The sequence below is a fragment of the Dasypus novemcinctus genome, chromosome 1 (assembly GCF_030445035.2).
Source record: "Dasypus novemcinctus isolate mDasNov1 chromosome 1, mDasNov1.1.hap2, whole genome shotgun sequence".
NCBI lineage: Eukaryota > Metazoa > Chordata > Mammalia > Cingulata > Dasypodidae > Dasypus > Dasypus novemcinctus.
Genome location: NC_080673.1, coordinates 31,232,432 through 31,304,520, shown reverse-complemented (window position 1 = coordinate 31,304,520; position 72,089 = coordinate 31,232,432).

The following is a 72,089-nucleotide window of genomic DNA, read 5'->3' as shown; positions in this document are numbered from 1 at the left end:
GAGTATCCATTTATAGAGCTGCTGTGCCAATTCCAAAAGATCTCTATTGCTGGAGTCAGCATGCATAAAATGAAACATAGTTGACAAAAGAATAGCACATCTACAGCATAGATTACATACTCAGAAAAAACCAGCATGTTGAAGAGATAAGGCAAGTGAAAGAGAAATTATCATTAGAGTGCCCAGTGCCGCATAATGAATTCCTACAAGCTGGTGCTGAGAATATTAAAGGTATCACAAATTTTCAACTTGCATTTGGAATAAAATTGTGATTTACTCTTCCAGGAAGGAGAAGAGTAAGCTTAACCTCCCACTGGTGTTCTTTAGACCCTGTTGAGAATTTTTCATCACTTGCATCTTCAAATATTCCTTGAAGGAAATATTTTTTTTTAAGTTGTTGGAACAAGATGAATGAAAAGGCACTGTGTAATCTGATAGACAAGTTGAAAAATCCCTGTCTTTTCTTAGCTACTGACTTTGCCTCTGGTTTGAAGAGTTCCTGCTTCCTTCCGCCCCCATTTTCCTAGAGTAGACCTTCATTAGGTAGCAGAGATCCAAACATTGCAAGAAAAAAAAAAATCAGAGAAAATCTGAAATTTTTTGAGCTCTAAATCTTTTCACTCTTTGAACTATATGACTTATAAGATATTGATTTTGTGTTTATTCACAAGATACAGTCCCAGGTTGGTTATTTAGTTGTCTGCATATTGCATTGACAAAGTTGGTCCTATGCCTATTAGAATGTCTACTTATCTCATCACAGTTGCACTCTACCCTTTCCCATATTTCACAGATGCTTATAATTCGATTTTTCTATTCCTTTTTTTTTCTCTCTCTTTTTTTTTATTTATTGACTTTGTAATAATATTACATCAAAAATATATATGTGAGGTCCCATTCAACCCCGCTCCCCCACCCCCCTCTCCCCCCCCAACAACACTCGTTCCCATCATCATGACACATCCATTGGATTTGGTAAGTACATCTTTGGGCACCTCTGCACCTCATAGTCAATGGTCCACATCATGGCCCATACTCTCCTCCATTCCATCCAGTGGGCCCTGTGAGGATTTACAATGTCCGGTGATTGCCTCTGAAGCACCATCCAGGGCAGCTCCATGTCCCAAAGACACCTCCACCTCTCATCTCTTCCTGCCTTTCCCCATACCCATCGTCCACCATGTCCACTTTTCTCAATCCAATACCACCTCTTCTATGTGGACATTGGATTGGTTGTGTCCATTGCACCTCTATGTCAAGAGGAGGCTCAAATTCCACATGGATGCTGGATGCAATCCTCCCATTTTCAGTTGTAATCACTCTAGGCTCCATGGTGTGGTGATTGTCCTTCTTCAACTTCATCTTAGCTGAGTGTGGTAAGTCCAATAAATCAGATTGTAGGTGCTGGAGTCTGTTGAGGCTCAGGACCTGGCTATCACATTGTCAGTCCAGAGATTCAAATCCCCTAAATATATCTTAAATCCCAACGTTAACTGCACCTCCAGCACATTAGCATGAAAGTCTTATGAAGGGAGATCCCATCTGAGTCCAGATTCATCACACATAAACACCATTTCCAAAGAGGGGCCATCTGCCCTGGTAGTTAACCCCATCGGCCATGGCCATAACTCTCATGGGTCTCTTTAGCCTTCAAAGGAACCAATATCTGGGGGTTGTATCTGCTTTATCTGTCTCTCTGACTCTGCTCAGTTGTGCATGAGGGCAATCCTTCTGCCAGCCTCCAGACTCTTTTTTAGAAACTCATAGCCATATAAACTCATTTCTCCTTTCCATTTCCCCCTTACTTTAGGTCAAACAGCATTTTAAAGTCATGTTATTTTATGTAGACATGGATATTCTGCTGATCCGCATTGAACCTTCCGTATAAGGTCCTTTTCCAGTTGCATCATCAGTTGGTATTTGATAGTGGTCCCTCGTTGCCAGGGAGGCTCGTCCCCGGGTGTCATGTCCCACGCTGGAGGGAAGGCATTGCATTTACATGCTGAGTTTGGCTTCGAGACTGGCCACATTTGAGTAACATGAAGGCTGACAGGAGGAAATTCCCAGGCACAATGTTGCTCTAGGCCTTGTTCTTATTTTAGGCTTATCAGCTCACAAGCATAGTCATTAGTGTCAGGGGCTCACTGTTGAACCCTCACTCCCTCCAGGTCCCCGCCGCTGTACCTGGGAGACTGTCGCTGCTCCCCTAGGGACCGCGGCAGAGCACCACTGGCCAGGAACCCAGTACCCCCCCTGCTGTGGTTTTTAATTGTTGCCACTATGAGTATATCCAATCATTACCATGCCCCCTGGACATATGTTCTGTACAGTTCCCTGTCAGCCATATATCACCTGTCATTGGTATCCCATACCAGTATCCCTCCATTGCCATTGTTGAAACACTCTGTGTTCCAGAACTCCCCGAAATTTGAAGCCCAATATAATGTCATGGTCCCTTACTAGGGAATGGTATATAGCGATGGGTTTAAAGGATGGATAAAGAACTTGGATAAAGTTAGATAAAGAACTTAGATAAAGAATGTTGACTTGAAAAAATTCCACATCCTATCCTTTCCCCCCCCCCCCCAATTATTCAGCATTTCTTCACAGGAGTCCTAGACCACAGCAATGCATATATATAATATACAGCACTCCCATACATCCACCACAAAACCTTTTTCCTTCCACAGCGATACTCTTACACCCTTTTCACATCATATTTACTTAAGGTGATGTACAGAGTCTGAGATATTAGCTTTCTAACAAGGTAATATCTGTGCTTACATTATGGTGCATACTTTAGGATACACAGTTCTTTACATTTTTAGTTATCCTATGTTTTACATTATGGTTTACATTATCAGTCTGTCATCTCCTATATGTTATGGTGTAATATTACATGTTTTATATCCATCCTTGTGTACTCTCAAAAAAACTCCTCTCTTGCCCCCCTTTTACTTTGGTTCCACACATTTAACGTCCATTTTCCCTTCCACCTTGGTGCCCACAGTGACAGCCAACCTTCGTTTCCTGAGGAGCCACTTCCAGAAATAGATGGAATAGTGTTCAGGGCCTAATTTGCTCAACTGCCCCAATGCCCTGGGAGCCACCCTTTCTCTCGAGGGATACAGTTCCCTCTATTTGGTGGCATTAGTCCTCCCCAGGATGTGGGTCCACCCCCACTCTCACTACTTGGGATTTTACCCCATGGTGTCACCCACTCTGGCAGAATGAGCATTTAGGCATTCCCCAGGAGCCCGTCCTGCATCAGACCCTCCCCTCCGAGCATTCTAAACAGGTAACCCTCTTTATTATATTTTGATATGATTTTCTCGGCATTTTACTCTCCACCACCTCCTGACCCTCTCCTGTGTTCGTATGCTCCCCCTCCCTCCCCCCACTTTTGGGCAACATTACCCAACCATCCCTCCCCAGCCACCCTCAAACCCGTAAAGCCCCAACCAAAGGCAACCCCTTGCCCCCATTTTATCTCTTCTTTGTGTTCATACTTATCACCATCTCGTCTTAAATTCCCCCCCTGCAGACATCGGCTCATATCCTTCCTCCACCCTCCGATTTCCTGTAAGCCTATCGTTCAGTCTCTTGCTATCTAGGGCAGCTTGTTTATTTCATATCATTGAGGTCATGTAGTACTTGTCCTTCAATGTCTGGGTTGCTTCACTCAACATAAGGTTCTCAAGATTCATCCATGTTATCACATGTGTTTCTAGTGTGTTTGTTCTTACAGCCGAGTAGTATTCCATTGTGTGTATATACCACATTTTATTGATCCACTCATCTGTTGATGGGCATTTGGGTTGATTCCAACTTTTGGCAATAGTGAACAATGCTGCTATGAACATTGGTGTACATATATTGGTTTGTGTTCTTGTTTTCAGTTCTGCTGGGTATATTCCCAGCAGTGGTATTGCTGGGTCATATGGCAAATCTATGGCTAGTTTTTTGAGAAACCGCCATACTGTCCTCCAGAATGGTTGGATCCTTCCGCATTCCCACCAGCAGTGGATGAGTGTTCCCCTTCCTTCACATCCTCTCCAGCACTTGTATTCTTCTGTTTTTTTCATAGCTGCCAATCTTATGGGTGTAAGATGGTATCTCATTGTAGTTTTGATTTGCATTTCCCTGATAGCTAGAGATTTGGAACATTTTTTCATGTGCTTTCTTGCCATTTGTATTTCTTCTTCGGAGAAGTGTCTGTTTAAGTCTTTTTCCCATTTTTTAAATGGGCTGTTTATCTTTTTATTTTCAAGATATAGGAGTTCTTTATATATGCAAGTTATAAGTTTCTTATCAGATATATGATTGCCAAATATTTTCTCCCACTGTGTGGGCTCCCTTTTTACTTTCTTGACAAACTCCTTTGAGGTGCAGAAGGCTTTAATTTTGAGGAAGTCCCATTTATCTATTAGTTCTTTTGCTGCTCGTGCTTTTGGTGAGATATTCATAAATCCATTTCCTATTACAAGGTCCTGTAGATGTTTCCCTACACTGCTTTCTAAGGTTTTAATGGTCTTGGCTCTTATATTTAGGTCTTTGATCCATCTTGAGTTGATCTTTGTATAAGGTGTGAGATGGTAATCTTCTTTCATTCTTCTACATATGGCTATCCAGTTCTAGAGACACCATTTGTTGAATAGGCCACTCTCTCCCAATTGAGAGGGTTTGGTGGCTTTATCGAATATTATGTGGCTGTATATGTGAGGTTCTATATCAGAGCTTTCAATTCCATTCCATTGGTCTATGTGTCTCTCCTTATGCCAATACCATGCTGTTTTCACCACCGTAGCTTTATAGTATGTTTTGAAGTCAGGTAGTGTGATTCCTCCAATTTCGTTTTTCTTTTTCAGTATGTCTTTGGCTATTCGGGGTCTCTTTCCTTTCCAAATAAATTTCATAGTTAGTTTTTCTAGTTCCTTAAAGAAGGCTGCGTTGATTTTTATTGGGATTGCATTGAATGTGTAGATCAGTTTTGGTAGGATAGACATCTTAATAATGTTCAGTCTTCCTATCCATGAACAAGGAATAGTCTTCCATTTATTTAGGTCTTCTTTGATTTCCTTGAACAATCTTGTATAATTCTCATTGTATAAGTTCTTTACCTCTTTAGTTAAATTTATTCCTAAGTATTTGATTTTTTTATTTACTATTGTGAATGGTATTTGTTTCTTGATTTCCTCCTGATCTTGCTCATTATTGGTGTACAGAAATGCTACTGATTTTTGCGCATTGATCTTATATCCTGCGACTTTACTAAACTCATTTATGAGTTCTAGAATCTTCGTTGTAGATCTCTCAGGGTTTTCTATGTGCTCCCACGCAACGGCCACTTGAGGGCGCCTCTACACCACGGCCAGTTCAATGACCCAGATCCCAAGCCCCACCGGGTGGGGTGGGCTTCAGCTGGAAACGCGGAAAACAGACTCTAAGATCCGAAATCCCAAACTTCGCAAAATATTCCCCAATCAGCTTCCAGACGTGTCCTCCTCCCTCACTGCACCCTACAACAGTCTCCCAATTGTGTCCCCTTATTGCTCAAAATCCAATTCCGTTGCAGATCGGCAGCCGGACCTGTGGGGATGGGGCTCCAGGCGGAAGCGCTTCCCCCCCTGTCCGGCGACTAAAACGTCCCCCGATTCACAAGAAAACACCGTCTGTCTCCCCAAATCAATCCGCCAAGGAGTCTTGTCCCAACAATCCCCCACCAGCCAGCACAGTATCCGTGAATTTCTCAGCACCGCAAAGCCTCCAGAAAAAGGAAAAAAAAAACAAAAACCCTGGCCGCCGCGGCTCCGGAGCTGCAAGAGCGCCCGCTACCGCGGCTCCGCCCACCCAAGGAGGGAACTTCCCGCGCCCAGCTGGGAGCTCCGTTTATATATTATAGACGTATCCTCTCTGTTACCTTCCCACTGAATTGACGTCCAGACACTTTCCAACCAGCAAAAATCCCCGAAACAGCGCGGTCCTAAAGAGCCTTCAACGCTGCCCAGCCGCCCCCTGCAGAGACACTACCAGGCAAGCTCACGCAGCCACCATCTTGCCAGCCCTACCTTCTATTCCTTAACACACTTATTTTTCTATATTATCTTTTAATTGTTTTAGAAAATGTGTGCCTAACTAAAAGCAACAGGGACTGATCTGAGAAGAACAGAAAGCATTCTTGATACAACTAGAGGAATCCCTTACTTACTCCTCCTTTTGCTCTGTGGAAATGTACATTGCATAAACTTCAATTCACATAAAATTTCTGGCCTTACATGATATACACAATGGTAAAAATTATATTCTAAAATCACTGTGCATGGAGAGTAAGAACAGGAACATGATCTGCTGTTTCTTCCCTAAATCTGTTGTTAAAATGGAAGTAAAACAAAAATGCAACATAATGGTCCATTTTACAAGATAAAAAGCTGACCCCTAAAAGAATATTAGCCAAAATCAGTTATCACATAGTAGCTGAGAGAATTATTCATATAATTCCTAAGATATTGATAGAATGTAATCTACAAGTAAAATTAAATTCTCTCTTAGCAATCTATTCTATTTTGGGTGTTGTTAGCTTTCACATTTTCCTTGATTTTACTATTCTAAATTTCTACAAGTATGAGAAATAATCTGTGGGGAAAAATGCAAGGATTTTTGTGAGTGGTGGAATGATAGTGCACATTTTTCCCTACTTTGATTTCAATTTGTCTTTTCAGTAAATTCATGTTTAAAAGAGTCATACTAATATAGAATGAAAAGAGAGAAGATTGTGATAAGTTCATATTCGAGATAATTTATTTTCCCTTTGGAACCTATGTATCTTTACTCTCTCTTATAACGTAGCACAGTATTGGAAAATATGAAAATTACTTACCTTTAATTAAAACCATTCTTCTATTCTTCTGGATATTGTTGAAGATAGCCTTATCTGCTACTGCCAGAATGTGAAATATATAGCTGAAGCATACTCTTCCCTCTGAGGTGACAAAGCACCTGTAAATTCTCACAGACATCAACCATGAGTTTCCAAAGCAAGATTACACTCAAGTTCCTCAATCATCTTAAATTGGGAGCAAGCGAATCTTTGTGACTCTGACTGAGAGTTGCTGATCCATCTAGACAAGAGTAGAGGGAATGAATATCTGAAAATTATTCTTTCTATAAATGTTTATTAAGTACCTTCAATGTGCCAAACACTGTTCTGGACATTAGGAACACAGTACTGAACCAAGAAGTCTCATTCTGCTGGGAAAGACAGTCTATAATTAAATAAGTAAATAAACACCTACAAGGAAATTATGCTACATGTTCAAATCATATATATAGTGTAAGTGGATGATACAGTACAATCAAAATACCTAAGAGAAAAACACTCATACTCCAAAACAGATAGAAGTATTCATGGGAAGATCCAGGAAATGGTATTATAAACAAGGCCTCTAATATAAGAATATGCAATATGTGCTCAAGAAACCAAAAGAAGGGCGATGTGACTGGGCCATAAAATTAATGAAAAGGAAGTTATTGAAGAATAAAGAACATGGGAAGCTGTTTTAGCCAGAAAAAGGAGTTTAGACTGTATTTCAAGTGCCAAGCAAGCCACTTTGTAGAGCTTTAATCCAACTGTCTAGATTGTAGGGCTAACTATAAACTAGAGAGAATACATAGGAGGCTATTTAAATAATCCAAGAAATGGATTCAACTAGAATGATCATAGTAGATGCAGTGCAAAGTGGAGAGGTGAAGCTTTTTTGAAGGCATAGATGACCAGGAGCTACTGATGTTCTGGATATTGTGGGGTGAGGGAAGGTAGGACTCAAAGACAATTCTTCAATTGTTTATATCAGCAACTGAGTGGAAGTAGTGATTTTTACTAAACTGAGGGAGAGTGAGAACCCACCACACCCCTCCCACATCAACAACCTCGTCTATCATCACGGCATATCCACCACACCTGGTGAATACATTCTGGAGCACTGCTGCACCACATGGACAGTGGTCCACACTGTTGTAGTCCACACTCGCCCCCAGTCCACCCAGTGGGCCATGGCAGGACACACAACGTCCAACATCTGTCCCTGCAGCACCACCCAGGACAACTCCAAGCCCTGAAGATGCCCCCACACCATATCTCTTTCTCTGTCTCCCTACCATCAGCAGCCACTGTGGCCACCCTCTCTACATCACTATTACAATTTCTTCCCTTACTAATCACAAAAGTTCCCCAGCAGAACACCAGTAATCCCACTCTAATCCATATTCTATTCCTCCATCCTGTGGACCCTGGGATGGTTTTATCCACAGCAAAAGGGAAGGCAGAGAATATGGGTGCAAATACCCATATTTGATCCTGATTAAAAGAAACAAGTCCTTCAGATTGCCTCTCTTTTCCCAAGGAAGCATGGGCCTTGGCAATCAGTGGAGAACGAGGAGTACAAATTTGAGAGGGACATAGAAAATGAGCAACAGATTCTGAGTAGTGGGAAATTAAAGAAAATTGAGAAATATTGTAGGATTTCTGAGCAGTGTGATCATTTGACATTTTGAACTTAATATGAGACAAGTTGGATCTGATGCCTGAAGGCAGAAAATTGGGTTTAAGTAGATATCTATCTCACTTTACAAGTTAAACAAAACAGGTCTAGAAAGGGAAAGGCATTTAAAAATGTTTGCAAGGGTGTTGTTATCAGTATGGAGCATTAAATTTATGTTGAGTAGGAAATGAAATGAAATGAAATGAATTGGAAGGAAAGTAGTTCATAGGAGAAAAATGAAGTTTTCAATGAGGCCAAAATGTTGGTATCAAAGACACTGAATTAGAACCATAGGAAGTCATTATCAGATGTGGGTTTTTGGTTATTATTTTTGACCTATCTTTGAGTCCTAAAATAAAAGGGGATTTAAAGCCATTTCAAAAATAAGGGAAAAGAAAACAAACATTGAAGAGGGCTATAGAGATAGCAGTGTTGTCAGGATACAGTCAGTTTTTTTGTTAAAAAAAAAAAAGCTAGATAAGCAGGAGTAGTTTGAAAATGAGAGAGATAAGCCGATGGTAATCTTGTCCCTATATATCTTGGAATGTTTTTTGGAGATTATGTAAGTGTAAGGGATTATGTCAGATTAATAGATATATAGAATGGTAAGTGAACATGGGGCTTGGGTTTCTAGGAATGTCTTGAGTAATGAGGTATGTGAACTCAATGAAATTAATCAGGATAGTCTCTTGAGGGAAGGCAAGAAACTGGTTCAGCTTGAATGTTGTTGTGTCTAAGCAATTTTCCTTTGATTCCTGGTAGCCAAGGGAGTGAATATGACTGACATTTTGCTCAAGGATAGCCTTCTTAGGTTCTTCTAAGGACCCTTTTATCCAACAATATTCTTCTGGGGCACACAGTGTCTACTTCAGTAGGAACTAGGGAACATCCTCCTTTCTAAAGGGGCAATGTAGTGTTGTAGCTGAATTATGAGGGTTAGATGCTGCTGCTTTTCTGTATAGTAATGCTAGGAATAGAAATATATAAATATACATGCATATGTATGTATATATACACATATAGACATGATTTAACATGGTTTAGTATTTGTCTACTAGTATCTTAAGCCATTATGGGTAGTTCATCAATTAGAATAATGGTCTCCAACTTTTCTTGAACTTGCAAAATAATTAACATGTAATGCAGTTGTATATGTAAAGATATGCATATAAATAAGTATATATATTGATTTATAAATAATATATATGCATATTGGCAATAATATACACATTTAAAAATATAAGTTAGAAAGTAATGAATTTATTTTAACTATATATAAGTAGATTATATAATATTTTATAGAATGAAAGATTGTCATGAAGGATCATATGCAATTTTTTTAATTCATTTAGTATGGCCAACTCATTTTAAGGACTACTAAGAATATGCAAAGAATAAGTAATCTAATATCAACACTATGTTAAATTATTACAGTAGAGTCAGATCTTCTAGTATAAAAATAATGCAAGATATGTTTCATTTTATTGTGAAAACTCATTGGTAATTTGTCTAATTCACAATATGAACAGGTAAAAATAGAATAAATTAAAAATGTGTATTTTTCAAAAGTTTGTTTATTTTCAGACCCTGTGAGACTATTTCTGACTTTATTGTTTAGCATAAGATATTTGTGTTTGTTTGCACCTGACTATTTTCATTTTATCAATAGTAATTTATTTAAAAAGGGAGAGAAAATGAGTTGAATAGGGCATTTTCATCATTAGCATAATTGTTTACCATAATAAAAAACACACAAGCAGGGGAAACCGACTTTGGCCCAGTGGTTAGGGCGTCGGTCTACCACATGGGAGGTCCGCGGTTCAAGCCCCGGGCCTCCTTGACCCGTGTGGAGCTGGCCCATGTGCAGTGCTGATGCGCGCAAGGAGTGCCGTGCCACACAGGGGTGTCCCCCGTGTAGGGGAGCCCCACGCGCAAGGAGTGCACCCATAGGGAGAGCCGCCCAGCGCGAAGGAGGGAGCAGCCTGCCGAGGAATGGTGCCGCTGACGACAACAGAAGCGGACAAAGAAACAAGACGCTGCAAAAAGACACAGAAAACAGACAACCGGGGGAGGGGAGGGGAATTAAATAAATAAAAATTAAAAAAAAAAAAAAAACACACAAGCAATGAGAAAGGATTCTTCCCTGAAGAGAAGACAGTCTTAAATATTTTGAAATGCATACTGTTTACTGGTGTTGAAATAAACAGAAAAATATAAAAGCTGAAATTGGTATGCATATAAATGTAAATATCTTCAAAGTGGTTGCTATGAAACACCACTACTTTCAGTTATTTTGTTTTTCTAACCTGTCTTCAAACAATTTCTAGATGCCCAGCATTGATCTGGATGGATTAAACTTGATAACAGATAGTAGTAGTGCCACAGGTCTTATGCACCATAGAACATTTTAAATGAAAAGGCTGCTGAGGCAGCATATTAAAAACTACTCAGTGTCACTGAACACTTTGAAATGTTAATGGATCCATAGACTTTTCCACAATTGCTTACTTCCTCCTAATCAATGCTTTTAATATTAGATGATTAGGTTGTTTCCACTACTGCATTCTTTATAGCCATATATTGTTATATTATGCACTAAACGTGCTAACATTTGGAAACATCCATGACTCTATTTGAAGTTTATGATGAGAAATTACTACAGATCAGTTTTATTCTTGCTCATTTCTGCCCTTCTTAAATATACAGTGCCTTGCCTTTTCTTCAATAAACAACAAGTTTGTTGTGTCTTGATTGGTTCAATTCCACACGTTCAAACTTCTTATTAAGAGCTTGCACATATGCTCCTTTCTCTTTCTATATATTTTTTCAATAATGTACAGTGTCTTCTATAAAGGGTCTAACCTATAACACTCTTGCATTGCATTTCATTGCTGTTTTTGAGTTAGTTTTCTAAATGCCGTAATTCTTCCCCAGTGTTTGATTTCTTCTCATTTATCACTCCACATGAAAAACTATTACAGTGCTCTATAAGCACTAATACATAAATCATATTTATCAGTTGATTAAATGAAAACATTTTTTGTTGAAAACTTATTAAGTACCTAGCATAGATTTAGGCATGAGGGAGATAATAAGGATAAATTTACAAGAATAAATTTATAATGAGGACCTCACAAACTTTAGTCAAACAATGTACTTTCTTGATAATTCTAACTTACTGTCCTGTCAGTAATTTGAATGAATTATGTTTAAATTAAACATTCCTTCTTTCTCTATAAAACTATTCTGTTTCCTGATAATTCAAAAGTTTGGAATCTAATATGAATCTAATATAAATTCTTTGCCCTTTTTCAATCAGTTACTAAGTTCTATTCTACCTTTAGCAAATCATTTAGGCTCAATCCTGTCAATACCACAAAACCAGGCCCCGAAGTCTCCCACTGCTAGATATCCCCGTAAAGGAATTCCCTACTGTCATGGTTAAGTCCAAGTCCATTCCTCAATGTGGCCATGTTCTGGTGTCCAGTCATTTGATCAAGCAAGCACTGACCTGATTGTCATGGGTTGAAATCATCTGTGTAAGTTGATAGCATGTATAGCTGATTACATTTACAAGCAAGTGAGGCGATTGCCTTCAGCACTGAGAGACCTCTTATCAAATCAGTTGAAAGTTTAAAAGGAGAAGTGGTGATTTTAAAAAAAAACCTTAATCAGAGTTCCCAGTTTGCAGCCTGCCCTATGGACTTTGGACATGCACATCCCCACTGACTTGTGAGGTCATTCTTATAAAATCTCATAATATTTACAGATATCTCCTGTTGGTTCTGTTTCCCTTGAGAACCCTGACTAGCCCACCTACCCTCACCCTTTCTCTGGTACAATCCATTCTATAAAATAGGCCTGAAATAGTCCCTCTTCCGTGTCTAGAACAACTCATGACAAAAAAGTGGGTGTTTAGTCAACAGCCTCCTCATGAATAAATAGAGTTCCATTTCCAATGAGTTCACAGGATAAATTTGCACCTCCTTCACTGATGGCAAACGTATTACTGCATGGATTAGCACAAGGACTGCCTGCCTTCCTCCATAGCCAACTGTCCATGACCTAGACTACCTGCACTGACTTTTAATATATATGTATTTGCTATTCCCATCAATATTTCTTATTATTTAAGCAAAATATTTTAAAGCTTTAATATGCCAGTTTATTTAAATCTATTTTTAAATAATTATTTTTGTATTTTTAGTGTTTAGTTTCATATAGAAGGATGAAACTGTTGAATTGTTCTTTGATCTTATCTGCCACAGAGACTTTAATTCATAGTTCTGTGATTCTTCTTAGATTTAAGTCTTCATGATCCTAACATAATTATTTTTATTACGATAAAATAGAATGTTAGATCTAGCAATGTATGATCTGACTTTTAAACTTTTAAATATTATTAATAGTTTTAAGTGGATTTATATTTTACTTTATTTCACTTACACAAAAGGTCTAATGATTTTTGGTCACAATTTGCACATGTGAGTACATGTAAGTTATTTGCATGATGGTTTTCCATGGTATAAGTTTTTACTCATATATAAATATTTCTCTGGCTTTGGAGGAAAGTATGTGTCAGGAAGTGTGACTAAAGAAAATGCCTTGAGCAATTTAAACCACTGCTTGGTGTCATTTTGAAGTGACTTTGTACAAGTCTAGCCTGTAGTCCTGGAACACTGACCAGAGCTCCATAGGAACAAAAGGTATAAATCTTTTGCCTTTCAGGTTCTAATAAGGAAATTTCCTTGGAGACCAAGTGCCTTTTAGTATAAAATACTCTCTGCTACTATAAATATCTGTTTTGATATCAAACTAACACAACAATTTACTAAGAAATGACTTATTTTCTAGTTGATGTTTTCAAATACTTAATTGGGAGAAATGGCTAGATATGAATTTAATAAAGGTCTGCATACATCTTTTTATTTTTATCCAATTAATATTAGAGTTTTCTATGTAATTCCCTGTTGTATGTCTCAGATGTCCCTGGTTCATTCAGTGTCATTAGAGGACGATATGCATTTATTTATTTTTAATATTTATAGGAATTTATATATATATATTACATTTGTTTTATTTTTCTCTCAACCCTATAATAATCCTATTATTATTTTATATCATTTATATATGAACATAAATAGATAATAAATGTTTAGTTAAAATTGTGAACTTATGAAGTAAATATGGATAACATCAAACAGGGGTCCCACACATTGACCCAAAACAACACCTTGCTTTGTTGTGAGACATTTGTTACAAATGATGACAGAATATTGTCAAAATCTTACTACTAACTAGAGCTTTTATCTTACGTTTGGTGTTTTTTCCCCTAACCCACCCTATTATTATTTTTAAAATATATTTTTATGTCAAAGTTGTAAACTTACAAGTGCACAAGTGCAGAATTCCCATGCAACACCCTTCTAATGACACAAAACAAATATCATGGAACATTTGTTATAGATTATGAGAGAATATCATCAGACTATTACCAGGTCTATAGCATACATATGGTTTACATATACTTTTTCCATATTCCTCCATCAATACAGTACATCTTTGGCATAGATACATGACTATTACATTATTACTGTTAACCATAGTTCATAGGCAACTGCAGTTGTATTTTTCCCATGCTTCTCCATATTCCCACTGTACTATTACTGACATACATCTGCTCTAGCTCACAAAGGACACTCTTAAATCTATATCACCAACCACAATTCTCATCCACCTCTGGGTTTACTGTGTTATTCAACCCTGTTTTGGTAAATAAAGGTCAACAATAATGGAAGCTTAATATCTAATGAATCCTGCCAATTATACCAAAACATTCTGCTAAGGAAGAGGCAGAAACTCTAAATGCTATGCAAAGGCAGCTTTATTCAATCAAATGAGTTTCAGATTATATCAAATGATTATAACAATTGAGCAATTACAGGAAAGAAGAGTAATTAATTAAAGACATAGGAAAGAATGAAAGTACCACTCACCAAATAGGGGGAAAACGCAATATCTGAACTCTCACATGGTTGGGGGGCCCCTTTGCAGACAATCAGAGTCATGATTGGAAAAACGGTCCCAGGCTGACCATCCCTTCCTGAGTGAGACTCCAACCAGCAGCTTGGAGACCATCCCTTTTAAGGGATTCTGAACCTCAGAACTCTAATGAGTCTTGCAACTCATGAGGATTGACCTCATGGAAAGTAACTGAATCCATCCAGTGGGAGTAGGCCAACCCTCTGTAGAAGAGATGTGGTGGCTCGAGGGGTCTTTGTTCTATTCTATTTATGGTACACTGAACAGGTATTCATAAAGGTTTTCAGCTTTTAGTTTTACAGGGCATGCAAACAAGATGCATACATATCATGTTCGTTATTTATTTCTTCTTAAACATTTGTTTTTTGGGTAATGAATTGTGGGGTTGCCTTCATAGCAGTGTTATAACATTCCAAAGGGAAAAGGACAAGTTAATCATTCACAATTCTGGGCTAAAATGACAGAGTATTGATTAGAAAGCTTATGAATTCACAAGTCTTAATAATAATTTTCTTATAGTACATCAAGTCCTTAGATTATTCTCCAGCTTTTTTTCAGTTGGCATTTACATCCCTAGGCTACCCTTTTCGGCCACATTCTGATTGGTAAACTAGCTGTTAATCATTATAATGCATTTTTGTCTACTCTATACATTTCTACACTTTTATAACAATGTTAATTAAAACTTCTACATATATTAGACATCAGGAGTCCATCTCAGTTGTCTTCTCATATCCTTTAAGAATCCACCACCTACCAAAAGATCTTAAAGATATTTTCCTACATTTTCTTCTAGAGGCTTTATGGCTCTTGCTTTTATATTTAGGTTTTTGATCCATTTTGAGTTAATTTATGTATAAGGTGTGAGGTAGGGATCTTCTTTCCTCTTTGTGTCTATGGATATCCAGTTCTCTCAGCACCAGTTTTTAAATGGACTATTCTGCCAGTGCTGGTTGGATTTGACAGATTTGTCAAAAATCACTTGACCATAGATGTGAGGGTCTGTTTCTGAACCATCAGTCCAGTTCTATTGGTCCTTGTGTCTGTCTTTATGTGAGTACCATGCTGTTTTTTCCACTATAGCTAGATAATATGATTTAAAGTCCAGAAGTGAGAGTCCTCCAACTTTGCTTTTATTTTTGAAGATTTTTTGAGCTATTTGGGACCCCTTGCCCTTCCTAATCAATTTGATAATCATGTTTTCCATTTACTTTAAAAAAGGCTGGTGGAATTTTTATCAGGATTGCATTGAATCTGTACATCTTTATATTATTTAGTCTTGCAAACTGTGAGTATGGAATAGTCTTCCAATTATTTAGGTCTTTTTTTATTTCTTTTAACAATAAGTTGTAGTTTTGTGAATACAAATAGTTTACATTGTTGGCTAAGTTTATTTCTAAATATTTGATTCTTTTAGTTGCTATTGTAGATGGAATTTTTTTCCTGACTTCCTCCTTGGATTGCACATTACTAGTGTCTTTTAAAGTCTATTTCATCTGATATAAGTATAGATACTCTGACTTCTTTTTTCTTTTTCTTTGGTTACAACATGCATGAAATATCTTTTTCCAGTCTCTCACTTTCAGTCTATTAGTATCCTTGGGTCTAAGGTGACTCTATTGCAGGCAGCATATAGGTGACTTATATCTTCTTATCCATTCTGCCAGGCTGTGTATTTTGACTGGGAAGTTTAATCCATTAACATTCAATGTTATTACCATAAAGGCAGTTCTTAGTTCACCCATTTGAACTCCAGGTTTTATCTGTCATATTTTATTTTCACCACTCTTTTGATACTTTTAATTACTTTTACTGATACAATAATCTTCATTTCTAGACTCTCTTCCAGCCTCTTTCTCCTGTCTCCTTTTCTGGCTGTAGCATACCCTTTAGTATTTCCTGCAAAACCAGTCTTTTGGTTAGAAACTCTCTCAGTTTCTGTTTATCTGTTTTTCTGAATATTCTAAACTCACTCTCATTTTCAAAATCAATTTTATTGATACACATTAATAAAAAACACAATTCATCCAAGGTGTTTAATCAGTGGTATTCACTGTATTCACATTGTTGTACATTCATCACTTCAATCCTTATTAGAGCATTTTCATTATTTCAATAATAATAATAAACCAAAAAACAGACAAACAAGCAAGAAAATTCCTCTTCAAAATCAATTTTATTGATACACATTAATAAAAAACACAATTCATCCAAGGTGTTTAATCAGTGGTATTCACTGTATTCACATTGTTGTACATTCATCACTTCAATCCTTATTAGAGCATTTTCATTATTTCAATAATAATAATAAACCAAAAAACAGACAAACAAGCAAGAAAATTCCTCTCCTCTCATTCTCTCTATACTTCCCCCATTGTACATAGCTCCTGTTTCTGGCTATTCTATCCAGAGTGTATAAACAATGGCTTTTAGTATAACTATAATGTTGTACATTCATCTTTAAAATTTTAGAACAATTTCATTTCTCCAAAAGGAAAGAATCCAATCCCCTTGGCATTCTTTCCTCAGACCTGCAAGACAACTAATCTTTCATTTTTATAAACTGATTCATATTTACATTTTATATAAATGGAATCGTATTTAGTACTATGTATCTGGTCTCCACTTAGTATAATGTGTTATTTTGGTCTGATAGTAAATATTGTGTACTAGTAACATACATTTGTTCATCTTCAAGGAAAAACGGTCTTATATATGAAATTTTACACATAATCATACTTCACATAATATATTTATATTTCATATAATATATTTAGTTCATAATAGGGAAACCATAGAGTATTTTTCCTGGCTTCCTTCACTCAACAAAATGTCCTCCAGGTTCATCATGTTGTTATATGTTTCACAATTCCATTTCTTCTTACTGCTGCATAAAATTCCATCATTTGTATACACTACAATTTGCTTATCCAATTTTTTTACTACATTCAAAAAATATGAGGTCCCCATATACCCCCCACCGCCCTGACCCCACTACTCCCCCCATAGCAACATTCTCCTTCATCATCATGACACATTCATTGCATTTGGTGAGCACATCTCTAAGCATCGCTGCACCTCATGGTCAATGGTCCACATCATAGCCCACACTCTCCCACATTCCATCCAGCAGGCCATGGGAGGACCTACAATGTCTGGTAATTGTCCCTGCAGCACCACCCAGGACAATTCCAAGTCCTGAAAATGCCTCCACATTTCATCTCTTCCTCTCATTCCCCACACCCAGCAGCCACCATGGTCACTTTCTCCACACCAATGCCACATTTTCTTCAATTACTAACCACAATAGTTCATGAATAGAATATAAGTAAGTCCACTCTAATCCATATTCTATTCCTATATCCTGTGGAACGTGGATTGGTTGTGTCCATTCCACTACTATGTCAAGAGGGGGCTTAGATTCCACATGGATGCTGGATGCAATCCACCTGCTTTCAGTTGTAGGCACTCTTGGCTCCATGGTGTGGTGGTTGACATTCTTGAACTCCATGTTAGCTGAGTGAGGTAAGTCCAATAAACCAGAGTATAGGAGCTGAAGTCTGCTGAGGCTCAGGGCCTGGCTATCATATGGTCAGTCCAGAGATTCAGATTCCCTGGGTATATCTTAAACCCAAGCACCAACTACAATTCTGGTAAAGTAACAGGAAAGGCTTGTGAAAAGAGATCACATCTGAGTCCAGCTCCATCACACAGAAACACCAACTCCAAAGAAGGGCCAACTGACATGGCACTGAACTCATCTGCTATGACCATAAAACCTGTGGGTCTATGTAGCCCTCAGAAGAACCAATACCTGGGGTTGTAGCTACTTTATCTGTCTCTGGGACTCTGCTCAGGTGTGCTTAAGGACAACCCCTCTGATAACCTCCTGGCTCTTTTTTAGAGACTCATAGCCATATAAACTCATTTGTTCTTTCCATTTCCCCCTTGATTTAGGTCAAAAAGCATTTTTAACTCCTGTTATTATATGTAGACAGAGATATTCTGCTGGTCCGAGTTGAACCTTTTATTCAAGGTGATTTTCTAGTTACATCATCAGCTGGTACTTGGTAGTGATCCCTCGGCACCAGGGAGGCTCATCCCTGGGAGTCATGTTCCACAATGGGGGGAAGGCAATGAATTTACATGCTGAGTTTGGCTTTGAGACTGGCCACATTTGAGCAACACAGAGGCTCTCAGGAGGTAACTCGTAGGCACACTGCTGCTCTAGGCCTTGTTCTTATTTCAGGTGTACAGACTCACAAGCATAGTCATTTGTATCAGGGTCTCATTGCTGAACCTTCATTCTTTTTTGGTCTTTGCCATTGCACTTGGGGGATTGTTGCTGTTCCTTTAGGGACTTTGACAGAGCTCCCCTGGCTAGGATCTCAGCACTCCCTCAGTTGTTGTTTTTAATTGTTTCCATTATGAAAATATCCAAACATTTTTATGTACCCTGGATATATGCCCTGTAGAACTCCCTGCCAACCGTGTGTCTCCTGTCATTAACATCCCACACTAGTATTCCTCCACTGCCATTGTTGAACCTCTCCATGATCCAAAACTTCCTGAAAAGTGAAGCCCAATATATTGCCAGTCCCTTAATAGTAAAATGGAATACAGTGATGAGCTTAAAGGTTAGATGTAGAATACATATTAATTTGGAAAAATTCTACATCCTATCTTACTCTTTTCTTTTTTCTAAATATTAAGCTTATCTTCACAAGAGTCTTAGATCACAGTAATTCATATATACAATATACAGTACTCCCACATATCCAACATAAGATCTTTTCCCTTCCACAGCAATAATCTTTTAACATATTCATACCATATTTACTGAAACTGACGTACATATATTGAGACAATAGCTTTCAAACAAGGTAACGTTTGTGTTTACATTGTGGTTTATATTTTAGACCATACAATTTTCTAAATTTTCAGTTATCTTATGTTTTACATTATGATTTACATTTTAGCCTATCAGCCCCTATATATTTTTGGTGTAATTTTACATGTCTTATATCCATCCTTGCGTACTCTTGTGAAACAATTCTATTGCCCACATAGTTACATTGGTTGCATCTACTCAATACCTATTTCCCCCTCCCCTTAGGGCCCAAAGTGACAGTCAATCTTTATTTCTTGAAGAGCCATGTTCAGAGACACTTGCAACAGTGTTGAGGGCTTGACATGCTCAACTGCCCTAATGCCCTAGGAGCCACCATTTCTTTTGAGAGATACAGTTCCCTCTATTTGATGGCCCCAGTCCTCCCCAGGATGTGGGTATACCTTCACTCTCATTATATGGGTCTCTACCCAATGGTATAACCCACTATGGCAAAATGAGCATTCACATATTCCCTAGGAGTCTGTCCTGTGTCAGATTATCCCCTTTAAGTATTTTAAACAGGTCACTTTCCTTATTATATTTTTGAAAACTTTTTCTCAGCATTTTACTCTCAACGAACACCTGACAATCTCCTATGTTTGTATGTTGCCCCACTCTCCCCCCAATTTCTTGGGCAATATTACCCATCCTCCCATCCCTAGCCCCCCTCAAGCCACAAAGCCCCACCCAAAGGTAACCCTATGCTCCCTTTATCCCTTGCATGTACATATACTTACCTCCAACTTATCATAGATTTCACCCATGTAGATGTCAGCTTACATCCTTCTTCTACCCGCCCCCCCCCCCCCAATTTCCTGTAAGCCTATCATCCAGTGTCTAGCACTCTGAGGTAGCTTGGTTTACTTATTTCATATCATTGAGGTCATGTAGTATTTGTCCTTCAGTGCCTGGGTTGCTTCACTCAACATAAGGTTCTCAAGATTCATCCATGTTATCACGTGTGTTTGTAATGTATTTGTTCTTAAAGCCAAGTAGTATTCCATTGTATGTATATACCACATTTTATTTATCCATTCATCTGTTGACAGGCATTTGGATTGATTCCAACTTTTGGTGACAGTGAACAATGCTACTATGAACATTGGTGTGCATATACTGGTTTGTGTCCTTGTTTTCAGTTCTGCTGGGTATATACGCAGCAGTGGAATTGCTGGGTCATGTGGCAAATCTATGGTTAGTTTTTTGAGAAACCGCCAAACTGTCCTCCAGAATGGTTGGATCTTTCTGCATTCCCACCAGCAGTGGATGAGTGTTCCCATTTCTCCACATTCTCTCCAGCATTTGTATTCTTCTCTTTTTTTCATAGCTGCCAATCTTATGGGAGTAAGATGGTATCTCATTGAGGTTTTGATTTGCATTTCCCTGATAGCTAGACATTTGTAGCATTTTTTCATGTGCTTTTTAGCCATTTGTATTTCTTCTATGGAAAAGTGTCTATTTAAATCTTTTTCCCATTTTTTAAATCGGTTGTTTATCTTTTTATTTCAAGATATAGGAGTTCTTTATATATGCAAGTTCTAAGTCTCCTATCTGATATATGGTTACCAAATATTTTCTGCCATTGTGTAGGCTCCCTTTACACTTTCTTGAGAAACCCCTTTGAGGTGCAGAAGGCTTTAATATTAAGGAGGTCCCATTTATCTATTTGTTCTTTTGCTGCTTGTGCTTTTGGTGTGAAGTTCATGAAGCCATTTCCTATTGCAAGGTCTTGTATATGCTTCCCTATCCTGCTTTCCAAAGACTTTATGGTCTTGGCTCTTATATTTAGGTCTTTGATCCATCTTGAGTTGATTTTTGTATAAGGTGTGAGATGGTAATCTTCTTTCATTCTTTTACATATGGATATTCAGTTCTCCAGGCACCATTTGTTGAATAGGCCATTCTCTCCCAGTTGAGAGGCTTTGGTGGCTTTATTGAATATTATATGGCTATATATATGAGGATCTATATCAGAACTCTCAATTCCGTTCCATTGATCTGTGTGTATCTCCTCATGCTAATACCATGCTGTTTTCACTACTGTACTTTGTCATACGTTTTGAAGTCAGGTATTGTGATTCCTAAAATTTCATTTTTCTTTTTCAGTATGTCTTTGGCTATTCGGAGCCTCTTTCCATTCCAAATAAATTTCATAGTTAGTTTTTCTAGTTCCTTAAAGAAGGCTGTGTTGATTTTTATTGGGATAGCATTGAATGTGTAGATCAGTTTTGGTAGGATAGACATCTTAATAATATTTAGTCTTCCTAACCATGAACAGGGAATATTCTTCCATTTATTTAGGTCTTCTTTGATTTCCTTGAACAGTCTTGTATTGTTCTCAGTGTATAAGTATTTTATATCTTTAGTTAAATTTATCCCTAGGTATTTGATTTTTTTATTGACTATTGTAAATGGTATTTGTTTCTTGATTTCCTCCTGAGCTTGCTCATTATTGGTGTACAGAAATGCTACTGATTTTTGCATACTGATCTTATAACCTGTGACTTTACTAAACACATTTATGAGTTCTAGAAGCTTTGTTGTAAACCTCTCAGGGTTTTCTATGTATAGGATCATGTCATCTGCAAATAATGAAATTTTGACTTCTTCCTTTCCAATTGGAATGCCTTTTATATCTGGTTCTTGCCTCAGTGCTTGAGCAAGTACTTCTAAGTCAATGATAAATAGAAGGGGAGAGAGTGGGCATCCTTGTCTTGTTCCTGATCTTAGAGGGAAGGATTTTAGGATTTGACCATTGTAAACAATGATGGTTGTGGGTTTTTCATATATACTCTTTATCATGTTCAAAAAATTTCCTTCTATTCCAATATTTTGGAGTGTTTTTATCAAGAAAGGGTGCTGTATTTTGTCAAATGCTTTTTCTGCATCTATAGATATAATCATTTTTTTCCTTCAATCTGTTTATATGGTGTATTACATTGATTGATTTTCTCATGTTGAACCATCCTTGCATACCTGGAATGAATCCCACTTGGTCATGGTGTAAAATTCGTTTAATGTGTTGTTGAATATGGTTAGCAAGTATTTTGTTGAGTATTTTTGCATCTAGTTTCATTAGAGAAATTGGTCTGTAATTTTCCTTTCTTGTGGTGTCTTTGTTTGGCTTTGGTACTAGGGTGATGTTGGCATCATAGAATGAGTTCGATAGTGTTTCTTCTGTTTCAATTTTTTGGAAGAGTTTTAGCAGGATTGATGTTAGTTCTTTCCGGAATGTTTTGTAGAATTCACCTGTGAAGCCGTCTGGCCCTGGGCTCTTCTTAGTTGGGAGGTTTTTGATGACTGATTCTATCTCTTTACTTGTGATTGGTTTGTTGAGATCATCAATTTCTTCTTTCATCAATATAGGCTGCTTATGTGTTTCTAGGAATTTGCCCATTTCCTCTGAATTGTCATTTTTGTTGGAATACAGGTTTTCAAAGTAGCCTCTTATGATAGTCTTTATTTCTGTGGGGTCAGTGGTGATATCTCCTTTCTCACTTCTTATTTTGTGTATTTGCATCTTCTCTCTTTTTTTCTTTGTTAGTCTCACTAAGGGTTTGTCAATTTTATTGATCTTTTCAAAGAACCAGCTCTTGGTCTTGTTTATCTTTTCAAGTGCTTTCTTATTTTCTATTTCATTTAGTTCTGCTCTTATCTTTGTTATTTCTTTCTTTCTTCTTCCTGTGGGGTTACTTTGTTGTTTTTTTACTAATTCCTCCAAATGTGCAGTTAGTTCTTTGATTTTTGCTCTTTCTTCTTTATTGATGTATGAATTTATGGCTATAAATTTCCCTCTCAGTACTGCTTTTGTTGCATCTCATAAGTTCTGGTATGTTGTGTTATCATTATCATTAGTTTCAAGGTAGTTATTAATTTCTTTTGAGATTTCTTCTTTGACCCACTGTTTTTCTAAGAGTATGCTGTTTAATTTCCATATCTTGATGTGAATTCTGGGCCTCTGACCCTTGCAGATTTTCAGCTTCACTCCACTGTGGTCAGAGATATTATTTTGTATGATTTCAATCTTTCTGAATTCATTGAGCCTTTCTTTGTGGCCTAGCATGTGGTCTATCTTGAGAATGATCCATGTGCACTTGAGAAAATGTATATCCTGCTGTATTTGGGTATAATGATCTCTATATGTCTATTAGATCCAGCTCCTCTAATACACTGTTCAAATATTTTGTTTCTTTAATGATTCTCTTTTGAGATGTTCTCTCCAAAGTTGATAGTGGTGTATTGAAATCATCCACTATAATTGTAGATGTATCTATTCTTTCACTTAGTTTTTCCAGGGTTTGCCTCACGTATTTGGAGGCACCCTTGTTAGGGGCATAAATCTTTATGATTGTTCATTCTTCTTGAGAGATTGTCCCTTTCACTAATATGTAGTATCTTTCTTTGTCTCTCACAATTGTTTCACATTTAAAGTCCATTTTGTCTAATATTAGTATAGCTACTCCTGCCTTTTTTTTGGTTATTGTTTGCTTGTACAATTGTTTTCCAACCATTCACTTTCAGCCTCCATGAATTCCTGGGTCTAAGATGTGTTTCTTGTAGACAGCATATAGATGGGTCATATTTCCTTATCCAATGTACCAGTCTGAATCTTTTGATAGGTGAGTTTAATCCATTGACATTCAGTGTTATTACTTTCAAGGATTTATTTATGTTAGCCATATTTTGATTGGACTTGTGTTTGTCATATTTTGTTTGTTTGTTTTTTCCTTCTCTTTTTGTCTTTTTTGTTGCTCTTACACTCTCCTCCAACTCTGCCTGTCCTGTTTTTTCCTTTCTTCCTGCAGAACTCCCTTTAGTATTTCTTAAAGGGGAGGTTTCTTGTTGGCATACTCTTTCAAATTCTGTTTATCTGTGAATATTTTCAACTCTCCATCATTTCTGAATGCTAGTTTAGATGGGTAGAGTATTCTTGGTTGGAAATATTTTTCTTTTAGTACCTTGAGTATATCATACCCTGCCTTCTTGCCTCCATGGTTTCAGATGAGAAATCAGCACTTAATCTTATGGAGCCTCCCTTGTTTGTGATGGTTTTCTTTTCTCTTGCTGCTTTTAGAATTTTCTTTGTCTTGAGCATTGGATAATTTGACAAGTATATGTCTTGGGGTGGGCTTGTTGGGGTTTATGATGTTTGGGGTTCATTGTGCTTCCTGGACATGTTACATCCATCTCTCTCAGTAGATTTGGGAAATTTTCAGCCATTATTTCCTGCAACACCCCTTCTGTCCCCTTTCCCTTCTCTTCTCCTTCTGTGATGCCTATAATACATATGTTTGTGCATTTTTTTCATTGTCAATCAAGTCCCTAATTCCTAGCTGGATTTTTTTCTATCTTTTTATCGGTCAATTCTACAATCTGTTTGATTTCCAATGTACTGTCTTCCACGTTGCTAATTCTCTCCTCTGCCTCTTCTAATCTGCTGCTATTTGCTCTAAGTGTATTTTTAATTTCTTGAACTGTGGTGTTCATTCCCATCACATCTGTTATCTTTTTGCATATGTCTGCATTTCCTCTCCAAATGTTTTCTTCATATTGTTAAACCCTTCCTTTATTTCTTTAAGTTGGTGTCTAATATATGTTCTGAGATCTTTAATTACTTGTCTAATGTTCTGCTCCCCTTCCTGGTTTTTAGTTTGTTCATTGGATACAGGCATGTTTTCCTGATTATTGGTTTGGTTTATAGTTTTTTGATGTTGTCTCTTCATCATTTTATCTTGACAGGTTTAATTAGTTCCTTAGCTTCTTTGTCTAGTCTTGGGAATTTATTAATTGTTGTTCTTGCATAAGTGTTAGGTCTTCTTTTTGTCACTTTGTTCTTCTTATTCTAATTTCTTGTTGCTGGCTATGTTCACTTTGAAGGAAAATATTAGGGCCAGGGAAAGGAAATTGTGTAAGAAAAGAAAATGTATAAGGTAGTACTGGTAATAAATGTTAACAGAGCAACAATGTGCGATCTGGGAGAATGGATATTAGACTCATGTAAGATGTGTAGGGTTATATCAGTAAGTGGAGTACCTATAATGGTATAGTCAACTGAATATACAGAGGAATATAGTATGAATTATAAAGCCAGTGTTTTCATGAGAGAGGGAAAGAGAAAAGAAAGACAATAATATCAAGAGTGAATAAAAGACAGAAAACATAGCAGAGGTATTAGATTTTAAAAGTTAGGCAATTTGGGGACCAAAGAAAGGGAGGTGGAATGTAAGAGAGACAATAGATGATGGAGGATAGCAAGATGTGGGGGAAAGGGGATAGTGTAGGTGGCCAAAATCAATTCACACAGAAACGAGGAAATGGAAGATGAGGAAACATAGCAAATGTGAGGCACTTCCTGCAGCACCTATTGTATAAATAAGATAAAATAAAATAAAATAAGAAGAAAAAGAGAGAAAAGAGAAAAAAGAGAAGAAAAAAGGGGAATGGGCAAAGAAAAGGGAGGGAAACAAGCAAGATAAAGAAAAGAAGAAAGAGAAAAAAAAACCTAAATAAACAAAAAAGGACCTTGAGGAATACAATGGGAGAAAAGACCAGGAGATAATACAATATTAGCAACTAAGACAATTAAAAAAAAAAGAAAAAAGAGAAAAAGGAAAAAAAAAAAAACACAAACTCCGAGGGCTAGGACAATCAAAGACCTCAAGTGGTCCTCAGGGCATGGTGGATTCAGGGATGGGAAGTCTGTGATATTGCAGACTCAAGGGGTGTGAATCTCTGGGGTGTGGACCACCAGGATTTAGGGGACACAGAGCTGGGAACCACATATCCAGTTAACAGGGAGACTGGGAGCACCACAGTGCAACACAGCCTTCAAGGATCCCCGCAGCTGGGCACTAGCGCTAGGGGGAGGGGTCATGCCTACAAACTCTGACCTCTGTGTCAGAAACCCAAAATTCCACCTCTCACAAGAGTTTTTTTTGTCATTGTCTCACCAAATCGACTTCAGGACACCTCCCACCTTGCAAGCCCCCAAAACAGCCTGCTAGGGGTGCCACTGTACTACATACAATTCAGGGACTGACAGATGGGCTGCCAGCCCCAGGGGGGCCCTAGCCAGAAGCTCTGATCTCCATGTCAGAAACCCAAAATTCCACATCTCGCAAGAATCTCCTCCATCTCTGTCTCACCAAATTGGCTTCCAGATACCTCCCAACCTGCAAGCCCCTGAAACAGCCTGCTGGGGGCGCCACTGTACTACAAACAATTCAAGGGCCACTGCACAATGGCTGCCAGCCCTAGGGAGAGGGGCTTTAGACAGAAACTCTGATCTCTGTGTCAGAAACCCAAAATTCCATGTCTTGCAAGAGTCTTCTCCATCTCTGTCTCACCAAATCGACTTCCTGACAGCTCCCACCCTTCAAGCACCTGAATAGCCCACTCAGGGCTTTGGAACTCCCCAGCGCAGCAAAGCCTTCAGGAATCGCTGCCGCCAGGCTGCCAGCCCCAGGGGGAAGCATCTTACATGCAGCCCCAGTCACCATGAAAGAGACCCAAAATTCTACCTTTTACAAGAATCTTCTCTGTCACCGTCTCACTAAATCGATGTCCAGACACCTCCTGCCCTGCAAACACCCGAAACATCCTGGTCCAGCAAGATTCCAACCCTACTCAGCCCCTTCTTTGCAGAAGAGATTATAAGGTGCACTCACCCAGACTCCATCTTGCCCCGCCTCTCCTCCAATTTTAAGTTGATGGACATCTCGGTTGTTTCCAACTTCTGGTTATTGTGAATAATGTTGCTATGAACATCAGTGTGCAGATGTCTGTTTGTGTCTCTGCTCTTAGTTCTTCTGAGAATATACCTAGAAATGGTATTGTCAGGTCCCATGGCAAGTCTATATTTAGCTTCCTTAGGAATTGCCAAACAGTCCTACACAGTGGCTGTGCCATCCTATATTCCAACCAACAGTGAATAAGTGTTCCTATCTCTCCACATCTCCACAACATTTACAGTTTTCAGATTTTTTAATAATGGTCAGTCTAAGAGGTGTGACATGATACGTCATTTTAGTTTTGACTGGCATTCACTAATTGCTAGTGATGCTGAACATTTTTTTCATGTGTTTTTTCACCATTTGTATTTCTTATTTTGACAGTTGTCTTTTGTCCATTTTTTAACCAGATACTTTGTCTTTTTATTGTTGAGTTGTATGATATCCTTACGTATCATGGATATTAAACCTTTAATAGATATGTGATTGCCAAATATTTTCTCCCATTTAGTTGGCTGCCTTTTCACCATTTTGATAAAGTCCTTTGAGGTGCAAAAGTGTTGAATTTTGAGGAGTTACTATTTATTTTTTCTTTTGTTGCTTGTGTTTTGAGCATAAAGCTTAAGAAACTACCATTTATCATAAGATCTTGAAGATGTTTTCTAACATTTTCTTCTAGGAGTTTTATGGTTATTGTTTTTATATTTAAGTGCTTGATCCATTTTGAGTTAATTTTTGTATAAATTATGAGATAGGGGTCCTCTTTCTTTTGTTTGGGTATGGCTATCCAGTTCTCCCAGCACCATTTGTTAAATAGACAGTTCTGACACAGCAAGGTGGGCTGAACAGCCTTGTCAAAATAGCTAGACTGTAGAAGTGAGGGTAAATTTCTGAGTTCATGATTCAGTTCCTTTGGTCAATCTGTCTGACCTTATGCCAGTTCCATGCTGTTTTTACCACTGTAGATATGGTATATGCTTTAAAGTCAGGAAGTGAGAGTTCTCCAACTTCATTCTTCTTTTATAATACAATTTTTGCTATTTGGGATCCCTTACCCTTCCAAATTAATTTGATTATTAGATTTTCACTTTCTACAAAAAAGACTGTTGGGATTTTTATTGTGGTTGTGTTGAATCTGTAAATCAGATATGGTAGAATTGACATCTTAATATATTTAGTATTCTAATAATAGAACACAGAATGTCATTCCATTTAAGTCTTCTGTTTCTTTTACCAATATTTTGTAGTTTTCTGAATATAAGTCCTTTATTTCCTTGGTTAAGTTTATTCCTAAATATTTGATTATTTTAGTTGTTATTATAAATGGAAATTTTTTTTTCTGATTTCCTCCTCAGATTGCACATCAGTAGTATATAGAAACTATTGATTTTTTTTTTACTTTTTTCTCAATACTTTATTGAAGTACATCATTCATACATGAGCACATATAAACAATAAGTGTATAGTAAAGATTGTGAACTTACAAAACAAACATCCATAACATCACACAGGGGTCTCATACATCACCCCTCCACCAACTCTTTGCATTGGTGTGAAACATTTGTTACAAACTATACAAGAGCATCATCAAAATATTACTACCAACTTTAGTCCTTATCTTACATTTGGTGTATTTTCTCCCAACCCACATTGTTTTTTTAATGTATTTTTGTTCAGATATTGTGAACATGCAAAACAATCATACAGATGTGTAGATTTCCCATGTAACTCCACACCCTGGCAGAATATTTGTTACAGATTATGAGATAATAGCTGTAGACTATTATCACCAATTATGGTCCATAGCATACATTTGGCACACTTTTTCCATACACCTCCATTATCAACACAGTATAGCTTGGCATTAATGCAAGAATATTATAGTATTGCTGTTAACCACAGTCTATAGTTCAAAACAATTGTAGTTTTCCCATGTTTCTCCATATTCCCATCACCCTGCAATAGTGATGTATATCTGCTATAGCTAACAGAAGAACTCTTGCATTTGTACCCTTAACCATAATTATCAACCACTTCTGGGTTCACTGTGTTATTTAGACCCCAGGTTATTCTTTAGGTTTCTTTCTATTTACATTTACTTCCCCAGATTACCTTTTTCAGTCACAATCCCATTTATAAACCAAATGTTACTATAATGTGTTACTATCAACTCCATCCATCTCTACACTTTTACAGACAAGTTAATTAAAACGTCTATGCACATTAAGCATACATAGTTCTTCTCAACCCTCCTCTTATTTCCTTATAATCTATACTCTAGGTTCTAATTCCATGTGTTTATTATTTATATTTAGTTCATATTAATGAGACCATGCAATTTTTGTCCTTTTGTGTCTGGCTTACTTCACTTAGTATGTCTTCAAGACTCATTCATGTTATCATATATGTCCCAATTTAATTACTTCTTATTGCAGCATAGTATTCCATCATATGTATATACCACATTTTGTTTATCCATTCATTGGTGGATGGACTTGGGTTGTTTCCATCTTTTGGCAATTGTGAACAACACTGCTATGAACATTGGTGTGCAGATCTCTGTTCGTGTCATAGTTTTTAGTTCTCCTGGATATATTCCTAGTAGAGGAATTGCTGGATCATATGGCAGTTCTATATTTAGCTTCCTGAGGAAGTGCCAAACTATCTTCCACAGAGGCTGCACCATTTTACACTCCCACCAACAGTGAAGGAGTGTTCTTGCTTCTCCACATCATCTCCAGCACTTATTGTTGTCTGTTTTTTTTTAATAATGACCATTCTATATGGTGTTAGATGATATGTCATTGCTATTTTAATTTGCATTTCCTTAATAGCTAGTGATATGGAACATTTTTTCATGTACTTTTGGCCATTTGTATTTCCTCTTTGGAGAAATGGCTATTTAAATTTTTTGCCCTTTTTTTTATTGGTTTGCTTGCTCTTTTATTGTTGAGTTGTATGATCTCTTTATATAGAATGGAAATCAAACCCTTATCAGATAAGTGGTTTCCAAATATTTTTTCCATCAACTGGGCTGCCTTTTCACCTTCTTGATGAAGTCCTCTGAATCACAGAAATGTTTAAGTTTGAGAAGGTCCCATTTATCCATTTTTCTTTTGTTGCTCATGCTTTTGGTGTAAGGTTTAAGAATCCACCACCTACCACCAGGTCTTGAAGATGTTTCCCTACATTTTCTTCTAGGAGATTTATTGTTCTTCCTTTTATATTTAGTTCTTTATTCCATTTTGAGTTAATTTTTGTACAAGGTGTGAGGTAGGGGTCTTCTTTCCTTCTTTTGGCTATGGATATCCAGTTCTCCTAACACCATTTGTTGAATAAACTGTTCTGCCCCAACTGGAAAGGCTTGATAGCCTTGTCAAAAATCATTTGGCTGTAGATGTGAGGTTTTGTTTCTGAACCATCAATTCAGTTCCATTGGTCTATGTGTCTATCTTTATGCCAATGCCATGCTTTTTTTTTACCACTGTAGCTAAGCAATATGATTTAAAGTCTGGAAGTGGGAGTCCTCCAACTTCACTTTTCCTTTTTAAGATGTTTCTGGCTATTCAGGGCCTCTTACCCTTCCAGACAAATTTTATAATTATGTTTTCCATTTGCTTTAAAAATGCTGGTGGAATTTTTATTGGGATTGCTTTGAATCTGTATATCAATTTGGGTAGAATTGACATCTTAATGATATTTAGTCTTCCAATCCATGAGCATGGAATGTTCTTCCATTTATTTAGGTCTTTTTGCATTTCTTTTAGCAATGCATTATAGTTTTCTGAATACAAGTGCTTTGCATCCTTGGTTAAGTTTATTCATAAATATTTGATTCTTTTAGTTGCTATTTTAAATGGAATTTTTTTCCTGACTTCCTCAGATTGTGCATTATTAGTGTATAGAAACACCACTGATTTTTGCATATTTACCTTATATCCTGACACTCTACTAAAATCATTTATTAGCTCTAGCAGTTTTGTTGTTTGGAGATTTTCTAGATATACAATCATATCATCTGTGAATAATGAAAGTTTAAATTTTTCGTTTCCAATTTGGATGCCTTTTTTTCATTTTCTTGTCTGATTGCTCTAGCTAGAACTTCTAGCACTATATTGAACAACAGTGGTGACACTGGGCATCCTTGTCTTGTCCCTGATCTCAGTGGGAAAGCTTTTAGTTTTTCACCATTGAATACAATGTTAGCTGTGGGTTTTTCATATATGGCCTTTATCATGTTGAGAAAATGTCCTTCAATTCCTAATTTTATAGTATTTTTATCAAGAAAGAATGCTGTATTTTGTCAAATGCCTTTTTTGCATCAATTGATAAGATCATGTGATTTTTCTTCTTTGATTTATTAATGCAGTGTATTATGCTGATTGATTTTATTGTGTTGAACCAGGCTTGCATGTCTGGTATAAAACTCACATGATGATGATGGATAATTATTTTAATGTGTTCTTGGATTCAGTTAGCAAGTATTTTATTGAGGATTTTTGGATCTGTATTCATTAGAGAAATGGGTCGGTAATTTTCTTTTTTGTAATAGCTTTATCTGGTTTTGGTGTTAGGGTGATATTAGCTTCATGGAATGTATTTGGTAGTGTTCCTTCTTGTTGAATTTTTTGGAAGAGCTTGAGAAAGATAGGTATTAAATCTTTGAATGCTTGGTGAAACCATCTGTTCCTGAGCTTTTCATTTTGGGGAGTTGTTTGATGGCTGTTTCAATTTCTTTACTTGTGATTGGTGTGTTGAGGTCTTCTATTTCTTCTAGTGTCAGTGTAGGTTGTTTGTATATTCCTAGGAAGTTTTCCATTTCATCTACATTGTCTAGTTTTTAGCATAAAGTTTTTCATAGTATTCTCTTATGATCTCCCTTATTTCTGTGGGGTCAGTAGTAAGGTTCCCTTTTTAATTTTTTATTTCATTTATTTGCATCTTCTCTCTTTTTTTCTTAGTCAATTTAGCTAAGGGTTTGTCAATTTTGTTAATCTTCTCGAAGAACCAACTTTTGGTTTTGTTAATTTTCTCTATTTTTTTTTTGTTCTCAATTTCATTTATTTCTGCTCTGATCTTTATTATTTCATTCCTTCTACTTCCTTTAGGATTAGTTTGCTGTTCTTTTTCTAGTTCCTCAAGCTGTATAGTTAGGTCATTGATTTTAGTTTTCTTCTTTTTTAATGTAAGCATTGAGGGCTATAAATTTTCCTCCCAACACTGCCTTCGCAGCATCCCATAGGTTCTGATATGTTGTATTCTCATTGTCATTTGTCTTGAGATATTTATTGATTTCTCTTGAAATTTATTATTTGACCCACTGGTTATGTAAGAGTGTGTTGTTTAATCTCCATATATATGTGAATTTTCTCTTTATTTACCAGTTGTTGATTTCCAGCTTTACTCTATTATGATCAGAGAAAGTGCTTTATATACTTTGAATTGTGTTGAATTTATTGAGATCTGCTTTGTGTCCCAACAAATGGTCTATCCTGGAGAAAGATCAATGAGTACTTGAAAAGAATGAATATCCTGCTGTTTTGGGGTGCATTGTTCTGTATATGTCTATTAGGTTTAGTCCATTTATCATATTACAATCTCTCTGTTTTTTTATTTATCTTCTGCCCAGATATTCTATCCAATGCTGAGTAGTGTATTGAAGTCTCCAATTATTATTGTAGAGATGTCTATTTCTCCCTTCAGTTTTGCCAGTGTTCGCCTCCTGTATCTTGGGGCATCTTGGTTATGTGCATATATATTTATGATTGTTTTTTCTTCCAGGTGAATTATCCCTTTTATTAATATGTAATGTCCTTCTTGTCTCTAATCACAGTTTTGCTTTTAAAGTCTGTCATATGATGTAAGTATAGCTACCTCAGCTTTTGTTCTGGTTATTGCATGTGTGGAATATCTTTTTCCAACATTTCACTTTCAATTTACTGGTATCCTTGGGTCTAAAGTGAGTGTCTTGCAGACAACATATAGATGGCTTATATTTTCTTATCCATTCTGCCAGTCTGTGTCTTTCAACTGGGGAGTTTAATGTATTAACATTCAATGTTATTAGTGTAAAGACATTTCTTAAATCATCCATTTTTATCTTTGTATTTTGTCTGTCATTTTATATTTGACACTTTATAGTTACTGTTGCTGATACAGTTGTCATTTCTAGACTCTCTTCCAAGCCTCTCTTTCCTGTCTTTTCTTTTCAGGCTGTAACACTCCCTTTAGCATTTCTTGCAAAGCTGGTCTTTTTTTTTTTATAAGCTCTCAGTTTCTGTTTATCTGTAAATATTCTAATCTCACTCTCATTTTTAAAAATAATCTTGCTGTGTATAAAATCCTTGGCTGGCAGTTTTTTTCCTGCAGTATCTTAAATATGTCATACCACTGCCTTCTTGATCCATGGTTTCTGGTGAGAAATTGGCACTTGGTCTTATTGGATATCCCTTATATGTTATGCATTGCTTCTCTCTTCCTGCTCTCAAAATTATCTTTGTCTCTGACATTTGACACTCTGATTAGTATGTGTCTCAGAGTTGGTCTATTTGGATTTATTCAGATGGGAGTACGTTGTGCTTGCTGGTCATGGATAGCTATATCCTTCACTAAGGTTGGGAAATTTTCCACCATTATTCCTTCAAATATTCTTTCTGCCCCTTTTCCTTTCTCTTCTCCTTCTGGGACACCCATAACATATATGTTTGCATGTCTCTTGCTGTCATTTAGTTCCCTGAAACTCTGTTCAATTTTTTCCATTCTTTTCTTTATCTGTTCTTTTGTTTGTTCACTTTCAGAGGCCATGTCTTTTGGTTCACTGATCCTTTCTTCTGCTTCCTCAAATCTGCTGTTATATGCCTCCAGTGTATTTTTATTTCATTTATTGCACCTTTCATTTCCATAAGGTCTGCTATTTTTCTATGTACGCTTTCAAATTCTTCTTTGTGCTCATCCAATGTCTTCTTAATATCCTTAATCTCTTTAGCCATCTCATCCAATTTTTTAAGGAGATTTGTTTGAACATGTAAGATTAGTTGTCTCAACTCCTTTGTGTCAAATGCAGGCTTATCTTGTTCCTTTAATTGGGCCATCTCTTCCTGTTTCCTTTTATGGATTGTAATTTTTTTTGATGTTTCCACATCTGGCTAGCTAGATGTATTTATTCTGGGTGCAGTTTCTCCCTTTAGTTTAAGGATTTCTTATCTTTTATATGTAACCTTGCTGGTTACATAGTAGGAGCCAAGGATGTAGTTGGTGCTGTAAGCTATGGAGGCTGAATCTGCCCATGTTGCGCTAGGAATTGATGAAGTTTCTACCACCTTTATCCTCACTGTCCAGAGAGGCTGTGGAGACACCAAAAAACCTCCTATCCTATTTGGGGGTGGGGGTGGATTCATAGGCATCCAATAGTCCAGTTCATGCAGGCTGAAGGTCTGCTGTTGCTCAAAAAAGCTGTGGAAATATCAGCCCCTTCTATCCTATTGAGGGGTAAGAGTCCATATACAAGTACCCACCAGACCAGGCTGTGTGAGCCAAAAGCACCTGCAGTTACCCAAAGAGGCTGGGCAAACATAGTCCGTCTCTTGTCCTACTGGGGATGGAGAAGGAGACACAGGTGCCCAACAGTCAGACTTGTGCAGCCCAAAACTGTTACCCTGAGAGGTTGAGGCAACATCAGCTCCCTCCTATCCTATGTAGGGAGATAGGTGGAGATGGGCTCAAAGGCACTTAACAAATCTGTGTGGGCTGAAAAGTCCTGCCATTGCTTGGAGAGGCTGAGGATACCCTGCTCCTCTCCTATTCTCTTGGGGTGTGGAGATGCAGCCCCAGGTGTCTTACTATTCAGCCTCTGCCAGTGGAGAGCACTTGCAGTTGCCTGGAGAGCCTGGTGCAGGTCCTGCCAGGTAACTCTGCTGGAGGTGGGGCTGGAGCCTAGGCTAGGGCTGCAGTCTGACCTTGGTGGAAAGAAGCCAGTCCCTAACTTCACTAAATTTCAGTCAGCCCGGCTCCTCCTCATGCCAGGGGCAGAGTCAAGATGGCAGCTACTGGACTCTTCCACTTGGACATGCTCAGACCCTAGCTGGCTCTAGGATTATACTTTAGGCAGCCAAGTACACTAATCAGTAGTTGAGGTTACTGGACATCTGTTCCTTCATCTTCTGTTTCTGGGAAATGGAACTTCCAACTCCAGCCAGTCATGGAATAGCTCCTGAGGTGGCTTGTACCCCTAGAGTAGGATTGGCACCAGCCTCTGAAGTATGGCTTGCAGCCTCCCAGAGAGGTGGTGCAGGTTCCCCCAGCTTCCTCCCTGCTAGAGGTGGGACTGGAGTTTAGGCTAGATCTGCAATCTAACCTGGTTGAAAAGAAGCCAGCCCTTATAAGCACTATGATTTTCAGTCAGTACCATGTCCCCTCATGCCTGGGGCAATCAGAATGGTGGCCACTGGCTTCCCTCTGACCTAGACAGCCTCAGAGTTCAGTTTTTCCTAGGATTCTACTTCAGCCCACTGATTCCACTAATCAGTAGCTGAAGTTGGTGACACACCATGTTTTTCTCCCATTTTTATTGGGGGAGATGGAACTTCAACTCCAACCATGGAATAGCTCCTGAGGTGGCTTGCACACCATGGGCACTGACCTCTGTGGCATGGAGGGCTCTACCCATGATTCTTCTGTGCAGATGGGTAGTCTCCTCCTTCCCATGATAAAGGATGTTGCAGGATACTCCTCTGGTCTCCTGGGTCCTCCAAAAGGTGCTTTAGGTAGCTCTGGGTGACCACCAACTACCCTGCTTCAGAAGCTGTCTCCAGGAGCTCCTTACTCTGACCAATACTATTGATTTTTGTGTATTAACCTTGTATCATGCCACTTTGCTGAACTCATTTATTAATTCTAGTAGCTTTGTTGTGGATTTTTCAGGATTTTCTAGATATAAGATTATGTTATCAATGAATAGTGAAGTTTTACTTCTTTCTTTCCTATTTGAATGACTTTTATTTCTTCATCTAGCCTAATTGCTCTAGCTAGAAGTTCTAGCACAATATTGAATAACAGTGGTGACAGTGGGCATCCTTACCTTGCTCCTGATCTCAGTGGGAAAGCTTTCAGTCTTCCACCACTGAGTATGATCCTAGTTGTAGGTTGCACTTCCCCATATTGAGAAAATGTCCTTCTATTCCTATCTTTTGGAGTGTTTTTATCAAGAAATTGTGCTGTATTTTGTCAAACTCCTTTTCTGCTTCAATTGGGAGGACTATGTGACTTTTCTTCTTCAATTTATTAATATGGTTTATTACACTAATTGGATTTTTTTGTGTTGAGCCACCTTTGCATATCTAGGATAAAACCCACATGATCTTGGTGTATAATTCTTTTAATGTTCTTTTGTGGAGGATTGTTATGTTTATATTCATTAGAGATATTGGTCTGTAATTTTCTTTTTTTCATAATATCTTTATCTGGTTTTGGTATTAGGGTGATGTTGGTTTCACTGAATGAGTTCAGTAGCATTTTTACCTGTTCAATTTTTCAAAGAGCTTGAGCAATATCGGTATTAGATCGCCTTTGAATGATTGGTAGAATTCACCTGTGAAGCCATCTGGTTCCCAGATTTTCATATTTGGGACTTTTATATGACTGTTTCAACATCTTTATTTGTGATGGGTTTGTTAAAGTCTTCTATTTTTTCTAAAGTCAGTGTCGGTGGTTCATGTTTTTCCAGGTATTTGTCCATCTTGTCTACATTTTCTAGTTTTTTTTTTTTTTTTGGCATACAGTTGTTCATAGTATCCTCTTAAGGTCTCTCTTATTTCTACAGGGTCAGTGGTAATGACCCTCTTCTCACTTCTGATTTTATTTGTTTGTGTTTTCTCTCTTCTTTTCTTTGTCAGTCTAGCTAAGGGTTTATCAATTTTTTTTATCTTCTCAAAGAACCAACTTTTGGTTTTGTTGATTCTCTCTATTGCTTGTTTGTTCTTGACTTTTTTATTTTCAGTTCTGATCTTTACTATTTCTTTCCTTTGGCTTGGTTTGAGATTCGTTTGCCATTTTTTCCCATTCTTCCATGTGGCTCTTTCTTCTTTTTTAATGTAAGTATTGAGAGCTATAAATTTCCCTCTTAGCACTGCCTTTGTGGTATCTCATAGGTTTTGATATGTTGTGTTCTCATTTCCATTCATCTTAAGCTATTTGCTGAATCCCCTTGCAATTTATTTCTTGACCCACTGATTGCTTTAGAGTGTGTTGTTTAATCTCCATATATTTATGAATTTCCTTTTTCCTGCCCATTATTGATTTCCAGCTTCATTCCATTATGATCAGATAAAGTGTTTTTTTTTTTATAATTTCAATCTTTTTACTTTTACTGAGACCTGTCTTGTGACTGACATAGGTCTAACTTAGAGAAGGATCCAATAACACTTGAAAAGAATGTATATCCTTGTTGTTTTGGGGTGCAATGCTCTCTAGATGTGTGTTAGATCTAGTTCATTTGTCATATTATTCAAGTTCTCTGTTTTTTAATTTATGCTCTGTCCAGATGTTTTATCCAATACTGAGAGTGGTGTATTGAAGTCTCCAATTATTATTTTAGAGATATCTATTTCTCTATTTAGCTTTGCCAGTGTGTGCCTCATGTATCTTGGGGTACTGAGGTTAGATGAATAAATATTTAGTATAGTTATTTCTTCTGGTTGAATTGCCCCTTTTATTAATATATAATGACCTTCTTGGTTCCTTAGAACAGTTTTGCATTTAAAATCAATTTTATCTGATATTAGTATTGCTACTTCATCTCATTTTTGGTTACTATTTGCATGAAATATCTTTTTCCAACCATTCCCTTTTAACCATTTTTTTCTCTGCTCCATAGTTTCTGGTGAGATTTCAGCACTTAATTTTATCAAGTTTCTCTTGTATGTGATTTTTGCTTTATTCTTACTGCTTTCAAAATCTTCTTTATCTCTGATATTTGTCTTTCTGAATAATAGGTATCTTGTGGCAGGTCTATTCAGATTTATTTGTTTTGGGTGTGTTGTCTCTGGATATTGATATTTCTGTCTTTTGTAAGTCTTGGGAATTTTTCGGTCATTATTTTCTCAAATATTCTTTCTGCCCTTTTCCATTCCTTCTCCTTCTGGGACACAAATAATGTGAATGATTGTGCATTTTGTATTTTCATTCAATTCCCTATGACCCTCCTCCATTTTTTTCCATTCTCTTCTCTTTCTGTTCTCCTATCTTTTCCAGTTCAGATGTTATATCTTGGAAATCACTAAGTCTGCCCTCAAGCAAATCAAATCTGTTCTTATGTGACTTTATGTAATTTTTATCTCATCCATTGTATCTTTCATTAGTTTTCCTTTTAGACTTTCGAATTGTTCTTTATGCTCACCAGTATCTTCTAAATATCCTTTACTCTGTAGCCATGTTCTCTTTAAATTCTTTAAATTGATTTAGGAGAGTTTGGTGATTATCATTGATTAATTGTCTTAAATCCTGAATCTCTTCGGGATATTTGGTTTGTTCTTTTGGGTGGGTCATCTCTTCCTGTTTCCTAGTATGACTTGTAATTTTTTGCTGATGTCTAGGCATCTGATATCATGATGAATTTACTGGACAATTTCTCTCTCTTGCCTATTGTTATTGTTATTTGTTCACAGCTCTTTGATATTTGGTTCAACTTATCCTAACTCATTAAAATTGCCCAGCTTGTTACCAAAAACCATGCCAATGCCTCACTACTGGTTTGCAGACTTTCTCTCAGGTTTAGGGTGAAGAGAGTTCCAAAAGCATTTTTTGTCCATGTAATAGAAACATCAGCCAGCAGATGGTGCTTGTTGGCCCAGATTTGCACAGAGGAGTATCTCTTGGTATTCTTTGATTTGTCTGGCCAGAGCTGAGATTCAAAGTGGACTCCTTTGGCTGAATTCACTGAAGAAAAGTCCCCTGATTCTTCCTCCCTTTTCCCTTGTAAGAGCTGACAGGGAGGAAGATGAATGCTACCACCTTAGTTAACTTCAATGTGCCACAGGTTTTACCACCACAGAACATCTCAGTGGTGGGGGAGGGTTGCCCTTCCTTGTGGCCAGGAGATTTAGTAACTCACGTTTTGTTGTTTCTGCTTTTTTGTCTCTCTGTCCCTCAACTTCCTGGAGTTCTGAAACACTGCCTTGGTCTGCTGACCCCAAAAGCAGGTCCCTCTGGAAGCTTTAGGCTCTTTCTCCATTATTTTTATTTGAGTGCTGAGCCTTATCTGCTAATCTGATGCCATGCTCCCACAGTTCCCCTCACCCTCATTTTTGAAAGACCATCTTGCTAGATATAATATTATTGGCTGCAAGTTTTTCTCTTTCAGTATCTTAAGTATATTATACCTCTGTTTTCTTGCTTCTGTAATTTCTGATAAGAAATCAGCATTTAATGTTGTTTGGTATCCCTTATATGTTATGCACTGATTTTCTCTCTTGCTGCTCTCAGAATTCTCTCTTTGTCTTTGGCATCTGACAAATTGGATTCAGAGGTTTTATTTTTACTTGATTAAATAATGATTAAGGCTTTGACTGGGTCATGTCAGTAAGACATTACATTCCCCCCCCCCCTTTGTGGGAGGGGATCCACAGAGAAACCACACCACAGAGAAGGGAGGTTGGAGTTTTGAGCTGGAGCCTGGGAAGTAAACACAAGGAAAAGAACACAGAGGAATAAAAACAGCTCCTTAGACACATCAGAAGACCTGGAGAGAGAGAGAACCATTTTCCTGATAGTCTACAGTTGGCATTGTGGACAGAGTGCAGTGGTTGAGCCCAGAAAGAAACAGAACCCTGGGAAGAGAGGAAACCAAGTAGCCTGAACTCTTGGCAGATGTCAGAAACCATCTTGCCCTAACACATTGCAATAGACTTTGGTGAGGGAAGTAACTTATGTTTTATGGTCTGGTAACTGAAAGCTTCTATCTCAACTAAATATCCTTTATAAAAGCCAATAGATTTCTGGTATTTTGCATCAGCACCCCTTTGGTTGACTAATATAGTAGGATTAGTAAATAAATGTTTTGCCATTATTTCTTCAAATATTCCTTTTGCCCCTTTTCCCTTCTCTTCTTCTGGGACACCCATGACATGTATGTTTGCACATCTCTTGCTGTTGTTTAGTTCCCTATGACCTTGTTTAATTTTTTCCATTCTTTTCTTCATCTGCTCTTTTGTATGTTTGTCTCCAGAGACCATTTCTTCCAGCTCACCAATCCTTTCTTCTGCCTCCTCAAATATAGTATTGTTATTTTTCCAGTGTATTTTTAATTTCATTATTGTGCCTTTCATTCCCATGCATCTTTTCAAATTCTTTGTGCTCATCCAATGTCTGTGAAATATCTTTAATATCCATCTCATTGAGTTTATTAAGGAGATTTGTTGGAACATCTATTTTTTTTTTGTTGTCTCAATTCCTTTATGTCATCTGGATGTTTATCTTATTTCTTTAGCTGGGCTATATCTTCCTGTTTCTTGGTGTGGATTGTAAATTTTTGTTGGTGTCTTGACATCTGGCTTACTAGATATATTTATTTTGGGTGCAGTTTCTCTCTTTAGTTTAGGGCTTTCTTCCTTGCTGGTTGTATAGTAGGAGCCAAGGATGTAGTTGGTGCTGTAAGCTGTGTAGGCTCAAGTTGCCCATGTTGCCCAAGGGACTCATGAAGCTTCTCCCAACTTTCTCCTTTTCCAGGGGTACAGGTAGAGGCACAGCCACGTGTAGTAACCCAAGTCATACAGGCTAGATTGTAGTTGCCCAGAGAGACTGATGAAGCTTCACACCCCTTTACTCCTGCCTGGGGTTGGGATGGAGCTTCAGGTGTGGGCAGCACTCTATGTCATGCAGATCCAAAATGACCACAGTTGCCCATGTAGACTTCTGGTTATTCAGTCTGTGTCTGCCAAATGTACCTGCAATTACTGGAGACACTGGTTAAGGGCCTGCTCGCCAGCTCCCTGCTAGAGATGGGGCTGAAGTCCCATCTGGGTGAAAGAAGCCAGTCCTTGTAATCAATGTGATTTTCAGTCAGCCTGGCTTCCCCTCATGCCAGGGGCTGGGTCAAAATGGCAGCTACTGGCCTCTTTCAGACTTGGGAAGGTTCAAACTTTAGCTGTACTTAGGTTATACTTTAGTCAGCTGAATTTACTCATCAGCAGCTTATGTTGGTGACCAAACCATCTCTTTCTCCCCCAGTTTTGAAAAGTGGAGTTTCCAATTCTAGCCACAGAACAGCTCTCAGGTAGCTTGTACCTTAGAGTAGGAGGATCATCAACCTCTGTGGCATGGTCTGTATTTTCCCAGAGAGGCTGGTGCAGGTCCCCCCACATTCTTCCCTGCTGGAGGTGGGGCTGGGGTTTAGGCTAGAGCTGCAATCTGATAAGGATGGAAAGAAGCCAGTCACTACCAGCACTGAGATTTTCAGTCTACCCCATTTCTTCTTGTTCTAGGGGCAGAGTTAAAATTGTGACTACTGGCCTCTTTCTGACTTGGACAGTTTCATACTTTAGCTGTTCTTAGGATTATACTTTAGCCAACCAAGTTTACTAATCAGTAGCTGAAGCTGGTGCCCAACCATCTCTTATTCCCCTGTTTTTGGAATGGAGCTTCCAATTCCAGCAACAGAATAGCTCCCAAGGAGGCTTGTGCCTACAGTGAAGGATGGGCACTGACTTCCATGTTGTAGAGTGCTCTACTTATGAATCTTCTCTGCAGATGGACAGTCTCTTCCTTCCATTCTTTCAAAGATGTCGCAGGATGCTCTTCTTGTCTAGTGGAGTCCCAAAACAGGTGCTTTAGATAGCTTTGGGTAATCACTAACTGTCATTTAGCGGGAGCTGACTTTAGGAGCTCCTTAGTCTGCCACCATATTGCTAGTTATTCCAGCTCTCTTATATTTTTATGTCCTTTTGTCTCTCTTTTTGATATTCTGAAACTCTAATACATATATGCTAACATATGCTAGACCATTTGATAATATTCTACAAGTTCATGACTGTGAAATGAATTACTATATTTGTGCATTGTGGGAGCATAAGTTCAGGGCATTACAGAAACTTTCAACAAATTATCCCTTTATTGTACAGAACAGAGTTGAAAAAGGGTGCATCTCCTTTTTACTTAGATAACTGTGGAATTAGGTACTATATTTGTACATTCCCCAGAGGAAGAGGTGGGGCAGGTCAGATACCTGTGATTTCCCTAACAATGAGAAACTGTTCATTTTTCTTACTCTTTTATTTTCTCTCTACTTCTGTTTGGCTCATTTCCATGGCTATGTCCTCAAATTTGCTAATGTTTTCTTCTGCAAGTTAATCTGTTAAGTCTATCCAAAGACTATTACATTTTGAAAGAGCAGGTTCAAGTTTTAAAAGTTCTATTTCTTTCTTGTTTTTTATGTCTTATATGTATTATTCATCACTTTGATGTTTTACTTTAAATCCTTGAACATATTATATATAAGCTGTTTGAAAGTTCTCATTTATAAATTCTATCATCTCTGCAATTTTTGGATCAGTTACTATTTACAATTTTTTATTCTTATTATGGCTTGCATTTTCCTATTTCTTTTCTTGTCTTGTAATTTTTATTGTTTGCCAAATATTATGAATGTTTTGCTTTTTAAATTTAATTTTATGTTTGTTTTAAAAGGATGAACCTATATTTTGAGCAACTGATAGGTTGCTTGCAAATCAACTTAACTGTCTTGAGTTTTTTTTTTTTTAAACTTTGTTAGAGTGAGACTAGAGAAGCCTGATTCTAGAGCTAGTTTAGTACTTAATTAATGCATAATCCTTCCAGGGTCTCTACTGACTATCCTGTGAATTGAATGAGGTCTCTCCACTTTGGTTGGTAAGAACTCCAACATGTTCCAGCCCTGCGTGAATTCTGGAAATTGTTCCATTTACAGTTCCCTGGTAGTGTTACTTTCCTTGGTAGTACTTTTGCTGGCCTTTTAAATTTCATGTACAAATACACTGATTAGTATCTTGCCAAGACATATTTCTCTTCTTTCTGGTATTTTGCCCTGTATATCTAGCTCTTTTGGAAATTCTAATCTGTTTCTTCCCAATTTCCTGAGCATATAAGGTTCTTTCTGGATTGTACCTCCTTCTATTTCATGCCAGAATTTACCTCCAAGCAGAAAACTCTGGTTGCTGTAAGGATACCATGTGTTTGTTTTCCTTCTCTCAGGAATTACAGTCCTATGCTGCCTAATTTTCACTGAAAATAATTGTTGTATATATTTTGTCCATTTTTCTATTTGTTTACAAATGTACTGTGCCCAGTACCAAATATTCCATATTGAATGGAAGAGGAAGTTGCTACATCAAATTTTACAGCTCTAGTTCTCATAATTCTTCTCTTCTTTTCAGAATCTATGCTCATGTTAGTATTAGGATAAATCTCTGACTTTGCCCACCTGTCTTCCCAGAAACTACCTTGATGTTTTTCTTAGCATTCATAGAGAAAATCTCATATTACATTATCCTGCCTATTCATATTTGGTTGAACTTGAAACTTGCTTCCTTTAACTTGTCTAGCTCTTTCCCACGTATACTTGAAGAGATTGAAAAACAGAATCTTTAAGAATGGTTATGATTTGGATACCTGCATAAGAAGAAAGAGGAGACATAAGTATAAAGAATAACATGTGATAAGAGTAAGCATGGAAGGAAGAGAAAAACTAATCAGAAAGGCTGGAAAGATGATTTAAATTTATGAGAAATTGGAAAGGCCTAATATTAAATAGAACTGTATTATTAATAATTTGGGTACATTCTTTCCTTCATATTTATGAATCTACCAAGATTTATGCTAATAATTAGAAAAAAGAGTGATTAAAAAATAAACATAGTTCTTTCCCTCTTAAATCATAATTTAGCACAGCAGTACATATTTGCAAGTACAGAAATAATAGTTGTAAATGTAGACTTGTGCATTGAGAAAATAATATATCCTACTAATGAAGAGTTCAGAAGGAGAACTAATGACTATTGGGAGGTTGAGTAAGTCTTCTCTGAGGATGTGACAATAAAGCTGAGACTTGAAGGATAAATAGGAGCTACCCTGAGATGAAAACTTAGGGTATGTGATAATTGGGAAAACATCACAAACAGAATATATTAAATGATTATGTGGAAACATGCTTGAAATTATGAATTTACCTCCTCAATTTTTTAAAGACATACCTTTCTTCTCCCAGTATTCTCTTCTATATTTTTATTATTTATACTCCAACATTTTACTGAGAATATATACTCACTTCTGTGTTTCCATGTTCTCCCTTATAGCAAGAGTACACAATTTAATTATCTAAAATCTTCCTACATCCAGCTACATATATTAAACTGCTCACCAATCAATTTAACTTAAATACTCCATACACATTAAGTTTAATTCATCCCAAATTAAACTGATCAAATATTTTCCCCCAAGCAATAGTTCCCTATTCCACTGGCTGACAGAATGGCAAATAGACTGTTTTACAGAATCTTATCCTCTACTTCACCCTCTATCTTATGCTCCATATCCAGTAAGTCACCACGTTTTGTCCCTTAACCCTCTTGAATTTCTCTTAAATCCATCCTTTACTATCTGAGTTTTGGCTTTCTTCATTACTTATATGTACTACCATAAAAATCCTCTATTTATCCCTTTCTTTCTTAAGTCTTGATTCCTGTAAGAACTGAGATTCTCAGTACTAACTCAATAGCCAGAATTCACATTCTAGAATACAGATATGACTTCTTGCCTTAAAATTCTTTAGTGAATTTCTATTGTCTTCAGGAAAGAATCCAAAAATCCTCAGCATACTTCATGATCAGATCTATGGTTTACTCTCCTTTTATTAGTATTTTGAAAAAAATTTGTTGCATTTACCTACCATTATAAAATGAATTTTGAAAAAAAATGTAATGGACTAGCTATTAAATTGAGGGCTCAGAAATCAACCTTCACATTTATGGTCAACTGATTTTTTACAAGGACACTGAAAAGGGAAAGAATAATCTTTTCAACAAATGGTTCTGGAAAATTGGATATCCATATGCAAAACAATCATGATCAACCCCTACCACACAACATAAAAAAAAATTTCACTCAAAATTGATCAAGACCTAAATATACAAACAAACTTATAATATTCCAGAAAGAGCACTTAGAAAAGCATTTTCAGGCACTTGCATCAGGCAGTGGTTTAATAGACTTTGTACCAAAAACATGAGCAAAAAAATAAAAATATAGTTAAATGGTTTTCAAAAAAATTAAATATTTTTCAACATTAAAAGACTTCATCATGAGAGTGAAAGACAATGTTCAGAATGGAAGAAAGTATTTAGAAACTACTTATCTGATAGGGTTTAAAATGCCCAGTATATATAAATAAATCTTATAGCTCAACAACAACAAAAAGCAAACAACCTAATTTAAAAATGGGCAAAAGACTTTAATAGATGAACCAACAGAAGAAATCAGTAATTATGAGATTTTACAAAATTGTCTCATGCTACTGTGAGGACTCACTAGTCCAAACACTATAGGTCAAACCACAAGATGGGAACACTGATGATGATTTTTGATAACTTTTCCAGGAGAAATTGGCTGCCTGGCTGAAGTAGAGATGTAAAATGTCTCTTTTGACTAGCTGAAATACTTTTAAGGTCTTCCACAGATTGGTTGAGTTGGCTCTTATTGCTGAAGGCACTCTCCTTAGTTGACTGTAGATGTAATCAGCCAGAGATGCAGTCAACTTACTGATGATTTAAGCCCAAGAAATGTCATCACAGCAACAATTAGGTCAGTGCTTCCTTGACCAAACAACTGGGCATCGTTACCTGACCAAGTTGACACACGAGGCTAATCATGACAATAGACATTTCTCCAAAGAAGATATACAATTGGCCAACATGCCCATGAAAAGATACAAATTAAAATGCAAAGTAAAATCACAATGAGATGCTATTTCACACTAGAATGGTTACTATTAATAAACTGGGAAATAACAAGTGCTGGAGAGTATGTGGAATAATACAAATATGCATTCATTCCTGGTGGGGAGGTAAAATAGTGCAGCTGCTGTGGAAAAGTTTGATGGTTCCTCAGAAAGTTAAAAATACAATCACTATATTGACATGGCAGTTCACCGCTAGGTGTATATCTCAAAATTTGAAAGTACAAATTGAGATATTTGCAGACCAACTTTCATTGCAATATTATGCACAATTGTCAAAATATGGAATCAACTCAAGTGTCCATCAGGAGATGAATGGAAAATAAAACGTAGTATATACATGCAATGGAATATTATTCAGCCATAAAAAATGAATCAAGTTCTGATAATTGTTACAAAATGTATGAAACTTGAAGACATCATGTCGAGTGAAGTATGCCAGATACAAAGGACACATATTGCATGATCTTATTGATAGGAATTAATTAGAATAAGCAAATTCATAAAGTTATATTCTAGATTGCAGTTTACTAGGGTATAAGTTGGTGGTGGGGAAAGGTGGCAATGCTTAATTGGCATAGAATATCTGTCTGGGGTAATGGAAAAGTTTTGGTAATGGATAATGGTGGTGATAGCACAAACTTGTGAAGAAATTCACACCAATGAATTATATATTTGAAGGTTGATAAAAAAGGAAATTTTCTTTTGTACATGTGTTTCTAGAATAAAAATTTTAAAAAATAGGCCATTATATAGCATCATTGAACCTTATATAAACTACGGACTATAGTTAATAATACATTCATAGTTGATTTTCATCAATTGTAACAAATTTACCACCCTACTTCAAAGTTCTCACAATATTTTTTTTGATAAAATTACATTTTCTTTAGTAATAGTATATAAATATAATATAATATCACCCTTAAGGGTCATCTCTAAATCACTAGCAGAATGTTTACTCTTCTGAAGCCAATCACAGCTATTGGCCCCATTGTAAAACTCCTTAAATTTCTTCAGGAAACCATGGCTCTGATAGTGTGCAGAATGAAAATTGATCTCTCCATTCTAGTGTAGGGGAGGGATGACCTACAACAAAGTGGCCTGGTGCTCAATAATCTAAAACTTCTTAGAGTAATTGTTTTTTCAGTTCACCTATACACACCCACACCCATGCCCCTCAATTCCCACACCCTTATTTACCCATATACAAATACCTATTGCCCAAGTCTCTTAGACTGCTGGAGTAAGATCTATGTGGATGCATGTAGATCATTCTGATGTAACTCATCAATACATCTGTCTTGCCCTTCCCAAATTCCATCCCTATCATACACTCCTAGTGTGACAATGTAGCAGACACACCTATATTCCCCTCCCCTTGAGTATGGGTAGAACCTGAGACTTGTTTTCAACAACATAATATGGAAAAGATGAATGGATTTTACAAATAGCATCAGGACAGCCAATCAATTGATGAAAAGGGAGAATATCCCTTAAAGGAGAGACTAGAGCCCTCCCTGAATTGAGAGAGATTTTCCTGCCACTTGGAAAGAAGCAAGCAGGAAAAGTGGACCCGTGTGGCCTCTAGGAAAAAATGTGGCTAGAAAATAGGGACCTCAGTCCTGTAGCCACATGGAAATTAAGTCTGCCAACTGCCTACAGAACTTGGAAGCATATTCTTCCTTAATTCAAGCCTCTTATGTGTCCTTAGCTGACAGCCGAGGGGACCCTGAAGCCAAGGACCCAGCTAAGCTGTGCCTACACTCAAGAGCCACAAAATCTTTGAGAGTATAAATGTATTTGTTTTAAGCTGCTAAATTTGTGGTGATCTATTACACAGCAATAGAAAATGAATAAAGGTAGATAGGTAGAATCGGAATTGTTGCTATTTCTCTGTGCTAGGCTACTGATTGAAGGGCAGCGCCAATAATCACATAAGGGAGGTTCCTGGCCACTGCACGGCCATGGGGTCTCCATGACAAATCCCCTCTGCTGGGTCCCACGGTCTCTCTGGTTGCTTAGCTGGATTGGAAGTCTTTGCTTGTGAGCAACTTGACTCTTTGTAGCTGAGTGTAGGTTTCTGTAAGAGGTGACTCTTCTCAAATCTTGTTCACATTTTAGCAGTAGTATTGCTTTAGTTCAGTATTTCACTGAGCCTAGCTCTTTCAGTCTCAGTTTTTGTCCTCCTTCCATGAGGACTAAAATCCTGACTTCCAGACAGGGGCAGAGACAGATATCTCTATTTCCTTTTACTTCCTTAGTGATCTGCCTACCTATTTGATGCTTCATCATAAAAGGATGAAAACAGCAAAAATGATGAAAATAAAATCCTGTCCTCAGTTAGACCTAGATGAACTATACATATGGAAAGACATAAAAAAGCCACAGGGATGGTGATGTCTTAACTCTTCTCACCAGAAGCAGCTGAAGAAAGTTTCTTACCCAGATAATATGTTCAAGAATCTTTATTTCCTCTAGGAGAATTGTTGAAAAATGAGTCATTAACAAAATTGGGAATTCTAATTTGCTGTTTGCCACATTCAGTTTAATATTTAGTACTATTTAACATAATGATTATGGGTAAATGCATTTTTACAGATTATATCATTAGAGGATTTATTATATGTGTATTATAATATTGAATCCTGGAGATGAGGCTTCTCATTTTAGATATATTTTCCATTCTTAGGAAGAAATGAAAGGAGTCTATGGCTGAATAAAAAATCTGGATACAAAGATATAATAGACTCACTGTTTCATTAATTTGATGTTTTATTGGTATTATCTCAGAATTAAATGTAGATATATGCATACTTTATAAAAATGTGATACTGATAACCTTGTTAAATTGTGCAGAGATAACTTGAGAAATTAAGATCACTCAAATTCATTCTCTCATTATTCTCACATGATGCCTACACTTGGTTTTATGCAATCATTGCTAAAATACTAATAGATTTATCCAATTGTTGCTTTGGGAGGTGAATTTATATAGCTACATCTTTTTACAGAGAAGTAAACAAAGACTTTTCGAAATTCTGTGACTTCAGTGTTATTATATAGCTAGTAAGTAATTGATCCAGGGCCCATTTTCCTGACATAGCTAAGTGTGCTTCACTCTGTACCCAAACCTACAAGGCTTATCAATATTCTTAACATATATCTTATAATCTGTATAGGTTTATTCAAAATTATGGTTCAATTTCTAACTTTTACATATGATTATCAATCATTTATATTACTCTTACATAAGACCATTTAGAATCAAGTACATTCTCAATCTATTTCCTATCTATATTTATATTGCTTATGATGTGGGTCTATTTTCACTCATACAATAATAATCTTCATACTTGTATTGGTTTTTAAATAATTTGTTTTCATTTCTCAGATTAACATTTAGAAAAAAGCAAGTTCTTCTAATCAATCTAGTCACTTTGTTTTGGTTTTATTTTATGGAAATAGAACATCTTGATTACTTATAGAACTCATCTTATTATTCGATTGATATGTAATGAGTTTCTTTTCTAACAATATTTTAACAATAAAGAAAATAATGAAATATCCTGTTTATGTCATATCTTCAAATTTGTGATTATTTTCATTTTGACTTTAAGGAATGAAATTGTTTGGGGTATATATTTATGTTACGGATTGGCAGGTTAGAAGAGAAGCCATAGAGTAACAAAATAATTGTGGTCAATATAAAGCTGTAAAAAATGGAAGCACATTCTTTTAAGTTCACCAAGGAACTGTCAATACCAGTGAAGAATAATAACAAAATTAAGATTGTGTTTTAAGTGCCTTAATGTAAGTAAGTTATTTTATCCTCAGAAAAAATTAACAGTATATAGTTTGACAATATATTAAAAGGTACAGACAGGATAATAATAAAAAAAGAATTTCTTCCTATAGCCTATTGTTTAATCCTTTGTTTAAATTGCCATATTTTCCTTTGAGGCTCTGCTTTGATTTTAAAATTTGTTTTGTCTATGTCACAAGTTTTTTATTGCAATCAACATTACAAAAGGAGCTAAGTAGATTGATATTTTAATCACTATATTTAAGTGATCTTATAAGTAGCTTTATTTCTTATTTTTCATCCAGAATACAAGACATTTATTTGCCAATGAAATATTTTATCAATGCATCTATAATATTGAAAATGATTAAACAAAATTGGTAATGAACTAAGTGCAATTTAATCTACATTATGTGTTATCAAATAAGTGCTTTCCATCAAGTTTCCGCACTTTTTGATTGGGAGGGATTTTTAGATCTACTTTCTATTAGGGACATTTCAACTACCACTTTAAAATAAAAAGAATGAATATTTTTCAGATCCCCAAAACCCAGACTTATAGTAAAATACCACAGAGGGATTGAGAACACCAGTCAACTAAGAAAATGGCACATGGGGTACTAATATATAGAAAAGTAGTAAACCCCCTTACTCTAAAGTTGTCACCTTAATTAGAGGTAAAATGTTCAGTCCAAATTAGTATTTGTTGCGTTCAATTTTAAGGATGAAATTTTTAAAATATATATAAAGTATTTGATAATATTGCCTTGAAAAGAGTAGTCTGAGTAATAACTTCTCTGTATATTCAGATTTGCCACATAGACATATGTCCGTTTTTCTTTGTATGAGAAAAAATATTGTCATAAAGATTACAGTAGGGAAGCAGATGTGGCTCAACTGATAGAGCATCTGCCTACCACATGGGAGGGAAGCAGATGTAGCTCAACTAATACAGCATCTGCCTGCCACATGGGAAGTCCAGGGTTCAAATCCAGGGCCTCCTTACCCATGTGGTGAGCTGGCCCATGTGCAGTGCTGATGCACACAAAGAGTGACATGCCACGCAGGGGTATCCCCTGCATAGGGGAGCCCCATGCACAAGGAGTGCACCCCATAAGGAGAGCCGCCCCACACAAAAAAGCACAGCCTGCCTGGAGTAGTGCTGCACACACACAGCTGACACAGCAAGATGACACAACAAAAAGAGACTCAGATTCTCGGTGCCACTGACAAAAAATGCAAGCAGACACAGAACACGCAGTGAATGGACACAGAGAGCAGACAACTGGGGGATGGGTGAAGGGAAGAGAAATAAAAAATAAATCTTTAAAATAAAAGATTACAGTAAAAAAATTTCCCTAGCAGAAAGAGCTACTGGTTGAAAATTAGGGATTTGAATTCTTGTCCTAACCCTAATTTATCATTCCTTTGAAACTAAGTTTTTTATTTTTAAAACGAAATTTGATTGAATGAGGAGGAGGAGGGGCAAGATGGTGACTGTTTATGGCATTCTGACTAAGCTCATTGTACAGGACATTTAATAATTTAAACAGAGCTGCCTAAAGCACCTGTTTGGGGGACTCAGGAGACCAGCAGAGCATCCTGCATATCCTTGAAAGATTGGAAGGAGAAAATTGCCCGTCTGCAGTGAGGACTAGTGAGTAGAGCACTTTATGTCATGGAGGCTGGTGCCCATTATCCACTGGCAGCTCAAGCTGCCTCAGGAGCTATTCTGTGACTGGAGTTAGTAGCTCCATTTCCCAAAGTTGGGGGAGGAAGAGACAGTTGACCACCAACTTCAACTACTGATTACTAAATTCAGTTGGCTAATCCTATAATATAATCCTAATAACAACTAAAGTTTGAACTTGTCCAAGTTGGAAGGAGGTCATTAGCCACCATTTTAACTCTGCGCCTGGCATGAGGGGAAGCAGAGCTGATTAGAAATCACAGTGATAATTGCGACAGGCTTCTTTCCTCCCAGATCAGATTGTAGCCCTAGCCTAGGCCTCAGACTACAAGGGCTGAGCTGTTGGCCACCTGTTGATCCAGCCCCACACCTTAATAAGATAGAAGGGGAGTTTTCTCAGCATTTCCAGGCAATGGCAAGAACTTCTGTCCTGCATGGTCTAGACTGGTGGGCACCTATCGATCATCCCATCCCCTAAGAGGACAGGAAGGGGTTGATGTTTCTCCAGGAAATGACAGGGACTTTTGGCCTACCCAGAATGGACTGTTTGGTGTGTGTGGTTCTATCCCTAAAGAGCAGAAGGGACAGTGCTTCTACAGCCTCTCAGGGCAACTGCAGACACATTTGGCCCACAGAGATTAGATTTTTGGGCACTCCGGGGGGTCCATCCCCAATACAGGCAAGGGAGGAGGGGGGCTAGTACTACATTAGTATACCTGGACTACTGTGGTCATTTTGGGCCCACACAGCAGAGATCACTACCCATATCTATAGCTCTGTCCCTACCCTGGCAGAGGTTAAAGGTGGGAGAAAATTCATCAATCCATTGGGCAATGTGGGCAGCTTGAGCCTCTACAGTTTACAGTATCAACTACATCCTTATCTCCTACTACACAACCAGCAAGGGGGAAAGAGCAAGAAAGTCCTAAACTAAAGACAGAAATTACATCCAGAATAAATACATCTAGTAAGCCGGATGCCAAGACACCAATAAAATATTACAATCCATATCAAGATATGGCCAGCCAAAGGAACAAGATAAGCCTCCAGATGACAAAAGAGAGTTATGACAACTAGTCATAAATGTTCAAGCAAATCTCCTTTATAAATTCAATGAGATAGTTAAAGTGATTAAGGATATTAAGAAGACACAGGTTGAGCATAAAGAAGAATTTGAAAGCATACATAGAGAAAAAGCAGATATTTGGGGCATGAAAGTCACAATAAATGAAATTTAAAACACACTGGAGGCATATAGCAGCAGATTTGAGGAGGCAGAAGAAAGGATCAGTAAGATTGAAGATATGGCCTCTGAAAACAAACATACAAAAGAATAGATGAAGAAAAGAATAGCAAAATGGAACAGGGTCTCGGGGAGTTGAATCAAAGCAAGAAGCATGCATACTTGTCATGGGTGTCTCAGAATGAGAAAAGAAGGGAAAGGGGGCAGAAGGAATATTTGAAGAGATAATGGTAGAAAATTCCCCAGCTCTATTGAAGGACATAGATATTTTTGTTCCAGAAACACAACACACTCCCATCTGAATAAATATGAATAGACCAGCTCTGAGACACATACTAATTAGAATGTCAAATATCAAAGAAAAAGAGAAAATTCTGAGATCAGCAAAAGATAATATGTAAGGGATACCCAATAAGAAACTATGGAGGCAAGAAGTCAGTGGTATTTTATATGTAAGACTCTGCAAGAGAAAAACTGCCAGCCCAGAATCTTAGATTGAGCAAGGTTGTCTTTCAAAAATGAGGGTGACTTTAGAATATTAACAGATGAATAGAAACTGAGAGTGTAACCAAGGGAATGCCTTTGCTGGAAATTCTAAAGGACGTGCAAAAGCCTGAAAAGAAAAGACAGGAGAGAGAGGCTTGGACAAGAGTCTAGAAATGAAGATTATATCAATAAAAGTAACTAAAAGTGTAAAAAGGTTGTTTGTAAATCTTTGGGCATGAATAGAAATGGTTAAAGCATATCATGGTGTTTGTAGCTAGCATTGCTATTGTATAGGTATGACAGTGGTTGAAAGGAATGTGTAAGGTCGTGTGAGTTACTAGAAGGAATGCTAGAAACTGTAACATGGGATTGTATAAGATAGTCAAACCTATGTAAAACATGAATTTGTGTGATATTGCATATATAAGAATGTTTTAACAAAATATAAATACAAATATATGAGAAAGAAAGAAAAAGAATAATAGCTATGTATGGAAGGGGAAACATAGAGATTGAGAGGTGATGAGTTTTGTTCATTTTTTGCTTATTATTACTATTGAAATAATGAAAATGCTCTAAGAATGGTTGAAGTGATGAATGCACAAATATTTGATTATACTGAATACCATTGATTGTACACTTTGATGGGTTTATGCTTTACTAATATGTATTAACAAAATAGTTTTGTTTTAAAAAATGAGTGGTGAAAATAAAGTATAACAGATAAGACCCAAAGTTCAAAGTGGGTGAAATAAGAACTATCTTTACAGAAATAACATTGAATATTAATGGGTTACTCTCCCCAGTCAGAAGACAACTGGTGAAATGGATAAGAAAATGAGTCATGTATATGCTGTCTACAAAAGTGAGTACCTTAGACTCACAGATACCATTAGATTGAAAGTGAAAGACTGGAGAAAGATATTCCATGCACACAGTAACTAAAAAAGAAAAAAGAGAAAAAAATTTTGAGTAGCTATATTTGTATCAGATGAAATAGATGTTAAAAGCCACTAGAAATGCACAATGCAAGGAGTAAGTCAGGAAAAAAAAATCTATTTACAATAGCAACTAAAAGAATCAAATATTTAGGAATAAACTTAAGCAACAATGTAAAGTACTTATATTTAGAAAACTATAACTCATTGTTAAAAGAAATAAAAAAAGACATAAATAATTGGAAGAACATTCCATGCTCACAAATTGGAAGACTAAATATCATAAAGATGTAAATTCTACCCAAATCAATATACAGATTCAATGCAATCCTGATAAAAATTCCACCAACATTTTTTAAACAAATGGAAAACACAATAATCAAATGTATTTGAAGGGTCAAGGACCCTGGATAACCATTAACATCTTAAAAAGGAAAAGTAAAGTTGGAGGACTCTTACTTCCAGACTTCAGAGCATATTACCTATTTGCAGTAGTAAAAATATCATGGTACTGGCATAGAGATAGAAACAAAGACAAATTAAACCAAACTGATGAATCAGAAACAGACCCTTTACATCTATTGTCAAGTGGTTTTTAACAAGTCTGTCAAACCCACCAGCTGGGGCAGAACAGCCTATTCAACAAATGGTACCGGGAAAATTTGATCTCCTTATCCAAAAGAAAGAAAGAGGACCCCTAACTCACACCTTATACAAAAAGTATCTCAAAATGGATCAAAGTCCTAAATATAAAAGCTAGAACCATAATTCTCCTAGAAGAAAATATAGGAAAACTCTTCAAGACCTGGCCATAAGTGGTAGATACTTAAACTTTACACCAAAAGCATGAGCAATGAAAGAAAACTTAGAAAAATGGGTCCTCCTCAAACTTAAACATGTTTGTGATTCAAAGGACTTCATCAAGAAGGTACAAAGGCACCCCATACAATGGGAGAAAATATTTGGAAACCACATATCTGATTAGGGTTTCATTTCTATTCTATATAAGATCCTACAACTCAACAATAAAAGAGTAAGCAATCCATTTTAAACATGGGGAATATACATAAATAGACATTTCTCCCAAGAGAAGATACAAATGGCCAAAAAGCACATGAAAAAAAATGTTCAACAGCACTAGCTACTAAAGAAATGCACATCAAAATGACAAGATATCATCTCACACTTTGTAGAATGGTCATTATTAGAAAAACAGAAAACAAGTGCTGGAGAGAATGTGGAGAAAAAGGAACACTCCTTTACTGTTGGTTGGATTGTAAAATGGTGCAGCCTCTGTGGAAGACAGTTTTCCTGTTCCTCAGGAAACTAAATATAGAACTGCCATATTATCCAGCAATCCCTCTACTAGGAATATATCCAGAAGAACTGAAAAAAACAATGATGCTGGGAAGTGGATTTGGCTCAAATGATAGAGCGTCCACCTACCATAGGGGAGGTCCAGGGTTCAAATCCAGGTTCTGACCCATGTGGTGAGCTGGCCCACATGCAGTGCTGATGCACACAAGGAGTGCTGTGCCACACAGGGGTGTCTCCTGCGTGTAGGGGAGCTCCATGTACAAGGAGTGTCCCCTCACAAGCAGAGCCGCCCAGCACAAAAAAAAATGCAGCCTGCCCAGGAGTGGCACCGCACACATGGAGAGCTGACACAGCAAGATGACACAACAAAAAGAGACACAAATTCCCAGTGCTGCTGACAAGAATGGAAATGGACACAGAAGAATACACAGTGAATGGACACAGAGAGCAGGTAACAGAAGTGGGGGGGGGGGGGAATAAAATGAAAACAGTGATGTAAACAGATCTTTGCATACTGATTGCATGGTGGCATTATTCACAATTAACAAAAGTGGAAATAACGTAAGTGTCCATCAACAAAAATGTGGTATATACATATGATAGAATATTATACCTCAGAAAGAGGAAATGAAATTGGAACAATTATGATAACATGGATTAATCTTAAATACACTACGCTAAGAGAAAAAGTCAGACACAAAAGGACAAATAAAGCATGGTCTCACTAATATGAACTAAATATTAGTGAGAGTAAACACATGGAGTTAATACCTAGAGTATAGGTTGTTAAGAGAAAAGCTGCAAAGAAGAACTGAGGCTTCATATATGTAGAAGTTTTAATTAACTTGACTGTAAAAGTCTGAAAATGGATAGAGTTGATGGTAATACATTATAGTGAGTAGCAGCTGGTATATAAATGGGATTGTGACTAAAAAGGGTAGTCTAAGAATGTAAATGTCAATTGAAAGGAAGCTAGAGAACATTCTAGGGATTGAGTAACACAGTGAAACCAGAGGTGGAAGAGAATTGTGGTTAAGAGTATAAATGCAAGTATGCTCTTCTGTGAACTAGAATGGATGTTTGCCATTATTCCAGGATGTAGGAATGTGGAGAAGCATGGAAAAAAATACAGTTAAAGTAACCTATGGCCTATAATTAATATTCTTGCACCAATGCCAAAGATGGACTGTATTAGTAATAGAGGGGTATGGGAAAAAATATGCCAAATGTACAATGTGGACCATAGTTACTGGTAATATTCTGATGATATTATCTCATAATCAGTAACAAATGTTCCACAACCATGTGGTGTGTTGGTGAAGGAGACTTGTATGGGAATTCTACACATGTGCATGATTGTTTTGTGAGTTCACAACTTCTGTAATAAAATATATTTAAAACATTTGGTTGAATGAGAGAAACCACTATTTCTCAAAATTTAATGTACGTACAAATTACCTGTTCATCTTGCCAAGATGCAAATTTGGACTCAGTATTTGGGGTTGTATAAGAATCTTTATTTCCAGTAAGTGCCCAGATGATTCCAGTTATGTTGGGTCCCTGGTCCATAATTTGAGTGTCAAGCTGAGAATATTTCTCTAGTTTTAAAAATTTGATTTTCTATTATGATTTAATTATTATACCAACACTATGGTGAAGGAAAATTAAATCATTCCATTTATAGGATTCTTGGCATGGTGAGAGTTAGAATTATATATATTTTAAAGATAGTGAATAAAGAGATCAATGTAGTTATTTAATAAAGCTAAGGAAAAAATCATTTTAGAATATCAGTTTATATACATATACATACTAAGTAGGCAATAATTAAATTTTAATCTATGAATATCATGTAGGGAAATGATATACAATATATGCCAGTCACTTTCTATGTATAAACACACCCATTTATAGTCAGTTATATATTGCAATATAGTAACTGATTATAGATAAAATATTGTTGACTGAATTTAACACCCAAGCATTCCTTCAGATATTCAATGAATTCAACCTTTCTATTTTTGCCACTTACCAGCAATATTAGTTTCCTATTGCTGCTGTAACAAATTGTCACAGATTTAGTGGCTTAAAACAATGCAAATGTATTCTCCTGTAGCTCTAGAGGCCAGGAGTCTACAATGGATCTACAAGCAGCATTCCTTCTGGATTCTCTAGGAGAGAATTCACTACCTTGCCTTTTCCAACTTCCAGAACTCACCTACATTCCTTGGCCTGTGGTTCCTTACTTCACCTTCCAGTCCAGTAGTATATATAGCCTCTTCAACTCTCTGACACTGCTTCTGCTTCTGTTATCACATTGCCTTCTTTCTAACTGATCCTCCTTCCTCCCTCTTAGAAGGAACTTTGTGATTACATTGGGGACAGATAATCCAGGATCACAGCCCCATCTCAAGAACCTTAACTTAATCACATACGCAATGTCCCTTTTACCATGAACATGCAAATGTTCACAGATTCCAGGGATTAAGACTTGAGTAACTTTGGGGATCATTATTCAGTGTATTACACCTGCTGTATTTTCTAACATTTTAATTGAGTTAACTCATTTTGAAAACTTTAACCTGGAAAATTTCATTATGTCTCTCAATCTGTGTGATCTGTGCTAAGGGCTGAAAAATTACATTTTGTTCATTCATCTTTTTCTTAATATATCCAAAGCTATTTATTGAGCACCTACTGTATGACAGGTTCTGTGCTAGGTGACAGGCACACAATGATGAACCAAACAGACATCATGTTTCGTTCAACAGATATTTCTTGAGTGCTTCCCTGTATCGGCACCTGTTGCAGTATCTGTGATCTCTGATGTGACCAAGACAGTTAAGGCTCCTGTTCACTTTAAGCTTGCATTAGGTTGTGAGGACATAAATTGATAAGAAATAAACTAACTCAGAATCTGTCAGAGCGATATTTTCTGTACAATTAAACAGGTCATAACATGATCAATTGACCAGATAGCCATTTTCTGTATCTTTGGCAGGAAAGGCTTCTCTGAGCTGATGGCATTTAAGCTGGGAGATGAATGACATTAATGACCCAGCCATGCAAATATCAAGTTTCAGAGAGAGGAAAGAGCTAGCACAAAACCCTGCAGGGAGAAACAATTTGGCCTTTTCCTCCTAGGCCCAAAATGTTATAAAATGAAATGTCATTTTAAGTAAATATGAATGAGGAGTTGTCTAATTCCGAGGGAACACCAACCGTCCTGGGTTGGGAGGAGCGGCTCTCACCTCTGCTGGCATTGTGGCACTGCTCTCTCTGACCTCCCTGGGTCTACTCAGTCTTTTCACTGTGCATCTTTCATAGCAATCAAACTCTTGCACATCCTTGACCTGCATCACAACACTAACCTGGCTTTCCCACAGATCCACTCTTCAGTGGCCCACTCCTCAGTTCCCTGCCTTGCCGGACTGTTATTCCTCTACCCTGGCCCTCGATCATGCCATGTAACTATACCTTTCCCGCTCATTATTGCCAACATCCGCTACTAACTTCTCAATTCCTTTAATAGTCCAATTCCCATAACTGCAATGGATCAATCACCTGCACCTTTAAACCCCGGACCTTGTCAGATTTAGAATCGTTGAATTACTGAAATCTTAAATTTGACTCTGAACTCTGACTACAGCTTTCTACGATTCCAGCATTATCCCTTGACTAAGTCCTCTAAACCTCAGTGACTACACTTGACCTCTCTACTTCACATAACTATTGATTTCCTTCCACTGTTCAGTTTCTCCCCTTTAGCTACATTTTAGCCTTCATTTTAAACACTTTCTAATATTTTCACCTTCTTTCTCTTGCTGTAGTCTTCTCTCCCTGATGAACCCTAATTCTGAATTAACTCCACTTTTCCTTTTGGTGCCCTTTCACCTACCTGCTGAGTAGAGTGGGAAGAAAAACTGCAAGGTCTGAGTAATTTTTGTTTATACTTCTTTATTTTAGATACAATGTATATAAAGTGAAATGCACGGATATTATGTATACAGTTTGGTAAGTTTTGGCAAGTACCTTTACTCATGAAACCTACACCTCCATCAAAACATGATACATTTAAAACTCAAAATGTTTTGCTAGGAACACTTCCCATTCAACTCCAGTACTTTCACCCTGAGGTAACCATGGTGTTCCAGATCTTCAAATAAATGGAATAATACAATATGGAACTTATTCCCAGCTTTTTTTTCTATCAGAGAAAGACAAATGAGATTCATCTATGACTAGCATTACTTTGTATGATGAATATGGAACAGTTTGATTCAAATTTGTGTTTCATCCGGTATTGAACTGTGATGAACAAAGCTTCCATGAACATTCGGTGCATACAAGACCCTGTGTGGACATATGTTTTTTCATTTTTGTTGGATAAATAACTAGAAGTAGAATTGGTGGATAATGGAGTAAATATTTTTCATATTATAAGAAATTTCTATATATTTTCCAAAGAAGATGTGGCATTTTACTTCACCAGTAGCTATAAATAAGACCATGGTTACTCCACATTTGTCCTTGGCAGTATTTTTAATTCTAGGTCTTTTATTGGGCACACAGTGGCATACCATTGTGACTTTATTCATACTTTTGAAAATTAATTAATTCTTTCATTATCAACAGGATTCTCAACTGAGGAAAACTCTACTTCCTCACAAAATGTCAAATTGGCACAGGCTGCTGGCCACCTCTCACCAAATTTATACTATAGAAATTGGAAATGAAGGATTGGAAATCAGTTATTACGAATGTAATAAAACTGATATAAAAACTCTTGTGTAGAGAAACTATATCTATCATCTCAACTAAAAACTTAACCTGCACACAATCTTTACCCCATCCATTCTATTACAAATGAAAAGGTGTTTTTTTGCTTAAGGAAAACACTTGGCCCATCTATGGTTTAGATTCATTCTTTTAATATTATATCAGTTGGCTGTTCAGTTGCTTTATCATCTAATTTTCCCTTTTTCTAAATGCCTTTACATGGAAATATATGCATTTATGTTTTCATTTATTATTTTAAGCAAGAATAAATCACATTTATTTTTTATTAGAAAAAATATGCCTATTATGGAAAAATGGATAGAGATGACATAAGAAAAAAAATCCTCCAGAGATAGTCTCTATTCAGTCTAATCATTTTTTCTTCCTAGTATTTTTTGTTTCAAATATAATGTTTGGGTATAAATGTATTTTATTTTTATAAATGATTTTTATTTAGATGCTCTCCAATAATCAGCTACTTTATCATAATCAGTTAAGATCCAGAAATATCATTTAAATATTACATTTATATATTTTTCTTCTATTTTAAATAATTGCATTGCAGATACACAAGCATATATATATAGTTAGATGCATTAATCTATGCCTATATGAGTCTATACCTATCCTTATCTATAGATCTACATTTGTCTCTCTATCTATCTATTTATCCATCCATTTAGGTTTATAGATATATAATTCACCAAATTCCTTTAGCTTAGGACTTGTTACTTTGAAGTTCAATTTCAACATGGATAGATGGTCAGTGGGATTCATGAAGTCCACTAAAATTACTTATAGAATTATGTGTTTATGCTCATTATCATCTGATTCATAGTAAAAAGCCACATATATAAGCAGATTGGATTTTATTTTCATTCCATCCATCCACGTGTCCTGCCCCAGATTTACCCATGAAGATGAGATGATTAGGATCTCATTGCACCAATAACCCATTTGGAACACCTCCACATGCCATGGCCCACAGCTTGGGTGCTCTGAATAAATAATTACTTGGTTAAAAAGAACACCAAAGTGGAAATAACAGCTTAGAACTAACAATGAAATACCTCATGTAAAATTATGGGCTGCACCTAAAATATTTCATTGTGGTATATTTATTTTAGATCATACCCAAAAATATAATTAATATATTTTTAAAAGAAACAGAGCACTGTGAATAAATTGTAGATCTGTCTTAGTTTCCCAGTGCTACCATAACAAATTATCACAAATTGGATCACTTAAAACAAGAGGAATTTATAGTTTTAGTTCTGGAGGTTGGAAATCTGAAATCAAGGTGTTGGCAGGTACGTGGTCTTCTAACATCTTTAGGGAAGAATCTGTTCCTTGCCTCTTTTCTGGCTTCTGGCAGTGGCTGGAAATCCTTATTTTCCCTTTGTTCGTGGCAACATAACTGAAATTTCTGCCTCCATCACCTCAAGGATTTATTTCCTGTTCCCATCTTCCATGGTTTTCTCCCTGTGTCTCTTAGTGTCTCCCCTTCTTAGAATCACAACAGCTATACTTGGTTAGGGTCCATCCTAACCCTGTTCAGTCTCATTTGGATTAACAACATCTTCAAAGAGCCTATTTCCAAATAAGGTCACAACCACAGGACTAAGGGGTTAGGATTTGAATATGTTCTTTTGGAACACAATTCAACCTACAACAGGGCTTAAGTAAATCCAGTATACTACTGCACTGAATTTATGGTTCCAAAAATCAGGGAGCAGGTGCTTCTTCAAGGATCTCCCCTCTAGGAAATCATGTGACACAAGCCCTTTGTCACTCAATGTGACTTTCACTTATTGATCAAGTACTGAACTGAGATGGAAGCACTCGCTACTTGAGCATCCCTTGCTGAGATAATAGTGACAAACATCAGGATTTATCCACTCAGTAATAGTGGCTCTTCGAAGATTCCTGGACTAACCAAGATAAATACCATGAGAGTCAGATTAAAGAACTCCATTTCATACAAAAACTCAGCACAAGTCTGTGACTGTGGTAACAGGGGACTCTTTACTGAGATCAGTATATATCTTAGGGTCACTGCTGAACTCTTGAGATCATATGACAGATGCTGCTCCTTTTCTTCAGATCCACATACAATGTTTAAATGAGTGAACTTAAGGTCCATGTTAACAACTTGTATATTTTATTACATCATATGTTTTACAATCTTTTGATATTTGTGGGCTCAAATATTTGTTTAATCTACATTACCTTACAGCAAACTAATTATTTTTAGGTACCTGAATGTCAGTATTAGAATGAATTCTTTAGAAGACTACCAGGGACACTGAATGATATGAATTCAACTTTTCCAGTTTTTAATGGTTAGCTGTAGGAATCTAAATACAAGACTTCAGAAAACTACTACTTAAGAAATTTGTTTCATTGAGTAAATTTTGGGGAATTTTATTGCATTTATAAATATTTGAGGCTTGTTTTTAGGAAGAACAAAATAATCTAAAGAATGTTCACATTCTGTCTGCCATGTCTTTCTTATTCTACCTGCAGGGGAAAAAAAAAGTGTGTTGATTTGTACAACTAAACCTGGGTCACATTGCTAGGAAATGGATTTTATTAAGGAAAGTGAAGACAAACCTGCTCTAATACAGACACATTTATCATTTCCTCTGGATCTAGCTGAAATGTAAATGGGTGTATTTTCGTCATTTTAATAGATATTAACTGCAAAATAGATGCCAATGAACAAAGGGTCTTCAGTAAAAAATTGTCTAACATGCAAATAGATGATCAAATACTATTTTTGTTCTGTTTCCTCATTATATTTCCATTTATCTTAGCAAATAGTTATAAGTAGGTTTATGCAATGACTCCATAATGGCAGACTGAAAAGAACTTCAGAAATACAATCTTTTGCTGTCAATTTCAAGGGAATTCTATGCCAATAAGAATAAGAATAAAAATATTATTCAAAGATGGTTTTTGAGAAATATTTAACTTTATTACATTAGTGGTGAAGAGGATAGGAAAAGCTAATTGGTGTAATTTTCTCACCAGGATATACACCAAAAATCTAAAAAACTGTTATTAAAAACAGTCAAACAAACCAACTAAGAATATTAGATTTTCCATCTTGTGTACACAATAAAGATAGATAATCCCATGTTCTTTAAACCCTAAATTATATATGAAGCATATGTTAAATAAATAATTTGTCTGTGAGAAGTCCAAACTGTTAATAAAGTGGTTACCAAAAACATTATCCAGATTCAACTGTTTTCCTTGACTCATTTCCATTGTTATGAATTTGAAGGTGATTATAACTTTTCATGAAGATTATTCTAAAGTAACTTTGAAGAAATTAAATAAAGTTTTCTCTAAATTTCTGGGTATATATTTCTATACATTAATTTTCAATTGTAATAAACAGAATAAATAATCATACCATTATCAAATATAAGAATCAAATTCTCACATTTTAAACTTCTGAAATCAAGGAACATTTATAATTAGCAATATACCATGATTTATTTGGCTTCTTTAGAAATATTTTTAAGTGCTTCAAAAAATAAAGGTGGGGAAGCAGATGTGGCTCAACTACTTGGATGGCTGCTAACACATGGGAGTCCCAATGCCTCCTAAAAGAAGACCAGGAGATGCTGCCTCCCACCAACACAATCTAGAAGCCCCCTCCTCTCCTGCCACAACAAGCAGAGACCACAAGCCAGCAGATGCTGCAGCCCATGGGGAGTGGATGTGGCTCAGTGGGTTGGGCACTGTCCTTTCACCTAGGAGGTCCCAGGTTTGGTTCCCCTTGCCTCCTGAAGACAGATGAGCACACCATCTGAGTGAAGATGGGGCAATAAAGAAAGAAAAAATAAAGTAAATAAAATGAATCTTAAAAAAGTAAAGTTGCCATTTAGAGTCAATGGCATCCTCACATTCATTTAAAAATTGGTATAGATAGTAAACATAATAGTAAGAGTAAGAAAATTATCTTTCATAGACTGTTGGAAATTTATTTTATAGTTATTTTCATGTATCTTCAAAGGTTTTTAAAATATAATTTAAAATGTTATATATGAATTCTTATGTTTCCAGTCCTATAGCAAAGTTGTTTTGTTTTTTTTTTTTTTTTTTTTTACAATACAGACAGAAATAAGCTGTCAAATTTCTGGGGAAAAATATTAAATAGACAATGTAAATTGTTAATTGTGAACCATGCTTTTGGTATCTACAAAAAACTTCGTAAATTAACTGCTCTGTTGGAAAATGGTATCAAATTTATTAATAAGAAATGTGACTTAAGTAATTTTTTGCAAAGTCATAAATCAGTCTGATTTCCTAGGTAGTTGACATAATGAAAACAATATTTGTGGACTCACTGGTGTTCTGCTGTGGAACTATTGTGGTTAGTAGTGGAAGAAATTGTAGCACTGATGTGGAGAAAGTGGCCACGGTAGCTGCTGATGGTAGAGAGAAGGAAGAAGAGATATAGTGTGGGGGCATTTTCAGGATTTGGAGTTGTTCTGGGTGGTGCTGCAGGGACAGATGCTGGACATTATGTGTCTTGCCATGCCCAGTGGAAGGAATGGGGGAGAGTGTGGACTACAATGTAGACCACTGTCCATGTGGTACAGCAGTGCTCCAAAATGTATTCACCAGGTGCAGTGAATGTGCCATGGTAATGGAACAGGTTGTTGATATGGGAGGAGTGGAGTGAGGGGGTGGGGGGTTTATGGGGACCTCATATTTTTTTTAATATAACACATAAAAGAAAATAAAGAAGAAAAAATAAAGCAATACTAAAAATAAATAAATAAAACACTATTCATACAAATAAATGTATGAAAGTTATTCTAAGTGGCATCTGACATATAGCTGTGAAATGAAATTAGTTTTTAAGGTAATAATTTTCCTATTAATGAGTTTTGGTTGCATCCTAAATAAAGCCTACATTGCTATCTACTTAATGTATAGATACAAATACTTTATCGATATTTTGAAGAAAGCTTGAGGGAAACTTATAGTGGATGGACATTTTCTTGTCAAAACTTAATTATATCTGTGAAAAGGCCTCAAGGAATAAATTCACTCATTTAAAAAATTATGCATTTTATAGTAAAGTTTCCATAGGAACTTAACTAGAAAAATAAAATAAAAACTATAGAAAATTTATTTTATCATGTTTAACTAATTTTAGGTTTATAAACAATTTGCTAAGTATTAAAATGAACAAACAATATATCATTCTTCATTTCAAGTTAAAACTTCATAATATTGAAGGTTTCATTTTACCAAAGAATTTGAGGGCCTTTTCAGGTTCCCAAAGACCTCTTATTCATTAAATTGATACCTGCTTCTCTTTTAAAGGATTCATCCCATCGTCCTATTTATTTTATCCTATTTATTTATCTTATTATCACTAAATTTATCCTACTATTACTATTATTTTTCTACTTTTACCACCATAATGACTAGATCTTTAATGGTCAATGACTTGACCAACTATATGGACATGGGTATTTCTCTACCATTGTGCTCCTAGACTTCTGTAAAAATCAACTCTAACTTTGTAGACCTCTGGGTCTTCTAACCCTTTCATTATACTGTGTCTCAGTGAAGTTAAATGACTGGTTTGACTTGCCATAGCTACTTAGTGACAGAAATCACACAGATGAAGAACTGTTATATGTGAACAAGATATGCTTACATTAACTTCAATAAATATATTGAATATCATCATTATTATTATATATATTTTATTTATTCAACAAATATTTATTGCATGTCTCTTTTATTCCTATACAGTGCTAGAAGTAAGGATAATATGAAAAAAAACAAATATGACAGAATAAAATCAATATATAGGTTGAATGAAAGCTTGACCAAATGTTGAAGAAGAGTCTTAACAAATAGCCAATCTATAATAAGACCCTAGGCAAGAAGGAGAAACTTCCAGAAGTAGCACATCAAAACTATCAAATGCACAGGCAGCAAAGAAAGATCACACGTCATGCTAAGAAGAAATGGACCATTCAAGGGAACAAATTCAAACTTCAAAGGAAACGCAGACATTGGGAAAACTAACCAAAGTTAATCAGTCAAATCTTTTAAGCCAATAGAGGGAGCTAAGTGGAAATAATGACAGAAATAAATTAAATATGAATATAGTGGTAAGAAAATTTAGAAGACCATGTGTGAACAAAGGTATAATTAGAAATTTTAAAAATTAAAATAACAGAATTTATGGGAATGAAAAACATTGTGGCAGACATTAAAAATATATTAGAGGGGAATGTCTATAGCTCAGTGGTTGAGTATCTGCTTTTCATATATGAGGTCCTGGTTTCAACCCCCAGTATTTCCTACAAAAAATAAGATAAAAAGATACACTAGAATATACTACAGTAGACTTAAACAGGATAAAAGAAAGATTCAATGTACTAGAAGAAGAGAGGACAATCAAAATCATACAGTCAGAAGAGAAGATAGAGGAAAAAATTATAAAAAATGAGCAAAGCCTAAAGTACATGTGGGACAACATGAAGCATACTAACTTCCACATAATTGGAGTCCTATAACGAGAAGGGAAGGGAAAAGAAGCACATAGAATATTTTAGGAAATAATGGCTTAACATTTCCTAACTTTTCAAAATACATAAATAAACATGTCCAAGAAGCACATACTCCAAAGAGAATGAACCTTAGTAGACCTACTTCAAGACACTTATCAAAATGATAAATGTTAAGGTAAATGTGTGGGTAAATGCAAAACAAAATAGTCCTGTATCTCGGCATATAACTCTACGCTTTATTTCCTATAAGAATTGGAATACAATGGAATAAGAAATCATTTTTTCATGTTAGTAACGTGGGACAAAAACAGGGAAAATGATGGGGTATAGGAGAAACGATTGTGCATGCTACCGAAGTTGAGTAAGTATCTTCAAACAAGTAGGTTACAGATTTAGGCTGCTTAAAACAAAACTGAAAAATCAGGAAAATCTGTATCAAATAAACTGAACTATAATAACAAAAATACTTTCCTCCCTCAAATAAATGACCCTTTAGCTCATATTCATTCACTTCTGAATTGTCAGAAAGAAATTTAGAAGATAAAATATCAATCTTGCACCACCTTTTCAGAGCGAAAAGGACACTTCCCAAAACTCATTTTATATGAACCATATAATTTTAAACCAAAGCGTGACAAAATAGATCACAATCTGAAGAACATTACAGTCAAATGTATCTCATAAATGTAAACACACACACACACACACACACACACAAAGGTAGCAGTAGGAAACTGAACCTAACTAGATATAAAATGATGAAAAGAAATTTATCTTATGGGTTCAAATTTGCTTGTGAGTCACCATAACATCAGAATAAATGTGAAAATAAATTATCTAAATAGATGCAGAAATTAGAAGAGTACCCTTAATCTGTTAAAGGATGGATATTTAAAAAATCCTTAACTACCGTCATACTTATTGATGAAATATTGAATATGTCTCAGAAGGAAGCGAGTCAAAAATATCTCTTATCACCACTTCTATTCAACATTATTCTAGATGTTCTTCTGATGAATAAAGAACAAGAAATGAAATTATACAGAGTTTTGAAAAAAGGAAAGTTATCTTTATTTTTAAATAGCTTAATTATTAAGATAAAATTCCAAAAATTCTATAAGTATCATAATTAATTAAGTGTACTAATATTATTTAACACCTGATAGATATAAAAAAGCAATTGTAGTTAGATGCACAAGTGACAAGAACTGGAAAATAAAAATACAATATACACTACATATCACATATTTATAAATATACCTAAACAAATATTTTTAAGATCTTTACTTGGATTGTTATAAAACATTGTTGTAAGCTATTAAATACTTAAATGAATGGATATATGTTCTATGTTCATGGAGTGGTAGATTCCACATCGTTAGGATGTCATTACTGTTAGGATGTCAAGAATTAGTAAAAATCCAAACAAAATCTGAGCTGGATTTTTGTAGAAAGGCACATTGGTTTTAAAATGTATGTAAAAATGCAAATGGCAGCATAACATGGGGGATATAGAAAATAAAACCTAAACTTCGAATTTACAAGTAAAACTTTTTATAATACTACAGAATTAGATGTGGAGACAGATGGTCGTGGAGTTGCTGAGGGCACGGAGAGGGAAGAAGAGGTGTGATACAGAAGCATTTTCAGGACTTGGAGTTGTCCTGAATGATATTGAAGGGACAGATGCAGGACATTTTATATCCTACCATAACCCATTGAATGGACTGCGAGAGATTGTAAACTACAATGTAAACTATAATCCATGCTGTCTAGCAGTGCTCCAAAATGTATTTATCAAATGCAATGAATGTCACACACACACACACACACACACACAAGGCAGAGCAGACAATGAGGGGGTGGGGAGAAATAAATAAATAATAAATCTTTTTTAAAAAATTTAAAAAAGGAGTAATATGATATCACTGCCAAAAAAGTTAAATAAAGTGGAGCAGATTTAATTGCCCAGAAGTAGACCTGCATATGTATATTCAGTAGATTTATGACAAAGTCTCATTTTCAAGTCATTGGAGAAAAGAGGCTCTTTAAATAAAAGCTCTAGAAAAATTGGACATCCATATTTAAAAAATAAACTTTGATACCTACCATCTCCTGTACTAGAACTTACTACTAGATGGCTTATATGTACAAATAGTCAAGATAAAACATCTAAACTTCTAAAAAACATAGAATGTCTTAAGATCCTTGGGATTGAAAAGTATTAATCACCAAACATTTCTAATTATACCTCATTAAAATTCTGACAATTTGAGTAATAACATGCATCATTAAAAACAGGAATCAAGACATCAACTGGGAGAGGATATTCACAAAACATTTATGTAACAAAGTGCTCATATGCAGAAAAAATAGACTTAATAAAAATTAATAAAACAAACCCCTCATAAAATGGCAATATCTTGATCAGGCTATTCTCAATATATGATATCTAAAATTCCAGTAAACATATAAACATAATAATAGCCAGTAATACATGATCACAGAAATGCAAAATAATACCATTATACCCACCCAAAAAACTAACAGTACAGACTAACAGTAGCAAATAATGACAACGATGTGGAGCAATTGGAAATCTTAAATTTTGAGTGTGAAATTGGCTTGGTTAATTACTCTTTTAAAAAGTAATTCACAGTATCTAGTAAGGAAAACAGTGGCTTTTTCTGTCTCAATAATTCTATTTCTAGGCATGTATCAAAGGGAAATGAGTATATGTGTCCACAAAAAGATATGCAAATATTCATAGCAACTTTATTCATCATAGCCCAAAGAAGAAAAAACTTATTGTCCATCAACAACTGAATGAGCAAACAAATGGTGTTTTTTGAATGTATTGCTATTAACAATAAAAATAAATACCTACTATATAAAATTGTATGGTGGTGTCTCGGTAATATCATGTTAAGTAGAAGCAGATAAAAAATAGCATATACAGCAGATTTCCTTTCATAGGGATTTTAAGAACAGGGAAAGCTGTTCTATGTGGTAGAAACAAGTTTTGTGGTTACCGCTGAGGGGATAATGGTTATGACAAAACGTGAGGGAACTTTTGAGTGCAATACTGATGTTTTATATTTAGACCTGATTGATGCTATTATATATGTGCATACATATGTAATAATTTATTGAGCTATACACTTGGTTGTGTACATTTACCGAATGTACATTATACTTCAGTAAAAAAGCCAAAATATCAAAACAAGTGAATAAACACAAATGTATATGGAAATTTATATTTTTTTGCAGCCTAAGAGCAACCTTCCATTTATTCTCTTATAAAATGTTTCCTTTATATATACCTACATTTACAAAAAAAAAACATTTTTTTAATCTCTGCCTACAGTCTGTCTAAATATATAAATTCATACAGTCCCATGAATGGAAAGAGGGCAAGTGTGTCTTCAGGTAAGCCATGTGAAAAAGCAGTCTTAGAGAGAACCATTCAGAGAGTTGACAAATGATATATTGTGTGTGGTGTGGGTCACTTTCTTGTTGATATCTACAGATTTATAGTGAAACTGTATTAGTTTGCTTTAGCTCTTTGCATTTTTTAATACAAAACACTCCAAAATGTTAGTGTTTAAAAAACCCCAAAACTTCTCTATGTAATTTTTGACAGTTGTTTGATTATTTTATTATTTTGTTGGTGTAAATTCCTAGGAATACAAATGCTGGCTAAAAAAGAAAGCTTTAATATTATAATATATATTACCAGATTGCCTTCTAAAATTTGTATCTGAATAAGATGCTTCTTTCAACCATAACCAGCCAATTCTATATTATAATTTTTTTTTAAAATTGAGAACCTGATAGGTTAAAATGTTTCTGTTAACAGAGTTAGGCTCATTTACAATTTCCCGAAACATGACTCTTCTGATCCTTTATTTGAACCTATAATTAGCACCAAACTTATTAAATGTATGTCCCAGACACTTAAATCTTCAGTCTTTTCATATACGGTTGAGTCCTGAAACTCAGCAAGAAATTACAACACCTTTTCTTCCATTCACTGGACTCACCCTGGACAACTAGCAAAATGATGGCCAACACCCATCCCCCACAAAAAGTGTATCTGCAAATGCAAGCAAGACATTTCCATCCATCTGCCCCGTGGGATCTAAGATCCCTCTCAGTCAGAAACAGAGTGGACATCACCAACTCAAAATCCTCAGTATTGAAGATTGAACAAATCTAAGAGGGGAATGGACTTAAGTAGATTTAAGATTATTCCAGCAATGGAAGGACTCATATTATCAATATAAGGACAGTGGTCACCAGAGGTTCTGAGGGGAGAGAGGAATCAGAATAGGTGTAACATGGGATAGTTTGGGGACATTGAAATTTCCCATATATTTTGATGAAATATTTATGTAATCTAAAGCTTCTTTAAAAAGAAAAAAAAAAACCTAAAAAAGTTACTCTTGTTTGAATATACTTGTTTAATTATCAGAGAATTTAAATATCTTTTCATATGTCTATTGGTAATTTACAATTTTCTTTTAATGAAATTAATAATAGAAAGAAACATTTTATCTTAATATTCAGAATATTTTCCAGCTTATCTGGAATTTTCAAATAATTCTAAGCCAGAGGTAGACATTTTAATATGAGTGGGGGTCTTTGTTCATTTTAGCAAGGGATGGATTTTTCAATAAATATAATTGTTACAACTAGCTCACATGTGAAGCAAAATGTTAATGTCTACCTCTACATTGCATCTTACAGGAAATTAAATTCTGGATGCATTTAAATGTATATTAAAATTTAAACCATAATATTAAATGAACATATGAATAACTACCTTTACATCCTGGAGGTGGGTATTGCTTATGAGAGACATACTTTCTGTACTAAAAGCGGTAGCCATAAATTAAAAGATCGAGTTCTTAAATATTTTTAAAATATTTAAATTTTTAAAATTTTAAAAATATCTGTTCTGTTGCGTGAGCAAAACCTTCTACAAGTGAAACTTAAGATAAATCACATTCTGGAAATGAATTTGCAAAAATTAGATGTGGGATCCTCCCTTTCATATGCATATAATCATTTTAACAACATTTATATAGATACAATTAGT